Source organism: Triticum dicoccoides, chromosome 2A (genome assembly GCF_002162155.2).
Source record: "Triticum dicoccoides isolate Atlit2015 ecotype Zavitan chromosome 2A, WEW_v2.0, whole genome shotgun sequence".
Taxonomy (NCBI): Eukaryota; Viridiplantae; Streptophyta; class Magnoliopsida; order Poales; family Poaceae; genus Triticum; species Triticum dicoccoides.
In genome coordinates, this window is record NC_041382.1 from 589,966,161 (window position 1) to 590,037,229 (window position 71,069).

Consider the following 71,069-nt stretch of genomic DNA (forward strand, 5'->3'; position numbering starts at 1 on the left):
CCACCCTTTCGTGAGGTTCTCGGGTAGGGATGATCTGCCCCGCGGCTGGTAGCCGGTGCGTGATATCCGCGGCTAAGTATCCGGCTCCATGTAGCTTTTTGATGTGTCCCTCCGTGACGGAGGAGGCCATCCACTTGCCTCCCGCTCCGGACATGGTTGGAGAGAGTTGAGGAGAAGGATGCAGACTTGGGCGTTGGAGCTCGAGTGCGCGAGAATGGATGAGCAAGGAGGAAGAAGGCATGGGTAGAAAAAGGTGATACATTGTCCCTTTATAAGGGCGGATGAAACTATGCCCCCCCACCAGCCTGGTAAAACTCGCTTATCCCCCAAGCGCCGTAATTGGTGGCGCAGTTGGGTTACCCACACCCGTATTGATGAGAATCCCGTAATAAGGGGGACATGATCTCTGCTTTGACAAGACGTGTCAAGAAACCACCTCGCGTTATGTGCGGGGCTGGTTAAAGAAAAATGGTTCGAATAATTACCGGGCCATGGCATGATGTCATGCTGCCAAAACGTGTCAGCAGATTAGATTTGTGGAAATATTATTCTCTCTACGGTGGTATGTGGAACTTATTTTGCAGGGTCGGACACTATCCTTGTATTCAAACTCTTCTGTGGTGTATTCGGAGGAGGAACCCGCCTTGCAATGCCGAAGACAACACTGCGCGCCGGACTCAACGTCATTGAAGCCTGGTTCAGGGGCTACTGAGGGAGTCCTGGATTAGGGGGTCTCTGGACAGCCGGACTATATCCTTTGGCCGGACTGTTGGACTATGAAGATACAAGATTGAAGACTTCATCCCGTGTCCGGATGGGACTCTACTTGGCGTGGAAGGCAAGCTAGGCAATACGGATATGTATATCTCCTCCTTTGTAACCGACCTTATGTAACCCTAGCCTCCTCAGGTGTCTATATAAACTGGAGGGTTTCGGTCCGTAGGACAACATACAATCATACCATAGGCTAGCTTCTAGGGTCTAGCCTCTCCGATCTCGTGGTAGATCAACTCTTATACTACTCATATTATCAAGAATAATCAAGCAGGACATAGGGTTTTACCTCCATCAAGAGGGCCCGAACCTGGGTAAAACATCGTGTCCCCTGCCTCCTGTTACCATCCGCCTTAGACACACAGTTCGGGACCCCCTACCCGAGATCCGCCGGTTTTGACACTGACAAAGGGTTTCGGCACTTACTGGTTCTTTCGCAACATGCGGACAGCATGGGATCTAGCAAGGAAGGTTAAGATCAAAACTATGGAGGAGAACATGTTCATGATGCAATTCAATTGCCTTGGAGATTGGGAGAGGGTTACACAGGGCGGCCCGTGGCACTTCCGGGGAAACCCGGTGATCATCGCCCCCTACGATGGATATACCAAGCCTTCGACCATAGAGCTCTACAAGTTTGAGATTTGGGTTACGCATAATTGATCTCCCTATAGCTTACCATGGCAAGGTGAAGGCCTTGGCATCAAAAGTGGGTGAGTTTGTGGACTCAGAGCCTTCTTCCTTTGATTTCGAAGGAAATTTCTACAGGATCAGAGTGCGCTTGGATGTGCATAACCCTCTCAAAAAACCTACATCATTGATCCGAGGAGGAGAGAGGGAAATCTTCGCTGTGAGATACGAACACCTGCCGAACTGGTGCCACGTTTGTGGAATGATGGGCCATGAGTTCAAGGAGCACGGAGATGGTGTGCATCCTCCTTCCGCTCTGACTTTCAAAAACCTGTGTGCACCGGCGACTACTGCTTGGGGCACCCGTCATCGCAGCAGCAATCAGAAGGGGAAGAAGCAAGAGTGGCAGTCGGCTGAGAAGGGAGTTGGCAGCTCGGCTACTAATAACCATACTGAAGACGATGTGGACATGGAAGCTATTGACGCCAACCGAAAGCGCTCTTCGGATGAGGTGCTTGAGACTCCAAAACATACATCTATAATGGGGTAGGAGCTCGCCCTAGTACCAAAGTCAGGTGGTGGTGGTGTTCCTCTCAGCCCCCCACCAAAGCAGGATCCGAAGAGGTCAAAACTCGCTCTACAAACTAAGAATAATGGCAATGGGGGACTCAGGAAGACTCCAGCAGGTGGAAAAAAACTCAGACGTGAAATCGGCGGCCTCCTCAAGGGAGGACCGCCGGGCGCAATGAATCTGATGTGCTGGAATTGTCGTGGGATTGGCAACGCCCCGACAATTCAAGAGCTACACGAACTCGTGAGAAAGTTTGCCCCTAGAGTACTTGCCGTAGTTGAAACACAAATTAGTAGTGTTAGAGCTGAAAATCTGAAAAGTTCTCTAGGATATGATAACTCATTTGCTGTTGATTCCTCCGATAGGAGTGGAGGTCTAGTTTTGTTTTGGAATAATGAAATAAAGGTCGAGATTTTGGGTTACTCGAAGTATCACATCGATGTGAAAATCAGTGATCTTGGGGGTGATCCGTGGCGCTTTTCCTGCTTTTATGGTGAGGCTCGAACTCACCTTCGTCAGAATACTTGGGATACAAATAAAAATTTATCCACGTTGAGCAACTTGCCGTGGCTATGCATGGGAGACTTTAACAAAGTGTTGAGGCATGACGAGCATGACGGCCTTGGCACGAGAAGCCAAGCTCAGATTCAAGGCTTTAGAGATGCACCTGATGTTTGTGATTTGGTTGACCTTGGTTTTAAGGGAACATGGTGGACCTATGAAAAGAAAGTCACAGGAGGTACTTTCACCCGAGTTCGGCTAGATAGAGGTATGGGGACACCTGATTGGTGTGCTAGATTCCCTGTCGTGATCGTTGAGCACCTCACAGCGGCAACCTCGGATCATTCTCCTGTATTGTTAAATCTAACCCAGCCACCAACTGGCAAGCGACAGGAGAAGTTGTTTCATTTTTTTTACCTGGAAGACTGCAGGGTTTACACCCCACAACATTTTGTTGAAGCTGAAAAAGAAAATACAAAAAGGTTCCTCAAGGAAAGGAACAGAACAGAAAAAACAAAAAAGAAAGACTATACAAGCTAGAATAATCTAAGCACTAAAAGCTAAGAAAAAGAAAGAAAGGAGTACATGTATGAAACACCTCAAGGAGGCAGGAAATCAATCCATTTGATCAAAGCTTCTCTGTGTCTAGTCTTGATTCTGTGTGCGAGGAGAGAGATGTCATGAATAAAGGCATTCCTCCACTGCCTGAAAGTAGGTTTGATATGTCTAAAGACTCTGTCATTCCTGACTTTCTAAATATTCCACCAAGCAAGGAAGACCACCTCTGAGAAGAATGGCTTATTAAAATCCTTCTTAGCATGGAGTGAATGTGCACCATGTCCTGACTATTCAACCAAGATATTTGAAGATAGTTCCACACTCTCATGCTAAAGTTGCATTGGAAGAATAAATGGTTCCTGTCCTCAAGTGCTCCCGTGGGGCAAAGAACACATTCAGGCCCATCATTAATTCTCCAATGCCTGCTGTGAATCATATCCTTGGTGTTTACTCTGTCCATAATGACAAGCCAGGAAAACATTTTAATTGTCATTGTACAACAAGATTTCCAGACCCAACTGAGAATAGGGTTGGCAATCATTGGCTGATGAACAAAATGATAGTATTTCTTTGCTGTATACTCAGCCTTCTTCCCATGTCTCCAATCCCAAGAGTTATTATAAGCAGAATCCAGGGAAATCCCAGTCAAAATGTCAGATAGCTGATTGAACTACCCAAAGGCCAATTCAGATAAGGGTAAAGAGAACATGCTCTACAAGTCACTAGCCTGTAACACTTCCATAACAGAGGAATTCTTTTGTAGGCAGAAAGAAAATAGCCTGGGAAATCTATCCTGGAGAGGGGTGCATGAGTTATCAATCTCCCAAGAATCAAACCAAAAAAGCAAAGAATCTCCTCTTCCAACTGTAACTGAAGTAACAACCCTAAATTTATCCATTAATTTGCAGATATCTCTCCACCAAAAGGAGACACACAAAGCCTCTTTGAAAATAATAAGAGTCCCAGATCAAATGAATCCAAGGTACATCTACTTTGTTATAAAATTTGTTGAGGAATTTCAGTAACAAAGCCTCATTTTGTAGACCCAGGTTGAGTATACCAAGCCCACCCTTAAGCTTAGGCCTACAGACCTGAGGCCATGCAGCCAAAGAATCCCCCTTCTCCTGACCATATTTTCTCCACAGGCATTGTCTCTGAATTCTTTCCAGATGCTTTAAAATTCCTTGTGGTATAGATAGACTGTAAAGGAAAAATATGGGCAATGAAGAGATAACAGAATTTACCAATTGCAGCCTGCTACCTTGGGGCAGAAACCAGGAGCTAGCAGTTAATCTTCTTTCCATACAGTCAACTAGAGGTAGTAAATCCACAATTTTGGGCCTAGTTGTTCCCACAGGCAATCCTAAATGTGTGAAAGGCATTACCCCTAGCTGACACCCAAACTATGCAGCAAGAGCATTGGCAACATTGGCTTCTACATTAATTGGGTACATTAAGGATTTGTGAAAGTTAATCTGCAATCCAGTTTCCAAGGAGAAAGAATTCAGAATTGTTTTAAGCACCTCCAACTGAGTTGAATCAGCAGACACAAAAAGCAATGTGTCATCTGCATACTGTACCACTGGATAGTCAGGGTCATGAGTTGCTAGAGGCAGAGAGAGGAGGCCATTGTTCAATTGATCATTAATCATAGTCTGCAACAGATCAGTGGAAATCACAAATAACAATGGTGAGATAGGACCACCTTGCTTTACCCCACACTTGCACTTGAAATGCTTTCCTGGCACACCATTGAGTAAGATTGAGGAGGTTGCATATGAAAACAACTGCTGAATCCAGAAGATCCATTTGTTATCAAAACCCTTTGCCACCATGATTTTTATAATTGCATCATGCCGAATAGAATCAAATGCTTTTTCAAAATCGAGCTTGAGTAGCATGATTGGCTTTTTTGACTGGTTGCACTGATGGATGTACTCAAAGGTCCAGACAATACAGTCCTGAATGGTTCTTGACTTAATAAAGCCATATTGATTCTTATGAACGCATTTGATGATTTCATCCTGAAACCTATTAGCAGCAAGCTTAGTGAGGAATTTCAACCCCACACTTGTCAAAGAAATTGGTCTAAAATCTCCAGCAGTCTCAGGTGACAACTTCTTAGGGACCAGTGTAATGAAGGCCTCATTGAGATTTTCCAACTGAGCAGTTCCAGCATGGAACTCATTCACCAGTGTAATGAAATCACTGGAAATGATGGGCCAACACTTCTTCATAAAAAGGCCATTAAAGCCATCATGTCCCAGAGCTTTGTCAGTTGGCAAATCCCTAATAACATGTTCAATTTCTTTAACCTCAAAGGGCTTTGTGAGCACTTCCAGCCCCTGCACCCGAGGAATAAGAGAAAGAATGTCATTGCCCATCAAAATTGGCTTCACAGTTCCCATTCTGCCCTTAAAAATCTCCAGAAATTCCTTGGCAATTCTTTCATGGTCTGAAGAAACTGTTCCATCAGACAGCTGCAGAGTGGCAATTTAATTTTTTCTATATCTTTCAGTTGCCATGGCTTGGAAGAATTTTGAGTTTTCTTCACCAACTTTGATATATCTAATAGTGCATCTTTTCTTCCAGTATAAAAATTGCAAATGTAGAATATGTTCATGATGCATCTTCACAAATTTCCTGAAATTGGATTCAGTTCTGAACAAGGGCCTGAAATCTTCCAAATCATCTAACCAGAGGATCACCCAGTTGCACTTCTCAATCAGTACTTTAATATGTGACAAACCCTTTTGCCATTTCTTACGTGCAAACCTTATTGACTTTAATTTGTCCATTATAATTGCTGATATATGGGTTTTATGAGAATGTTTTTGCCAAACCACCTGAACACACTCCATAAAGCCAGGTTGATGTACCCAATAATTTTCAAATCTGAAGATGTGAGCTTTTGGGATGTTGGTGCAGATTGAAACCACACAAGGAACATGATCTGAGGCAGTTTTGGCCAGTGCTGTGACTTGTGTATTGGGGTACTGACTAATCCAGCTGGCGGAGGTAAAAAACCAATCCAACTGTTCAAGGAGTGGGAAATCCTGCATATTAGACCATGTGAATCTTATCCCCTTTAGTGGCAGTTCCAACAAACCCAAATGACCTATGACCTCGTCGAAGATAAAGATATCATTGACATCACCGCCAGGAAGATTTCGATTATCCAAAGATCTTATGAAATTAAAATCTCCCAACAGCATCCAATTCTGCTCAGGCTCCACTTTTAGATTATAGAGCCAACTAACAAACTCATCCCTCAAGACACCCTGGCAGGGTCCATAAACATTCACCAGATACCATTGATCATCATTATGCACAGATTTAAAACTAATCACAATCCCAAAGGGTTTAACTTCAATTAAAGTACCCAAGAAAAAATCTGAACACCACACAGTCAAAATTCCACCAGAAGCTCCTCTTGAAGGAGATTCAATGAACTGATCAAAACCCATAGGACAAATGCTCTTAATTAAATTATGAGGGCAATCTGAGAGCTTAGTTTCCTGCAAGCATACAACTGCACACTGACTTTCAGTTACTTTCTGTCTAACCGCACGTTTCCTTGTTTCAGAGTTCAATCCACGGACATTCCAACACAGAATCTTCCAATTACGACATTTGATTCATAAAATAACATATAATAGCGTGGGATACACATCAAGATCTCAAAGGTACGGTGCAGAATTCATGGGTAGCCGGTGACCATACTTTGTCAGCTACCAACATGCGAGCAAAGTTGGATGCTCTAGCCAATAATCTTGGCGACTGGGCAAAGTCTTCCTTTGGGAGCGTCAGAGGTGAGATACGGAGCTTGAAGAAGGAACTAGATCGTATGCGAGGTGATCCAGTGAGAGTGGGTCCGTCCCATGCAGAAACCAAGATCAATGATCGCCTAATCGAGCTATATCTACGCGAAGAACTAATGTGGAGGCAACGTTCTCGTGTACAGTGGCTTGCTGAGGGCGACCGCAATTCTCACTTCTTCCATATGAGAGCCTCGATGAGACGCCGTAAAAACTTGATCAAAGCACTTCAACGTGCAGATGGGCAGCTAACGGAAGACTTGTCAGAGATGCAACAACTCGCGTTGGAATATTATAAGAACTTGTATACTTCGGAGGGAGTCCAATGAGTGGCTGAAGTTTTAGAACATGTTCCTGTCAAGGTAACACCGGCAATGAATGACATACTCTTGGCCCCTTATGATGCCAAGGAGGTAAAAACGGCGCTCTACCAGATGTTCCCAACAAAAGCTCCGGGCCCAGACGGGCTCCCTGCACATTTTTTCAGAGGCACTGGGACATTTGCGGAGATGCGGTGACAACGGCTGTACTAGGTATTGTGAAGGGTGAAGAGAATCCAGGTTGCATTAATGACACACTGTTGGTACTTATTCCCAAGGTATCCAACCTCACTTTGCTTTCTCAATTTCGCCCTATCAACTTATGTAATGTGTTCTACAAGATTGCCTCGAAGGTACTTTCAAACCGTCTAAAGCAGATTCTTCCGGACATCATCTCTAAGGAACAATCAGCGTTTGTACCAGGGAGGTTAATCACCGACTGTAACGCCCTCAATGCAGCTATATCTCCTACGTGTCGAAGCACGACTTAGAGGCATAACCGCATTGAAAGCAATGTCGCAAGTAAGGTAATCTACACAACAACCCATGTAAAATAGATAATAAGGGGAAAGGTACATAGTTGGCTTACACTCGCCACGTCACACAAAGTACATAAATAGCATTACATCATCCAATACAATCATGGTCCGACTACGGTACCAAAATAAAAGATCAACCCCAACAAGCGACATGGTCCCGATCGCCCCAACTGGGCACCACTACTGATCATCAGGGAAAGACACATACTAACGGTGGGAGTCTTCATCAAACTCCCACTTGAGCTCAAGCGCATCATCTGGAATGGAATCATCGGGCCCTGCATCTGGTTTGGAAGTAATCTGTGAGCCACGGGGACTCATCAATCTCGCACCCTCGCGATCAAGACTATTTAAGCTTATAGGAAAGCAAAGGTAATATGTGGAGCTGCAGCAAGCGACTAGCATATATGGTGGCTAACCTGTTCGCAAAAGAGAGCGAGAAGAGAAGGCAAAGCACAAACGAATAACTATAGAACAGCCTACGGCAAACATTACTCCAACACCGTGTTCACTTCCCAGACTCCGCCGAGAAGAGACCATCACGGTAACACACACCGTTGATTCATTTTAATTAAGTTAAGGTTCAAGTTATCTAGAACCGGACATTAACAAATTCCCATCTGCCCATAACCACGGGCACGGCTTTCGAAAGTTCAAATCCCTGTAGGGGAGTCCCAACTTAGCCCATGACAAGATCTCACGGTCAACAAAGGATGTACCTTCTCCCGAGACATTCCGATCAAACTTGGTATCCCGGTTCTACAAGACAATTTCGATAAGCTAAAACAAATCCAGCAACACCGCCCGAATGTGCCGACAAATCCCGATAGGAGCTGCACATATCTCGTTCTCAAGGCACACTCAGATGAGACATCCTACAAGTAAAACCAAACCTCAAGTTGCCCCGAGGTGGCCCCGCAGTATGCTCGGTCGGACCAACACTCAGAGGAGCACTGGCCCAAGGGGGTTTAAATAAGATGACCCTTGGGCTCCGGAAACCCAATGGAAAAAGAGGCTAGGTGGAAAATGGTAAAACCAAGGTTGGGCATTGCTGGAGGAGTTTTATTCAAGGCGAACTGTCAAGGGGTTCCCATTATTACCCAACTGCGTAAGGAACGCAAAATCCAGGAACATAACACCGATATGACGGAAACTAGGGTGGCAAGAGTGGAACAAAACACTAGGAAAAAGGCCGAGCCTTCCACCCTTTACCAAGTATATAGATGCATTAAGATAACAAGATAATATAGTGATATCCCAACAAGAAAAATAATGTTCCAACAAGGAACAATCTCCAATCTTCACCTGCAACTAGCAACGCTATAAGAGGGGTTGAGCAAAGCGGTAACATAGCCAATCAACGGTTTGCTAGGACATGGTGGGTTAGAGGTTTGACATGGCAATTTGGGAGGCATGATAAGCAAGTGGTAGGCATCATAGCATAGGCATAGCAAAAGAGCGAGCATCTAGCAAAGCAAAGATAGAAGTGATTTCGAGGGTATGATCATCTTGCCTACAAAGTTATCAGAGTTGACTGGATCCTCGAAAGCAAACTCAACGGGCTCCTCGTTAGCGAACTCGTCTCCCGGCTCTACCCAAACAAGACAAACAAGCAAAAGGAACACAATCAACCACGTGCAAATGCTCAAACAACATGATGCAAACATGGTATGCTATGCGGGATGCGATATGTGATGCATATGCAAGATTTGACAAGGAAGGATTGAACCTGGCCTCAACTTGGAAATCCAAGTATGCCGCTGGAAAGGTGAGGTGATTTCGTTTGAAATCGATATAAAGAACACCGGAATCGGAGGCATGGTTTGGAAATGGCAAGCAAAACAAATATGGCACCGGTCTACGATAAACAGCAAGTAGCCATCTAAATGCATCAAGTTAAATATGCTACAGCACCCAAACATGACAACAAAATACATGGCAGGGATCCACTCATGATGCTTGACAAAAGATGAACACTGAGCTACGGCCAATTCATCCATTAACAGGTTCAAACAAGCATGGAAAAAGTGCAATTGATAAACAGGTTTCAGACTTAGTGAAATTAACACAAGCCTGGAATTTCAGATCAGGTAGCACACTTTGGAGCACGAAAACTATGTGCTACATGAACTTAACATGGCAAAGCAAGGCATGACATGGAGCTACTCAAAGAGCTTAACAAAAGTCTCTTAGTGACCTTGAGCCAAAAGGGATCAGAAAATACAATTGCAAGCATGTGAACATGGAAAAAACACAAACATGTTACAGGCTTAGAGAAAAACTGGAACATGCAAATATCTTAACGAGTAGGCATGTTCACGAGCTCGATGCACTCACTACAGAGCAAGGCATGACAATATAAGCATACACCCATCAAGAATACATATTATATAAGCTAGACATGGCAAGAACAACAACATAGCATACACGAATCAACAACAACATCCTCGGCAAAATCGCTAACAAGTAGACAATCTGCCAGGATTCATGAAATAGCAAAAGTAGAGCTCGATTCACTCAAGCTAGGGTGCTCCATAATTGCAAACAAATACATGGATGGATAGAGCACCACAATATAAACAAATCATCCTTACTGATCATCCTCAAAAGAGGCACGGATCACTAGGAAACAACAGGAACATATGGCATATTGATAAAAACAGATCAAGGACTTTGAGAAATTCTAAGTCCCTGAAATCAGCATTAACGAATGCACTACTTTGCAAGCTTGTGCTAGTCACCACACATATCACAAAAATACATGGATAGAACCTCTGTAAAGATGGCAAAGCATATAACAAAACTCATGTAGAGCTCAGGAGCATATCATGCACACATTAATCGTGGTAAAAATGACATAGCTATTTGGTGCAGCAGATCTGACAAATAACTCAAATAGCTCTCTTCCAACAGCATTTCGGGCACCAAGATGAACTCAAATGAAAATGATGTAGTGAGATGAAATGATGTACTCTCTGAAACGAACATTTTTATATGCTACACACCCAAAACGGAGCTACGGATGCGGAGATATAGCATGACAAAGTATGCTTAAAATTCTGGGAGTTAGGAGAAAAAGTCAACCGGGTGGATCTAGGGTTTCACTCTAGCTGACGCGCTCCCGATCCGATGCGGCGACGGATCTCGCCGGAGAAGCTGCGCGGGCCGCCGGAATTGATGGAGGCGACCGGATCCGGGCGAGGGGGAGGCGAGGGCGAGGCCGGTTGGCACCGGGTGCGGAACGGCGGCGAGCAGGGCCGGCGGAGGCGACGAGGGGCGTCGGGGCGCGGCGGGTCGCCAGCGATGGCGATGGTGGCCGGCGCGGGCTCCTCGCTGGAGCTGGAGGCGACGGGCGGTAAGAGTGTTGCGGAGGCGGCGGGGAAGACCCGCGGGGCAACCGGGCTGGGAGGGCCCCGCCTGGGCCCGGGCGGGCCGGCGGCGCGGAGGCGGCGAAGTGGGCACCGCTGGGACACATGGCGTGCCCTTATTGGGCGAGGGCGGCGGCGGCGAAATGTCCAGCCGGAATGGACATTGTCCGGCGGCTGGAGGGGAATTTTTCTAGGGTTTGGAAGAGGAGATCTGGGATTTCGGAGGAGGGGCTATTTATAGGCATAGGAGGAGCTAGGAGAGTCCAAATGAGGTGCGGTTTTCGGCCACGCGATCGTGATCGAACGCTCTAGATGATGGAGAAGGTTTTGGTGGGTTTTGGGCCAAATTGGAGGGGTGTTGGGCTGCAACACACACACGAGGCCTTCTTGGTCCCTCGGTTGACCGTTGGGGCATCAAACGAAGTCCAAATGGTACGAAACTTGACAGGCAGTCTACTGGTAGTAAACCAAGGCTGCTTGGCAAGTCTCGGTCCAATCCGGAAATGTTTAACCCCCACACACGAAAGGAAGGTAGAAAGGACCACCGGAGGAGATAGGATTGCCGGAATGCAAAACGGACAACAGGGAAAATGCTCGGATGCATGAGACGAACACGTATGCAAATGCAATGCACATGATGACATGATATGAGATGCATGACAATGACAACAATACAAGGAGACAAAAACCCGAACCCGAGGAAATAAAATAACTTAGCGCCGGAAACGGCAAGAGTTGGAGTACATATAAGGTAAATTACATCCGGAGTGTTACAAAACTCCAGCACTACGAAAGGATCTCGTCCTAAGATCTAGGGCTGGAAGAACGCCGGGTACTCAGAACGGAGGTGATCCTCGCGTTCCCAGGTGGCTTCACGGTCGGAATGGTGTGACCACTTGACTTTGAGGAATTTGATTGACTTACTGCGAGTCTTGCGTTCAGTCTCTTCCAGAATAGCAATGGGGTGCTCACGATAAGAGAGATCTTCTTGGAGATCAATGTCTTCAAAGTTGATGATGCGATCAGGAGTCTTGAAGCACTTGCGGAGCTGAGAGACATGGAACACGTCGTGCACATTTGCAAAATTTGAAGGAAGCTCGAGTTGATAGGCGAGATCGCCTCTCTTGCTGACGATCTTGAAAGGACCCACGTATCTAGGGGCAAGCTTCCCTTTGATACCGAAGCGACGAGTACCTTTCATTGGAGAGACGCGGAGGTAAACATGATCTCCGATCTCGAAAGCCAAATCGCGGTGCTTACTATCATAGTAGCTCTTCTGGCGCGATTGCGCTGCTTTGAGGTTATCACGAATGACTTTGCACATCTCCTCTGCCTCTGTGATTAAGTCATTTCCAAGAAGTTGACGTTCACCGGTTTCAGACCAGTTGAGTGGAGTACGGCACTTCCTGCCATACAGAATTTCGAATGGGGCCTTGCCCGAACTTGCTTGAAAACTGTTGTTGTATGATAATTCGGCATATGGAAGACAATCTTCCCACTTCATACCGAAGGAGATAACGCAAGCCCTGAGCATATCTTCAAGAATCTGATTGACACGCTCGACTTGACCGCTAGTTTGCGTATGGAAAGTTGTGCTGAAGCGGATGTTGGTGCCCATGGCCTTCTGAAAAGACTCCCAAAACTTGGAGGTAAAGATGCTGCCATGATCTGAAGAGATCGCCTGTGGAATACCGTGCAGAGAGATAATTTGAGAGGTATAGATCTCCACCAATTGAGCTGCAGTGATGGACTCTTTGATAGGCAGAAAGTGAGCCACTTTAGTGAGTTTGTCGATGACAACGAATATAGCATCATTACCACGCTTGGACTTTGGAAACCCAGTCACGAAGTCCATCTCAATGTGGTCAAACTTCCATTCTAGAATGGCAAGGGGTTGGAGGAGACCAGCTGGTCTTTGGTGTTCTGCCTTCACTCTTCTACAGACATCACACTCATTCACGAACTGAGCAATCTCATGCTTCATTCGAGTCCACCAATAAGCCTGCTTGAGGTCCTGATACATCTTCGTACTCCCAGGGTGGATGGAGAGGAGTGAATTGTGAGCCTCATTCATGATAACTTTATGAAGGTCACCTTTGGGCACAATAATACGATCCTTGAAGAAGAGAGTATCCTTGTCATCAAGGCGGTAGCACTTGTACTTGGGTTGACTCTTGGCAATCCCAATCTTCACCTTCTTCACCATAGCATCAAGAAGTTGAGCCTCGCGAATCTGATCTTCCAAAGTAGGAGAGACTTGAAGGTTGGCGAGGAAACCTTGAGGAACAACTTGCAGATTGAGTTTGCGGAAAGCTTCACAAATCTCGGGTTGGTAAGGCTTGATAATCAGACTGTTGCAATAAGCCTTCTTGCTCAAAGCGTCAGCAATCACATTGGCCTTGCCTGGAGTATACTCGATACTCGGATTATACTCTTGAATCATTTCGACCCAACGAGTCTGCCTGAGGTTGAGATTAGGCTGAGTGAAGATGTACTTGAGGCTCTTGTGGTCAGTGAAGATGTCCACTTTTCTTCCCAATAAGAGATGTCTCCAAGTCAAAAGAGCATGCACAACTGCCACCAACTCAAGGTCATGAGTGGGGTAGTTCTTCTCGTTGGGCTTCAACTGGCGAGAGGTATAAGCCACAACTTTCTTCTCTTGCATCAACACTGCACCAAGACCTTGAAGAGAGGCATCGCAGAAGACCTCGAACGGTTTGGATTCATCAGGAGGAGTCAGAACTGGAGCAGTGACCAATTTCTCCTTCAAAGTATTGAAAGCGATGTCACATTCTGGAGACCAAACGTACTTGACGTGCTTCTGGAGAAGGTTTGAAAGAGGCTTCGCGATCTTTGAAAAGTTCTCAACGAACCTTCGAAAGTAGCTTGCGAGACCAAGGAAGCTGCGGAGTTGCTTCACGTTCTGAGGTGGTTCCCAATTCACAATTGCAGACACCTTCTCAGGATTCACCGCTATGCCCTTGGCAGAGATGATATGCCCAAGATAGAGAACCTCATCGAGCCAAAACTCGCACTTTGAGAACTTGGCGTAGAACTAATGTTCCCTGAGCTTATCGAGCACCAAATGCAAGTGCTTGGCATAATCTTCCTTGTTCTTCGAAAAGACTAGAATGTCATCGAGATATACCAAAACAAAGTCATTTGTGTAGGCGTTGAAGATGAAGTTCATCATGCGAGAGAAAGTCGGAGGGGCATTGACGAGGCCAAAAGACATGACAGTGTATTCATATGAACCATAGCTTGTTCTGAAAGCCGTCTTGGTAATATCTTGCTCACAGATTCGAATCTGGTGATAGCCCATACGGAGATCAAGCTTGGAGAATACTTGGGCACCTTTGAGTTGTTCGAACAGCTCGTTGATGTTGGGAAGTGGGTACTTGTTCTTGATAGTCTTCTTGTTCAATGGATGGTAGTCAACACAAAGTCGGTCCGTTCCATCCTTCTTCTTTACAAAAAGAACTCCACAACCCCACGGAGAAGAACTAGGTCGGATGAGACCCATTCTCTCTTGAATATCGAGTTGCTTCTTCAGCTCCTTCAACTCTTCAGGTCCGAGCTTGTAAGGACGTTTGCAAACAGGTTCCGTGCCAGGCTCAAGATCGATGACGAATTCAACTGGCCGGTGCGGAGGCATTCCTGGAAGCTCTTCTGGAAAGACGTCTTGATATTCGCCAATGACTGAAATTTGAGAGATGGCATCGAGTTCACCCTTCTCATTGAGAGAAAACAGATGGATGGTATCATCACGAGCGGCAAAGACAATTACATCCTCAGACGAATGTGTCAATTGAATCTGCCTGGCAGCACAATCAAGATGCGCCTTGTGCTTAGAAAGCCAATCCATTCCGAGAATAAGATCAATATCCGAGTTACCAAGGACCACTAGAGAGGATAGAAACTTGTAGTCGCCCAACGTGATAGAGACATCGGGAGCAATCAAACTAGAAGTCAAAAGCTTGTCGGGATAAACAACTTGCATGACTTTGGGCATGACCTCAGTATCAACATTGTGCTTCGATGCAAATGGGCATGACAAGAAAGAATGCGATGCACCAGTATCAAAAAGTACTTTCGCAAGAACATCGTTAACAGGAAGGTTACCCATGATGACATCCGACGAGTCCTCTGCCTGAGCTGCATTCATCAAGTTGACCTTGGCGTGCTTGGGGTTATGCTTGACCACAGCTGTACTTGCCGATCTCACAGGAGGAGGAGGAGGAGGGAGACGCCTCTGATTGAAGCATTTGTTGGCATAGTGACCCTTCTATTGGCACTTGTTGCACGTGACCTCTGAAAGCGGACGGTGATACGGAGCACTCGATCTTGGAGCTTGAGACGAAGTCTTGTTCTGAAAGCCAGGGTTGGGTGGGTGGGAAGATCCACTGCCACCTTTGCTCTTCTGCTGAAAAGGCTGACGGAACGGAGGAGGAGGAAGCCAATACTTCTGCTGCTTGGCCACTTGAGTAGAGGAATAAGGAGTAGCATCTCTGACTCGTTTCTTGGAAGCATCACACTTTAGTTGAGCAGCCTCTTGCTTCAATGCCATGTTGTAGAACTCATCGTACCTCAAGGGCTCAAAGAGAACAAGAGCTAGTTGGATTTCCTCTCTGAGACCACCCCTGAACTAGTATATCATGCTCTTCTCGCCAGGGACGTCCTGCTTAGCAAAGCGGGCGAGCTTCTGAAATAACTTGTTGTAGTCATAGACAGACATAGAGCCTTGCTTCAGGTTGCGGAATTCCTCGCGCTTGCTTTCAACCATGCTCTGAGGAATATGATGAGCTTTGAAGTCTTGACGGAATTCATCCCAGGTAATCTCACGGCCTCCTCTAGAATCTTTGTACTGTTGAAACCATTCTGCAACTTGGTCTTTGAGTTGGAAGGAAGCGAACTTGACAAAGTCCTCAGGCCTGACGTTACTGCACTCGAAATGCTTGCACAAGTCCACGAGCCAATCGTCGGCATCAGTTGCCTCAACACAATTGCTGAAAGTCTTTGGCTGGTTAGCAAGGAACTGGTTGAGTGTAGCAAAGCGATTCTGATTATTGCCTTGGTTCGCTTGGTTGCGCTCTTGAAGAATTTGCATGATCAACTGCGTGTTTGCATTGGTAGCGGCCATCACAGCTTTCCATGCCTCCGGAGGAGGAGGTGGTGGTGGCGGATCAGGATTCGGAGTCGTGCGCGTTGGAGGAGCCATCCTGAAGAGGTTGACATCCATTAGCACATTGACAGATAAAATTGAAGCTGAATCAAGCGGGTAGAAATTGCAACATATCGTATTCACATCCGAACGAAATGAACGAATGCATTCCAATTGAAATGATCACATATCCATAAATTGAGAAGCCACTTAGAATTTTAGGTAGAGGAACAAAATCAACAAGGTACGGAGCAAGAACGAGTACTCGGTAAAGATCACCCAATCTCAAACCAAATATCCGTGGAAGAAGAACTAGAGCTACAAGAATTCCCACCTATGAAACTCCCGAACCTTTCCGGTTATGCAATCAGGTGTTGGGGATACAGGGGAAGCATAATATCTCACCCAAATCTAGCAAATCCTACATCCAGCTGTATCCATCCTTCAACACATAACTGAGAAAACCTCGGAAATCGTCTACCTCAACCTTCGAAAAGCATCCGTTATACAAGTTATGGCAATACTCTCGAACTCCCGCCCCAGTACTGGGTGGCGTCGAGGTTATCTCACCAACAACTGCATAAAAGAGATTTTCGATGTCGGCGAACTAAACTCAGGTATTCCAGAACTGCAACGATAAAATTGTGATGACAACACCTCGGAGCTCAACTCTCCGGGACACTGCCACAACCCCTAAATGACAGGAGGCACCAAGAACAATGTTTTCGTCACAAATCGATCAGAACGATTTCAAGATACCCGCGTGATCCTAAAAAAAATTAGTGAAATTTGAGAAGAGAAGAGTCAAAACTCTACGTCAGGATGCCTTACCAGAGCGATGAGGGGACTGGGGAGTAAAAAGAATTCCTAAACTCTCCGATATATAATTCCTAAATGACTCAAAACATTTTTCTAGACTCAACAGTGGCAGCTAATTTGATCAAGCAATGGGGCTCCTAAGGTCGGGGAAGGCTCTGATTACCAACTTGTAACGCCCTCGATGCGGCTATATCTCCTACGTGTCGAAGCACGACTTAGAGGCATAACCGCATTGAAAGCAATGTCGCAAGTAAGGTAATCTTCACAACAACCCATGTAAAATAGATAATAAGGGGAAAGGTATAGAGTTGGCTTACACTCGCCACGTCACACAAAGTACATAAATAGCATTACATCATCCAATACAATCATGATCCAACTACGGTACCAAAATAAAAGATCAACCCCAACAAGCGACATGGTCCCGATCACCCCAACTGGGCACCACTACTGATCATCAGGGAAAGACACATAGTAACGGCGGGAGTCTTTGTCGAACTCCCACTTGAGCTCAAGCGCATCATCTGAAACGGAATCATCGGGCCCTGCATCTGGTTTGGAAGTAATCTGTGAGCCATGGGGACTCAGCAATCTCGCACCCTCGCGATCAAGACTATTTAAGCTTATAGGAAAGGCAAAGGTAATATGTGGAGCTGCAGCAAGCGACTAGCATATATGGTGGCTAACTTGTTCGCAAAAGAGAGCGAGAAGAGAAGGCAAAGCACGAACGAATAACTATAGAACAGCCTACGGCAAACATTACTCCAACACCGTGTTCACTTCTCGGACTCCGCCGAGAAGAGACCATCACAGTAACACACACCGTTGATTCATTTTAATTAAGTTAAGGTTCAAGTTATCTACAACCGGACATTAACAAATTCCCATCTGCCCATAACCGCGGGTACGGCTTTCGAAAGTTCAAATCCCTGTAGGGGAGTCCCAACTTAGCCCATGACAAGATCTCACGGTCAACGAAGGATGTACCTTCTCCCGAGACATTCCGATCAGACTCGGTATCCCGGTTCTACAAGACAATTTCGACAAGCTAAAACAAATCCAGCAACACCGCCCGAATGTGCCGACAAATCCCGATAGGAGCTGCACATATCTCGTTCTCAGGGCACACTCAGATGAGACATCCTACGAGTAAAACCAAACCTCAAGTTTCCCCAAGGTGGCCCCGCAGTATGCTCGGTCGGACCAACACTCAGAGGAGCACTGGCCCAAGGGGGTTTAAATAAGATGACCCTTGGGCTCCGGAAACCCAAGGGAAAAAGAGGCTAGGTGGAAAATGGTAAAACCAAGGTTGGGCATTGCTGGAGGAGTTTTATTCAAGGCGAACTATCAAGGGGTTCCCATTATTACCCAACCGCGTAAGGAACGCAAAATCCGGGAACATAACACCGATATGACGGAAACTAGGGCGGCAAGAGTGGAACAAAACACTAGGCAAAAGGCCGAGCCTTCCACCCTTTACCAAGTATATAGATGCATTAAGATAACAAGATAATATAGTGATATCCCAACAAGAAAAATAATGTCCCAACAAGGAACGATCTCCAATCTTCACCTGCAACTAGCAACGCTATAAGAGGGGTTGAGCAAAGCGGTAACATAGCCAATCAACGGTTTGCTAGGACATGGTGGGTTAGAGGTTTGACATGGCAATTTGGGAGGCATGATAAGCAAGTGGTAGGCATCATAGCATAGGCATAGCAAAAGAGCGAGCATCTAGCAAAGCAAAGATAGAAGTGATTTCGAGGGTATGATCATCTGCCTACAAAGTTATCAGAGTTGACTGGATCCTCGAAAGCAAACTCAACGGGCTCCTCGTTAGCGAACTCGTCTCCCGGCTCTACCCAAACAAGACAAACAAGCAAAAGGAACACAATCAACTACGTGCAAATGCTCGAACAACATGATGCAAACATGGTATGCTATGCGGGATGCGATATGTGATGCATATGCAAGATTTGACAAGGAAGGATTGAACCTGGCCTCAACTTGTAAATCCAAGTATGCCACTGGAAAGGTGAGGTGATTTCGTTTGAAATCGATATAAAGAACACCGGAATCGGAGGCACGGTTTGGAAATGGCAAGCAAAACAAATATGGCACCGGTCCGCGATAAACAGCAAGTAGCCATCTAAATGCATCAAGTTAAATATGCTACAGCACCCAAACATGACAACAAAATACATGGCAGGGATCCACTCATGATGCTTGACAAAAGATGAACACTGAACTACGGCCAATTCATCCATTAACAGGTTCAAACAAGCATGGCAAAAGTGCAATTGATAAACAGGTTTCAGACTTAGTGAAATTAACACAAGCCTGGAATTTCAGATCAGGTAGCACACTTTGGAGCACAAAAACTATGTGCTACATGAACTTAACATGGCAAAGCAAGGCATGACATGGAGCTACTCAAAGAGCTTAACAAAAGTCTCTTAGTGACCTTGAGCCAAAAGGGATCAGAAAATACAATTGCAAGCATGTGAACATGGAAAAAAACACAAACAGGTTACAGACTTAGAGAAAAACTGGAACATGCAAATATCTTAACGAGTAGGCATGTTCACGAGCTCGATGCACTCACTACAGAGCAAGGCATGACAATATAAGCATACACCCATCAAGAATACATATTATATAAGCTATACATGGCAAGAACAACAACATAGCATGCACGGATCAACAAAAACATCCTCGGCAAAATCGCTAACAAGTAGACAATCTGCCAGGATTCACGAAATAGCAAAAGTAGAGCTCGATTGACTCAAGCTAGGGTGCTCCATAATTGCAAACAAATACATGGATGGATAGAGCACCACAATATAAACAAATCACCCTCAAAAGAGGCACGGATCACTAGGAAACAACATGAACATATGGCATATTGATAAAAACAGATCAAGGACTTGGAAAAATTCTAAGTCCCTGAAATCAGCATTAACGAATGCACAATTTTGCAAGCTTGTGCTAGTCACCACACATATCACAAAAATACATGGATAGCACCTCTGTAAAGATGGCAAAGCATATAACAAAACTCATGTAGAGCTCAGGAGCATATCATGCACACATTAATCATGGCAAAAATGACAAATAGCTATTTGGTGCAGTAGATCTGACAAATAACTCAAATAGCTCTCTTCCAACAGCATTTCAGGCACCAAGATGAACTCAAATGAAAATGATGCAATGAGATGAAATGATGTACTCTCTGAGACGAACATTTTGATATGCTACACGCCTAAAACGGAGCTACGGATACGGAGATATAGCATGACAAAGTATGCTAAAAATTCTGGGAGTTAGGAGAAAGAGTCAACCGGGTGGATCTAGGGTTTCACTGTAGCTGATGCGCTCCCGATCCGATGCGGCTGCGGATCTCGCTGGAGAAGCTGCGCGGGCCACCGGAGTTGACGGGGGCGGCCGGATCCGGGCGAGGGGGAGGCGAGGGCGAGGCCGGTCGGCACCGGGTGCGGAACGGCGGCGAGCGGGGCCGGCGGAGGCGACGAGGGGCGTCGGGGTGCGGTGGGTCACCGGCGATGGAGACGGTGGCCGGCGCGGGCTCCTCGCCGGAGCTGGAGGCGACGGGCGGCAAGAGTGTTGCGGAGGCGGCGGGGAAGACCCGCGGGGCAACCGGGCTGGGAGGGCCCCACCTGGGCCCGGGCAGGCCGGCGGCGCGGAGGCGGCGAAGTGGGCACTGCGGGGACACGTGGCGTGCCCTTATTGGGCGAGGGCGGCGGCGGTGAAATGTCCGGTCGGAACGGACATTGTCCGGCGGCTGGAGGGGAATTTTTCTAGGGTTTGGAAGAGGAGATCCGAGATTTCCGAGGAGGGGCTATTTATAGGCATAGGTGAAGCTAGGAGAGTCCAAATGATGTGCGGTTTTTGGCCACGCGATCGTGATCGAACGCTCTAGATAATGGAGAGGGTTTTGGTGGGTTTTGGGCCAAATTAGAGGGGTGTTGGGCTGCAACACACACGAGGCCTTCTCGGTCCCTCGGTTAACCGTTGGAGCATCAAACGAAGTCCAAATGGTACGAAACTTGACACGTGGTCTACCGGTAGTAAACCAAGGACGCTTAGCAAGTCTCGGTCCAATCCGGAAATGTTTAACCCCCACACATGAAAGGAAGGTAGAAAGGACCACCGGAGGAGATAGGAGCGCGGGAATGCAAAACGGACAACGGGGAAAATGCTTGGATGCATGAGACGAACACGTATGCAAATGCAATGCACATGATGACATGATATGAGATGCATGACAACGACAACAACACAAGGAGACAAAAACCCGAACCCGAGGAAATAAAACAACTTAGCGCCGGAAACGGCAAGAGTTGGAGTACATATAAGGTAAATTACATCCGGGGTGTTACACCGACAACATTATTTCAGTGTATGAATGTCTGCATTTTACGAAGCGAAACAGAGCCAAAAGTAACAGTTTTGCTGCACTGAAACTAGATATGATGAAGGCATATGATCGTGTAGAATGGAGTTACCTTAGATCAATCATGGAGAAGCTGGGCTTCGCTGCACCGTGGGTGCAAGTAATCATGAATATGGTGAGCTCAGTGTCTTTTTCGGTTATGTTTAATGGCGTCAAGTCAGAAGTGCTTCACCCAACACGAGGTATCTGACAGGGAGATCCTATCTCTCCATACCTCTTTCTGTTAGCAGTGGAGGGCCTTTCGTGCCTCTTAAAATCTCAGATTCAGCCATCCCAGCTCAGCGGCATTAAGGTGGCACCGTCGGCTCCGGCGGTGAACCACCTTTTATTCGCGGACAACAGCCTGCTGTTTTTTAGGGCGAGTGCTAATGGAGCGGAAGAGGTTTCAAACCTATTGGATAGATATTGCATGGCTTCGGGGCAGCGCATCAATAGAGATAAGTCCTCAATTTTCTTCAGTAGGGGCTGTCCAGAAATAGTTCGCAATGTTGTTAAGGGATACCTACATGTCCCTAATGAATCTTTGAGTGACAGATATTTGGGCCTGCCCACAGATGTTGGACACTCCAAGAAAGGAACTTTCAAATACTTAAGTGATAGAGTGTGGGACAAGGTTAAAGGATGGATGAGTAAATGTCTCTCGGCTTGTCGAAAGGACGTTCTCATTAAATCAGTGGCCCAGGCAATACTTGTGTTTTCGATGTCTTGCTTTAAGTTGCCAAGGGGTTTGTGTGACCACATTAAGTCAACCATACGGAAATTTTGGTGGGGATGCAAGCAAGGTGAACGGAAACCAGCATGGGTCTCTTGGGACTTGATGACCAGACCAAAGAACTTGGGTGGTCTCGGGTTCAAAGATCTTGAGGTTTTCAATTTAGATCTATTGGCAAGACAGGCTTGGATATTGATGCAAGAACCAGACACCCTAAGTGCAAGGATTTCGAAGGGAGCTTACTTTCCAGAAAGTAATATTCTTGAAGCGGAGTTGGGGTCTAGGCCTTCCCAAATTTGGAGGGCGATCATCGAAGGATGTGATCTTCTCAAGCAAGGGGTAATTAGACGGATTGGCAATGGTCAAAGCACGAACATCTGGACCGACAACTGGATCCTGAAGGAAACTACGCCAATACCGATCACTTCCCTGGTGGCGAATCCACCGAGAATGGTTTCAGAACTGTTGTCTCCGGCAACAGCAGGGTGCGATGAAGCTTTGGTGAGTTCGGTCTTCTTACCCATAGATGCGAATGCAATACTAAAGATACCCACATGCACTAATAATACAGATGACTTTTGGGCTTGGTACCCGGACAAGAAAGGGAAATTCTCAGTGGCTTCGGCATATAAGTTCTTACTCAAAACGAAACTGCAGCGAGAGGATTGGTTAGAAGGACGATGTGGATCATCTAACACTCACAGGGATGAAAAATCTTGGAGTTCTTTGTGGAAGTTGAAGGTACCGTCTAAAGTTCGTATCTTTTTATGGCGACTTGCACACCACTCATTTCCTACCACTGATGTCCTGAATAAGCGAAATATGTCAGTACAGGATGTTTGCCCGCTTTGTGGGTGTCAAGACTCATGGAGGCATGCCCTCGTCTCTTGCACTATGTATAGGTGCATATGGGCGCTGACCGACGACGGTCTTGTCTCTCGCATGACAGCAAATGCAGAACCTAATGCTAGACTTTGGCTTTTTGAGCTCAGCGACGAACTTGATCAGGCGAGCTTCACAAGGATGGCTGTCACTTTGTGGTCAATCTGGTACGCTAGACGCAAGGCAGTGTATGAGTCATTGTTCCAGAGCCCTCAGCAAACCATTCACTTTGTGGACAATTTTCTTTCTGAACTGGGTCAACTTGAAAGTGGACAGGGACGTAGGGAGGAAAGAGCACCACCTCCGGCTCAGCCTAAACGCTGGCTACCACCACCCAATGGTTCTGTAAAGATTAATGTAGATGCTGCTATTGTGAGATCACAACGTGGAGGAGCAGTTGCGGCATTGTGCAGAGATCAAACGGGCCAATATTTGGTATCTTCGGTTGTGGTCTTCCGAGGGATCAATGACCCTTTAATCCTGGAGACGTTTGCATGTCGTGAAGCATTACCGCTAGCAGATGACTTGGCCGTTCAAAATATTTGTGTTGCATCAGATTGCCAAGAAGCGGTGAATGATATTACAAAGGGGACATGAGGTCCAAATGCGGCTATAGTACATGAAATTATAAGCCGTTGTAATAGTTTCAATTCCAGTTCCTTTATTTTCGAACGTAGGAACTTTAATTTTGAGGCTCATAATCCTGTCAAGTTTGCTTGTAACTTAGGCGTAGGTAGGCATGTGTGGTTGGGAAATCCTCATGACCCAAACCTTGTACCTGTGACCATGGTTTTGGATGAATAAATATGGCGAGATCTCTCTCAAAAAAAACCTAGGGCTTGGAGGGGCTGTTTACCACGCCCCTCCACCTATATATAGAGGGGAGGGGATGTCCCAAGAGGACACACCAAGCCCTTGGCGCCCCTCTCTCTCCCGTTACTTCGTAGTTCCACTGCCTCGTACTGGAGACGCTTAGCGAAGCGTTGTCGGTGCTCCACCACCACCATCATCACCATGTCGTCGTATTGGTTGTGATCCCATCTACTTCTCTTCTCCCTCTTGTTGGATCAACAAGGAGGATACATCATTGAGCCACATGTGTGCTAAACTCGGAGGTGCCGTCCGTTCAGCACTAGATCGATTGGATCGTGATCGGATCGCTAAGCGTATGACTACATCAACCGCGTTATATATGCTTCCGCTTAGCGATCTACAAGGGTATGTGGATGCTCTCTCACTCTCATAGCTATGCATCTCCATGGATAGATCTTGTGTATGCTTTTTTGTTTTTCATGCAACGTTCCCCAACAGATTAGCTGATGATTGTCTACCGTCATGGGAGCAGCTTCTTCATCGCCAGGTCCCGACTAGAACGGAATGTTGTTTCTGCGATAGACCAAAGAGTGTGGAGCACGCGCTTCTGTTCTGCCCCCATGCGCGGGCGGTCTGGGATATGATTAGGGAGTGCTTCGATATTAAGCTCTGTCGATCGTCTTTTGCATCTCCTAAACAGTGGCTCTTTGACTTTCTCTATAGCTGTCCCGATCAGGAAGCGACAATCTTGATTGTCTCGATTTGGCACATATGGGAGGCTCGGAGTGCTGGAAGGAATGAATCTGCTGCTCCTCATCCGAGGCACACGGCGGCTAGGACCCGAGCTTACATAGAGTTAATCTTCCAACACCAGTACAAACATGTGCCCGCACGTAGGCGCGAGACTTCTACGTCAAGCCCTCTTTGGTCTCCGCCGCCGCAGGGCACGATGGTTGCTTTCTCATATGCTGCTATTTCGGTGGAACCGAACAAATCTGGGATTGGTGTGGTGATTTTGGATCATCTGGGTCATTGTGTGGCGACTTGCTCTGAACCTTTGAAAGGTGTGTTGGATCCTGAAGTGGCCGAGGCCATGACGCTCCGGCGAGCTGTCCGTTTGGCGATGAAGGAAGAATTTGCCGATGTGCTTTTCAAGTCAGACTGTCTCTCGGTGGTGCGGCGCATGAAATCTCCAGCCTTGGATCGTTCCATGGTGGGATCTGTCTTGGCTGAGGTCAAGGTGTTGGCAAATGGCCTCCACTCTGCGTCGTTCTTGCATGTGCGTCGCCATCTTCATGTTTTAGCTCATGTCTTAGCTAGATCAAGCTTGTTTTCTACTAGTCTTTATATTTCTCATTCTGCTCCGGATTGCATCCTGGAGATTCTTTATAAGTTTGTTACTTCATCAATAAAGGCCGACGTTCTCCCTAAAAAAACACAAAATCTTACATACGAGACCCCACCTGGCAGCCCAAAGCGCGCCAGTATCGTTCAATCGTTCCCTCTTGTCTGTCACACACACACTCTCTCCCATCAGGCTCCTGAGCCTGAGCCTGAGCCGGAGCCAAGCCGCGCGAGGATCGTCTGATATCCCTCACCACTCAGCAGGGCTCACGCTCCACCCCACTCGCATCAATCGCGCATCACACTTACCCGTGGACCCCGCACCCAATTCACCGCGCAGTTACTTTACCCCCATCACCGCCCGTGTCAAGAGCCCACTATATATGACGCCTCTGGCGAGCCTCCGTCGCGCCCTCCCCCTTTCAAGTCTCCCCCCTGCCCACAGGCAGACACGGAGAGATCGAAGCAGAGTGGAGGCTCCATACGCCGTCCGCCAACAGGAGCAAGCTCTCTAGAATGGCGGTGCTGCTGCGCCCGGCGGCGATCGCCGGCGGCCGGCAGGTGTGGCCGGTGGCGGAGGAGCAGGCCGACGCCGCGGCGGCGGCCTCCCAGCGGCTCGTGGAGGCGGTGGCGCGCGGCGACTCGAGGGAGGCGGGCGAGCTGCTCGCGTCCGGGCGCGCCGACGTGAACTACGCCGGGGTGGTGTGGCTCGACGCGCGGCGGGTGGCGGAGGCGGCGCTGCGGGAGGGCGCCGCCGCCGAGCTGCGCGCGTCGCGCGAGGAGATCCGCGCCGACGTCTCCCCGCTCTTCCTCGCCGCCGGCAATGGGGACGTCGCGCTCGTCCGCGCGCTGCTCGTGAGTGCTTTGCTCCCCCCCTCCCTGCTTCGTCGTTTTGGGGCTTGCTCTGCTGCCGTTTCGCGTGTCCTGTGTCCCGTCTGCTGGGCGGTTTGGACAACAATCGCGCATGCTGCTTTTCGGCCGGTTTGATGCGTTTAGCCATGAATGCGAGCTCCGATTTGGCTTATCATGGCAAGCGTTTTATCGAGAATTTGTAGTACTATCAAGCACGAAGACACATTTTTGTCCTTATAAATAGTCTAGGAAAGGAAACATGGTGAGCGTGCGCTGCTCAAAATTTGAAGTGCCATAGGGGCGTAGGCCGGCCTTAGCCTAGCTAGCTCCATTCCTCCCACAGCATATAGAATCGCTTTACCTTTACCGAGCCGGTGAAGATTTTCAAACACATTTTTCGAATGGTCTCAGCGGGCGCTGGCAACTCACGGATGTACTACTACAAGTACAACACACTGTCTGTATCTCATACGCAGTACCCGATAGATAGAAGGTTGGCCATCTACTTCCATTCCATTCCAAATGAAAAGCTTTGTGCTCATCATAGTTCAGTGTACTGTATAAATGCACGCGCCAGGACAAATCCCATTTTTGGTTTAGTACGCGCTTGGCTTGGCCCCTCCTAGTAATCACATCCTACCCTCCAAAGTGGAGTTATATTAGACATAAAGGACAGTCATTACGAGATATTTTCCGGACCCAATCATGTGTTCCCTCGCCAGTCTTCACTTGAGGAACACACCCATTTCTCTGCAATTAGTTTCTGGAAGAGGGGCTACCAAGGAGTACTAGTAGTACCAGCCCGCATGGCCGCGATGGGGACCATGCTGCTTTGCGTTTGCAGTTCCTCTTTAATGCGTGTACGGACACATTTTGTTGTCTTGCCATGATAGAAATTGTGAAGCGGATGGGGGCATGGAGCCGCCCATGGAGCTCAGCTCACGCAGGGAAGCTTCCTGGACAAGCCCCGTCTAGTAGGAGCATGTCCTAGATATACCGTATATGTGCATCCATCGAGGTCTAGACATACCGTACAAAAATACATCCATACACACCTACGGTTTGGCATGTTACTGGTACAGCACATTGCGCTACAAAAATGTAGTAGTAGTAGTAAAAAAGTGGCGTCTCCTCGCAAAGAAAAATACGGCGTCTTGGCACCCTCCATTGTGCTCCTCAAGGTTGGTCTAGAAGGCAGGCCTTGTGACTACTCTGCATATGCTGCTGCGTAGAAGAGATGCAATGGAGTATTTTACAGACGATTTGGGGGACAGGGGTAGATGGGTTTGACTTTAACCCTGACCCATCCACGCTTTGTTTACTGCTGCCGATAATATAATGAATCAACTGCTGGAGCGTTTGATGGTGCTCCAGCAGTGCTGCTAATCAAGTTGTGTACTACTAGAGGCAAGAGAAGAGCTCAACCTCAACGCTTTGGTAGAAATCAATATATTCCCCCCTCGTGAGCGCGGTCGGGTTTGGTATCACGTGACCCCCAGAGTCCCAGCAGAGTCCATCCTACGTCCGTGTCTCTGTCTTGTGTAGCGCACACTCCAGTAATCCTCAGATTTGTTGGATCCCATGCTACTCTGCCTTGGCCTTCGGTTGCCACCTGGGCCTAATCACTGATCACGGCCTCACGTGCCCCTCACGCGTAATCATGCAACATCGTTCTACTCTACTCTACGAGTGTGCCTCCACCTTCGAGATCCATGATCCATCTACGTGGCTTGCAGTGTCCGGCCGGCTGATCCGCCGGCGTCATGGGGCGGCCCGATGCGCCATGCCAATGCCATTGAATGGGACTGGCAGGGGAGTAGGTTGCGACTGACGGGGCCGAGCACGAGCACGTACCCCGGCCGGCCATGACATGCCATGCCATGTACTACTCCCTCCGTTCCATAATGTAGTGCCTATAGATTTTTGCAAAAGTCAAACATTACAAACTTTGACCATATTTATAAAGAAAAGTAGATACATCTAGAATACCAAATGCACATCATTGAATACATCATGAGTTATATTTTCAGAATGTACATGTTTGGTATTGTAGATGTGGACAGTTTTTTTGATACACTTGGTAAAAGTTGGCAAAGTTTGACTTCCCCAAAAATTTATAGGCACTATATTATGGAACGGAGGGAGTAGTAGTTTTTGCCTCGCAGGCAAAGCGCACGGCGCATGTGTACCGGCACTCTCCCCTGATCTCTGCCAAGGCCAATAAATGCCATCGCCGGGGACAGGAGTCCCATGGCCGGCGTGTGGCCCTCGTCCGTCCCAGAGCGCATGCTTTGCTGCAGCATCTCGTGCGTTTGGAGCTCTTCGTTTGGCTGGCTAGCATGGAACGGGGATGCGGCCGGGCGTGCTGCACCATCTCGGTCTGCTGGGTCTTCCGGATCGGACAATTTAGGGCTGAACCTCTCGTGTGTTTTTAAGCGTGAAGCCGATCCCAAGACCTGTTGCTAGCACAGCCGATCGAGCTCAACCGGGCCGGCATGGCTTATGCCGGCAATGGCAACAACAGTAGCCGGTTTCATCCACGATCGGAGAGGATGGGGCCGCATCGGCTCGCCCAGCGGAACCACATGATCCGCATCTGCCATCTGCACAGGCAGGCAGGCCGCCGATCCAATACGTCCAAACCGCCCCAGCTGTATTTGATCACGCCATGAAACCTAGCCCCTTGAGAGGCTGAGCCCCAAGCCGGCCGGCAAGTAGGCCAAGGGCTATGGAAGTAGGCGATCCTTCTCCGTGGCAGCGCCAAGGGCCTCGCCATTAAAGATACCAACGCAACACGCATGTGTGTGACAGAAACCGTCCCAGTGCAATGCACCACGATCACATGCCCGATCGCATCGCAATCGCTCGGCCTCTGCATGGCTCCCCTGAGCCGGCACGGGGGAGAGGAGCCGGAGGAGGTATCGATACGGTACGGAGAGCTCACCCACGTACCCTGTCGTGCTCCTTGTCTCGTAGCCATGGTCTGCCTGCCCCCTCTGCCACCGGCCAGCTGTACCCCCCCTCTCATCACTCATGGCTAGCCAGCTACGCGCACTTGGCGCCCATGCACAGCCGCGGGCACGTCCTTCCTTGTCCTGCCGCGCCTGCCTCTCCTCGTGTACGTGTATCCGGTGGTGGCCTCCACTGTGCCTGTGCGCCATTCATGGTGACATGGGGAGACCATGCACTGTTAGGAACATCACCTCGGCTTAGTGCACCAGTGCAATGCATTAATGTTAGCGACGCGCAGTGCTGGAATATGGTGTAGGTTTCCTTGAGGTTGATACAGGGAGGTCTTGTTACACAGTGAGTGGATGGTTAAACTGGACATCTGACGTGACTTTTGATGCTTAACATCGATGCTCACAGCATCTTTCATTGCTGAACGGAACCGTTGTTCATGCATTCATTATGTTCGATTTTGTAGTAGAAAGTGAAATGAAAAACACGATGGGAAGCACTGTTTGTCTGTAATCGAGCAGCGCTTGACCAGAGCAAATGCGCAAGCCTGGATATTTTCTCGGTAGGTGTGGCCATCTTGAAAGCTACTACTGCTAAATGCAGCAACGTTGGGCTGACACAGAGGTAATGAGGCCACAAACATAAAAGATTTGATATCTCGATAAGGTGGAGAGCGACGCCATCACCTGCAGAATTTTGACCAGCTTCCCTCTTCCAGTAGGAGGTCCCTTCTGTTCTCCTGCATAAATGAATCCTAGCATAGTGCCAATGCAACAGTACCTGCACAGCGCAGGCTCGCCGGCCAGCAGTCCACATATTGGTCACCACATCACCGACCTGACCGGACATAGTACGAGCAACAGCGACATTTGCTACCCGGCCAGCTATGGCTCCGAGTCCCGATGGGCATCGCCCTTGCCCCTCTTCTGGTAGTAGTACGTACGTTGTTGGACCATCTTCATCTTTACCTTCCGTGCAGTGAAAGCGAAATTAGAAGTAGGCCTTATGCACATTTTGTTTCAGGAATTCAACTGGCTTCGAGGAACTTTTTTACACAGCTCGATCCATGAACTTAATTATTCCCGTGATTATTAGTAGTTGTTGCAGGTTCGTTCTAATTACTTTGCAAGTTTCTGATGGTTCGTTCATGTGTGGCGTGCAGGCAAAGGGGGCGGACGTGAACGGGAAGGTGTTCCGTGGGTACCCGGCGACGGCAGCGGCGCGGGAGGGGCGCGCGGAGGTGGCGGAGCTGCTGGTGCGGGCCGGTGCGTCGCAGCCGGCCTGCGAGGAGGCCATCGTGGAGGCGGCGCTGCAGGGGCAGGCTGCCCTGGCGGCCATCTTCATGCGCTCCGACCTCGTCCGCCCGCGCGTCGCCGTGCACGCGCTCGTGTCTGCTGCTACTCGCGGCTTCGTCGACGTGGTCGACACGCTCGTCAAGGTATGCCCAGATGTTACATTTCTTTTCTTCTATCTTCTGGGCTTTTACCTGCGGCTTCGACTACATGGGCCCAAGTATTACATGGGCTTCTGGCAAAACGGTTTAGCACCAACATATGGGCTTGGGCTTCAACTGCTAGCGAAGTGTTGTCGTAGGGCTCAGGGCTGGGACGGCGTGGGCGCCGCGCGACGAGCCGCAGCATGGGGCGTCGTAGTCTTTAGTCCCACCTCGCTACTTTAGAGAAACTGTGACCGGTTTATAAGGCGAAGGGTAGCACACACCACCGTGTTCGTAAAAAGGAGAGACGGTTGGCATCTCCCCTGACAGAAACCTAGCACACTGCGGTTAAGGCTACCCGCTTCGGCGGATCTAACCCAAATTTTTTTTGCCGATTTATTTGTTTTTTAGAAAACAATTTGAATAAGATGTTTTTTAAAGTTTTCTACCCATGATTTTTTAACTAACTACTACTACAATGTTCTCTAATATCATCTGATTCTCTCGTTGCAGTGTGGGGCTGATCCAAACGCGACCTCCCGGGTGCTTCTGCGTTCTCTCAAGCCATCACTGCACCTCAACGTCGACTGCACAGCGCTCTTTGCCGCGATCGTGAGCCGGCAAGTCGCCGTGGTTCGTCAGCTACTTCAGGTGTGCACCGCTACATCCACAATCTCTTTTCGCTGTCGCTGCATTTGAGTTTTGACACCATTCTGCGCGTCTTCTCCAGGCTGGTGTGAAGAGGGACACCAAGGTGAGGCTTGGAGCGTGGTCCTGGGACGCGGCCACCGGGGAAGAGCTGCGCGTCGGCGCGGGTCTCGCGGAGCCCTACGATGCGGCCTGGTGCGCCGTGGAGTACTACGAGTCCACCGGCTCCATCCTCCGCATGCTCCTGCAGAACGGGTACTCGTCGGGCGCCACGCACCTTGGCCGGACGCTGCTCCACCACGCCATCCTCTGCGGCAGCGTCGGCGCCGTCGAGACGCTGCTGGCTTCTGGCGCGGAATGCGAAGCTCCCGTGAGGACGTCCCGCAGCGGCAGGTTCAGGCCTGTTCACTTGGCCGCGCGCCTCGGCCAGCCGGAGATCCTGCAGACGCTCACGGACAAGGGCTGCGACGTCAACGCCAGGGCTGAGGCTGGCGATGTCGCCATCATCCTGGCTGCGCGCCACAAGCAAGAGGACTGCCTCAGGGTTCTCGTGTCAGCCGGAGCGGACGTCGCGCTGTTGAACTTGGCAGGCGAGTCCGCGGCTTCCGTCGCCTCTTCGGGCGGCTGGAAGGCGGGCTTCGAACGCGCCGTTCTTGGCGCGATTCGGTCCGGAACCATCCCTCTGTCCAGCGATCGGCACGTGTTCTCGCCCATGATGTTCACGGCACGATGCGGCGATGCCGCCGCGCTGGAGGTGCTGCTCGCCCAGCCCGGCGTGGACGTGGACGAGCAGGACGCTGACGGGTGCTCGCCCATAATGGCCGCCGCCAAGGAGGGCAACGTTGACGCCTTCCGCGCCCTCGTCTTCGCCGGCGCCAACGTGAGGCTGTGCAACAAGCGTGGCGAGACGGCTATCGGGCTCGCGCAGCAGAGCAAGAAGAGGGACCTCTTCGAGCAGGTCATGCTGGAGTTCGCGCTGGAGAAGGGCATGCCGGCAGGCGGGTTCTACGCCCTGCACTGCGCGTCCCGGCGCGGCGACAGCGCGGCCGTGCATCACCTGGCGAGCACGGGCTACGACGTCAACATGCCGGACGGCGACGGCTACACTCCGCTCATGCTGGCCGCGAGAGAAGGCCATGCAACCGTGTGCGAGCTCCTGATCTCCCATGGCGCCCGGTGCGACATCCAGACCCCGCGGGGCGAGACTGCGCTCTCCCTCGCGCGGTCGGCTTTGGCCACCGCGGCGTTCAACAAGGCCGAGGACGTGATCATGGACGAGCTGGGCCGGCAGCTGGTGCTGGCGGGCGCGCGCGTCGTCAAGCACACCAAGGGCGGGCGCGGGAGGCCGCACGGCAAGTCGCTGCGGATGGTCGCCGCCGCCGGCGTGCTCCGGTGGGGCGGGTCGAGCCGGCGCAACGTGATGTGCGTGGAGGCCGAGGTCGGGGGCAGCTCGGCGTTCCAGCGGCACCGGCAGAGGAAGGGCCGCCGAGGGGACGACGCGTACGCGCCGGGGCTGTTCCGCGTGGTCACGGCGACGGGGAAGGAGGTGCACTTCGTGTGCCAGGGCGGGGAGGAGGCGGCGGAGCTGTGGGTGCGGGGCATCAGGGCGCTCACTAGGGCGGTGTTCGGCAAGCGGGGGAACTAGGTAGCGGCATGGCCTTCGCTCCGTGTAGGCTTTGGCTTTGGTAGCTTGCAGCAAGCGTGCCTGACGTGCCTGTAAAGAGTAGGGGACATTAGAGCAGCGAGTTGATGCGTGGAGTTTGGGGTGTGCTGGCCTTCTGCTCGAAGGCTTTGCCGGGTTGCCATGATGTTTTTGGTTCAGGGCCTGTAGTTTGTACAGCTTTGGTGTATGTTTTTGGCCAAGTTGCTTTGGCTATGCTTGTAGTTGGCTTTCACTCTCACTATCTTCGAGAAGTTCGCCCTTTCATCACGCCTATGGCTCTATTCTTGATTCTTCTCTTCCCCAGTTTTTGCACACACAAAAAAATAATACGGAATGCCGTTTCTTAGCAGAAGTGATCTATTGCTCAAGATTATGTGACCTGGAGGAAATCGACAGGACTTATGATAATGTAAAAAATGATCTTACATTTTGGAATATATTTTGAGACGGGAGTAGTTGTGGTTGGAAAAGAGGTCAATGTTGGCTCCAGGTCGAAGAATTGACCAAGTTCATCAAGTCGAGAAAGGGCTAGGAAAGGGTTTAAATGATCTTATATTTTGATTTTGGGATGGAGGGAGTAGCATTTTAGTCCACGAAAACATACCAAAAGCGACCTATTGATCAAGATTATGTGGGTAATCACAGCTAGTAACAGATAAGACTCCGACAGACGGCCAGGCATAGTACAACGGCTGAACAGGAGAAACCATAATGGGCACACTAAATCAGTTTTCATTCTCAAGTATCAATTCGTGGCTACCTACACCATAATCAAAGTTGCATCACCAACACCTGCCAGCTTGTCCTGGCTATCACATTGTTTTGAATTGCTAACAATATGGCTACAATGCCACAAGGTAAAACTATTATCTTTGATATGGCTGCGGCACCTCAGTGGCTCAACATCACTGGCATCGAAGTTGTGTAAGGTAAACGAAGGAAGGAACATCAGCTAGATGGACAGGCTCAGCTTCCAGAGATTTCCTTCTCCTTGGCCTTGCACATATCATCTGCCGACTTGATGAACTTCTTGGTCAATTCTTCGACCTGGAGGAAACATAATGTGTAAGATATTTACTACCACACAACATATTCCCTTTGAGAACATTGTTCAGTACTCACTTCTTTCTCGAGTCGCTTTATATCATCCTTTGGCATGCTAGATGAAGATTTCTTTATTGTATCAAGTGCCTGGAAACACAAGGGAAATGCATATATATAATGTAATAATACGAAAGGGCATAAGAGAATCGAAATTGAATCCTAATATTTCAGAGAAACATGAGTAGTCGTGAGGATCAAATGCTAGGACAAGCCGTATATTCAGAAAATACTACAGCATGACAGTGAACATTATACACAAGGAAAACTGTAGAGTAAGAATACAATTATATAGATCAATTTAGTAGTCTTCAGCACCGTTCCCTTCATGAGGTCATAATACTGTCGCATGGTTTTCTAATTCTAACTCTTATAATAGGCCAGAGGACAAGTGGAGTAAGCGCACCCTCTTTCAACAGATATCATATGAGAAATACTACATCATAAAATTCATAGCTCTCTCCTAAATGCAAGTCCCAAAAGAAAACATATACCCGGTGACAATTGCCTGAATGAACCATACAGTGACACTACAAATATCCAACTAAGCCTTCAAAACATCGATCATCATAAATTGAAGAAACGAGAGTAATGTAAAATTACCTTTTGGCGTGCTCTTCTAATACTTTGCTTGAAATCCTCAGCAGATTTAGTAACAACCTTACACATTGCCTATATTCAAGACCAGAAAATTCATTAGTAGTTTCAAGAATAAAAGTGAGATTTAAGCTTAGTTAATCTTACCTGCATAGTCTCTTTCGTCAATCTGCACAGGGACAAATTAAATTAGAAGGCGCAAACAAATTTAAGACCAGAAAGTGCATGTAGTAAAAAAGATGATAAATATGAGTGCAACTTATCGCAAGTTTGTGGACAGTAGTGGACCTAGAAAGTACTCCCTCCGTTCACAAATATAAGATGTTTGGATATTTCAATATGGACTACATACTGACTGAAATGAGCAAACAAATACACTAAAACATGTCTATATACATCCGATTCACAAAAAAGTTAGAACATATTATATTTGTAAATGGAGGGAGTAACTCTTAAATCACTTACAGGTAAGCACAGACCTACGATAAACAATAACAGTAACATTACAATTTACACTTACGGAGGTACAGCTGCAATAATCCTACTGCCGTCAGGGGTTGGATTGATGCCCAATGGAGATGAAGCGATTGCATTCTCAATAGACTTCATTGTCTGTACAACAATTGGTTAGAATCAGTCACAAGAAGTTTAAGAAGTTAAAATCATTGTGCTAAATAACATTTGTAGGGCCTGCAGTAGCATTAGTGGGCACCATTTCTTCGACGCAGAATTCATAGTATATCGCTTGCCAGACCGCTACATCACTAGAGCATATGTCTATTTTTCCCCCACGCGTCGCAGTGACTATCTTGTCATGCTAATAACTTATAGGGATAAGTATATTTTTCATCCCTGAACTCTAGCAAAAGTTCAGAAATCGTCCCTCAACTCCAAAACCACCAAAACTCAGTCCCTCAACTAATTAAACTGGATACTTTTCATCCCTGGTAACGCTTAAGGTGGTTATAGTATGACATGGACCCTGGTTTCGACTAAAATGGGCCATGTAGCCTGGTTTTGACTACTAGCGGGCACCCTGCCGGCTCGCTCTCTCTCATTTTTTGATCCCCTTTCTCACTCACAAAACAGAGCGGGCGGCGGTGGCGATTTAGGCAGCGGCGGTCTGGCCCGGTGGCGACCTACGGACCTAGGCAGGGCAGTGGCTGTCTGCTGCGTACCTGGGCACGGCAGGCGGCGCTCTTGACCCATGAGATCAAGTGACGGCGACGGCGACTTGGGCAGGGGCGCACGGCGAATTGTGGAGCCAGTTCAAGCAGATGGCGTCCTCGGCAAGTTCAAGCCGCAGCTGTACGAGTTGTTGATGCAGAAGGATGAGCTGCTGCTGGAGAAGACTGTTGACTTACAAGTGCAGAAGAAGAGGAATGTGATGCAGTTTGTTGTATTGATGTGTTTCATCACAGCAGTTGTGTACGCTTTCATGATGTATATGTAGGCAATTGAGTACTAATTTGTAGATAAGTCGGTGAGAACTTGAAGTGGTATGTAATCTGACTATGCTAATTTGTCATGGAAAATTCTGTTTGCTGCCACATTGCATGGCAATTGAATGTCCAGCAATTGAGCAATCTGACTATGTGTTGACAGTAATGGTACGCATTAGAAGTGGCTGTGGCAGGAGTGCTCTGCATAGAGCTTGACCATGTGTACGCGCATGAGTTTCTTTCTTCATCCTGGGCAACTCCAACATATGTTCAGCATTTCATTGATAATATATTTTGTCCCAAAACTGGACAGTCCGACAAGGTCTGAACAAAGAAAGTGTATGCCATAGTTTGAATTGAATAAATTGTAGAGAACATAGCTTAACAAAATCTGAATATAACTGAAAATAGTCTAGACATTTCAGAGCGTTGTACTGAATTTAGTTGGACATAGTCTGGACCGAATATAGCTGAACATAGTCTGAACCGAATATAGCTGAACAAGCTCTATGTCAGACTAAAACCACCTTAAGTGTTACCAGGGACGAAAAGTATCCGGTTTAATTAGTTGAGGGACTGAGTTTTAGTGGTTTTGGAGTTGAGGGACTTATAAATAACTCATTAAGGTTAGGACCAAACATAGCACACACATTTTTCCCCGAACACGAAAGCATACATGAAATTATGGCATTGCGGGCTCCTGCACGTGATGCACCAAAGTGGTATCAAAATGTATTAATTTGTCAGATTTACTATCTATATAATGAAGAAAGGCTCTTACATTAGGATCATAGGGCATCACTGATAGGGTATGCGAATCTAGGACAGAAACAACAGCAATACGACTCAGTCCAACTTTAACATCCCCAGTTTCCACCATGATGTGGTCAAGCATGCCTGCAGAATACATCGGTTACATCAACAGCATTGGCCAGCAGAAACAATGACACAATGAAGATGCAAATCATAATTATACCAGGAGAAGCTCTCCCTGTCCGAAGTTTACTCAGCTCTCGCGACAGCGCAACGACGGCAGTGTCCATTTGTGCAGTCGCGGCCGATTTGACAGTCGGCCCGATATCAGGAGCGGCCTCAACGGTATCACTTCGACTATCATTCTCTAGGCAATGACCAAGAAGCAAGAATATCAAGTCTCTGATTACATCCCTATAATGATCCATCCCACAAGGTAATTGCAGTGCACTGATTTAAGAATTACGGAATCGAATAGAGAAGACCTAACAAGGAACAAACAAAACATAGTGGCCTTCTACCAAACAGCATCTAAGGGGCAAGGTGAGTCGAGGAGGGCGGGTGCGGCAACTTACTCGATTTCTTCCCTTTCGCGAAGCCCCTCCGGATCTCAAGGAGGAAAAAGTGCGTGGTGGGCAGGTTTCTTGCGGCGGCAAGGGATCCGGCGGTCGGTAGGCGGTGGACGGAGGTGGAAGCAGAGGAGGCGGCGGCGGCGCGCAGGGTGCGGGCGGCGACTGCGGCGCCTCGCCGCAGGAGGAGCGCCATGAGGGTTCTGACAAGAAGGGGTCTATAGAGGACTCGGGGTTCTACGGGCTCCGTCAGCAAGCGGCGGCGGCGGCGGAGGCGAGAAGGGTTTTGTACTTTCGATGGGTTTTACTGCTTTGGGGGAGAAATACAGGCTTCGACCACTGCCCTCTTAGGCCCTTAGTTGGACCAGCCCACTCGTGTGAAGTAACTGGCCTCGTTGATTCCCAGGATTCTCAAAAGAGGGAAATACATTTCCCTAAAAAAAAGGAAAAATACACGATCACAATGAAATGTTCATTTGAATTCGATAGGATTAGCAAAGAGTATTTCACAGAAGAAACAAATAAGTTCTAAAAAGAGATTGAAGTGGTTGCTGGATTTCCTATAACATATAGTACAAATGATTCCTTAGGAAAAACAATCCTATATAAGATTTAATCCTATGATTAAACGACCAACATAGCAAAGTTCCTAAGGATTCTAATCCTCCAAAAATTCTATGAAATTCTTTTGATTCAAGTATGTTGTGTCATTAACCATAGCTTGCCATCTATGGAGTTAAAGACAATATATTCCTACACTGAAAACATTAAATTCGAAATTTGTTTGACACTTTTGCAGAAAAACACAGAAAAAACCGAGATTTAAACCCGTTTTTCTGGTCCCTCCCAAAAAAAATCGAAATTGAGAAAAAAAATGTTCAGACCCCATGCAACGTGTATTTTGACTTAATTAGTTGTTCGGATAGACATATAGTAAAGTATATATCTATAATTTGTGCAACCAATAGTAAGTAGTATAATGGTTAGGATCCCACTCGTGCAACGTAATTTATCGAGTTCGAAACCTGAATAGCTCACTGTTTTTGATTATGTTCAGTTAGCTGACGTGGAGAGTTAACGGTAAATAACGGAAATGTAGTCAAATGTATACCTCGAGTACAAGTTTATGCATCAAAAATGTAATTAGCTCATAATAATAATACTAAGTAGTCCGCGACGTCAGCAGTCACCACTACCTCCGACGAAATGGTGGTATAGGTAGTGGCGGAGCTTGATGAAGATTGGTGAGGGGGCAAAGAAGACAACTTATGCATAAACTCTAAGAAACCATGGATATTTAAATCAATAATCAAGGATACACTTAAGACTTTTTATAGAGTATGAGGGAAGGGGGGAGGGGGCTATGCCCCCCCTTGCCCTCATGAAACTCCGCCATTGGGTATAGGTGATGGACATGACAATGGCGAGTGTTAACAGAACCATCACATACTCCCTCCATTCCGCAATGTAGTGCTTCCTCTATCCCCATGCTTCAATTTTGACCGGAGATTTAACTACCAAGACCGATTGTGGCGGGAGCAAAAATTATATCAGTGAATTCGTATTCGAAAGAAGTTTTCAATTATATATTTTTTTCTCCCGCCGCAGATGGTCTCGTTAGTTAAATTTATGGTCAAAGTTGGACCTCGGGAAGCGCGGACGCACTATATTTTGGAATGGAGGGAGTACCATTCAAACCTGGGATCTGCGAGAAGAAGAACTCAACGATGTCGTAGATGGCAATGTACAGTGTCGTGGAAGAACTTCTGCAATGACCCATGTGCCCTTCCTTGTGGAAGCATCCCGCCTCCTTGATCGCTCTGTTCATCGGCAACACATATGAAATCCAGCAAAAAGGGCATGAAGATTGGCAAGATACAACAGGTAGCAAGTCGTGGTGGAGTCTGAATTAGTTTAGTTCCTTACAACATACTGACGGAGGCGACGATGGTAATGCCGATGGCGAAGCCGACTAGGTTGACGAACTGAATGGAGCCGCAGAGTTTCACCATGGACCCACCAAGGGCGGTGCTTTCATGACCTGGCCCACATCTGGTCGTCGGCCCAAGGCTACCGGAGGAAACAGACGTTTGGCCCGGGAGCTGGAGTCCCAAAAGCTGGCACAAACCAAGGGAACTAAGGAACAAATAGGCACGAAGACGTCAGCTCCTAATCGGCGTTGTTGGCGCCGGTTGCATCCTCGCCAGTTCCCCCCTGGTCCCTCGATCGATCGCCGTTGACTTTGGAAAAGGAAAAAAAAGGGGGGAAATCAGGAATTAAAAAATGTTCATGGATGCACAAAAATCACAAACTTCAAAAAAGTTCACGAATTTGAGGAAAAAATCAATAATTTTGGAAAAAGAAATTGAAAAAATATTGGAAAGAGGTTAATCAAATTTGGAAAAGTTCATAGATCTTGAAAAAAGTTTATCATTTTTAAAAAATTCATCGAATTTGAAAAAATGTTCAAAAACTTGAAAAAATCATCGATCTTGAAAAATTTCATCGAATATGAAAAAAATCAAAATTGAAAATTCATTGATATTGGAAAAAATTCATTGAATTTGAAAAAAAATCATTGATTTTGCAAAAAGTTCATCTAATTTGGGGAAAAATCATCGTATCTGAAAAACGTACATCAAATTTGGAAAAGTTCATCAATTTTGAAAAAAAAATCTTTGAGTTTGGAAAAAATCATCAATTTTGAAAAGAAAATTCACACATTTAGCAAAAGGAAAAAGGAAAAAACAAACAAAGAAAAGAAAAGAAAAAAGCCGAACGAAACCGTTCCAAGAAAAAACAAAAAAACTGTAAGGAAACACAAAGATGAGGTGGCTGAGTTGGTTAGCGCGGCGTGCATATCTACTACCCCTATAAAAGCACGAAAGGGCGGAGAACCAGTTCATCTTATCCATCAAATCGTGTGATCTGACAGTCTACATTGCTCCAACGTACTAAACATGTTTTATGCTTTAATTACCCACCATGACATTAGCCTGGCCGCTATCCTCTACTGCCTCTTTCAAAGTAAAACAAAACTGTTGCCTCCCGCTAACTAGCCACTAATCCAATGCACGCACGCATCACGCACGTTCTCCCCTGAAAACTAATCCCACTCAAATCACGTCCCCTCGATCTCGATACGATCTGTCTTGGCAAAACGCCTCCACCGCCAGGACGTCCTGCCGGGTCGGCTGCCGCTTCACGCCGGAGGGCGCCGGAGGGGCATGTAGCGCCGCCCGCCGGGAGATGTTGTGGCCGTGTATGAGGACCAGCTGCCGCGGGAGTGGCCGTGTCCGCTGGCAGCCACGCCGGAGGGCGCCATTCGCCGCATCGCCTCCTTGATGTCGGCCAAGAGAGCTCAGGCGCCGCTTGCCGGTGCGGCGACGGAGGTCCTTCCGGTCTCCACGGGGCGCGCATGGCGTCCTCCCCAAGGCGGGAGCAGACGCCATCACAAGGGCCTCTGGAACAGCACCGGTACACGTATATATCAAGACATCGAATTCTTCTCTTTTCTGTTTCGCAAAGATTGCAACTGACACTGTTGTATGTGGTTTTACCTGCAAGTGAAGCTCTGATCCCTTTGTTGGAGTTCATGGAGATGAATGTGTAAGCGCAGTACAGGGTCAACCTTGATAGGGAGGTGCTGGAGATCTTACAAGCTGAATCCAAGGCCGAGCAGGTAATAGATCTACAATAACGTCATACCTGTTAAATTAACCTACGTTTGATGGATCGTTGGTTCATATCTAGGGGATATCAGGATGGATTGGAGTGTTTGTCTCCATTGAATTTTTTGCTGTTTCTGTTGATTTGAACCCTGAAATTGATGCATTTTGTTACCATTATGAAAATAGAAACCGAAGACTGGAGCACAAACTAGCTAGCTTCTTCGTGCATGCTGCTACCTGCTAGCTAGCGACTATAGTTTGCAAATTATGGCCTTGCACTCTGTTTATGTGATGTCTGCATATGTACGAGATGCATGCACTTGCTTGCTGAGTTGCACTCGAGGCGTATTGATTATAAGCCCACACATACAGATTGAAGAATGGCATGAAATGTTACCGTCTGTTGGTGATAGTGCTTTGCATGATTTTAGGACTTAGTGGATACACTGATCTAAATTTGATAGATGTTTCTTATTTAGTTTTTGTTTCAAACGCATGCTTTAATTGATAAACACTGTTACTGAGGAAGGTCTTGTTCCAAATGCACATGCCTTCCATGTTTAACTCTGGACAGAATGAACCGCACTTGCTACAAACAGACTGAACTGAATGTATAGAAATATGTACAGGTTCCCCTATCCCGCTCGCCCCTCCGGCTGATGCATGTCCTCCCCAACAATGGTCCGACCACCCGAGCACGGATCCAACATCTAGCACGTGAATCCTCGCCATCCCCATCCTCAACGAAGCTACAGGGAGCAGATTTTGCGGAATCTACCCTTTTGTGTTACATTTGTTGCCATCCAAATATTTTGCACAAACACCTTAAATTTTGCTGCGTGTGAGCTATTCTAATTTAAATTTACATGACATTTTAATTTCATATTTCGAATTAAGATGCCATGAGCACTTTTGGTTGTGTTAGCTCTACTCCACTTTGTCATTTCTTGATGTTTGGATTGGCCATATCTTAATGTCCATCATTGCTAACATTAGGAATTATATGCACATGAAGCTGAATTACAACATAGAAGACTTTGATGAAGATATACATTTTATATTTAGAAAAGATATGTAAGTCCTTTTATGTTCCCTCAGTAGTTATTCAAGGTACCAAATTTATGAAATTTCAATTGATCAAGGGAGCATTGGTCTAATTTAAAAAAAGATTAGTGGCTTATTTTGTTCACGTATATTTAGATGAGGCGGAGAAAATTTCTTGCTGAGCTTTTATTGTGTGTTGCACGTCCAAACTTATGTAATTAAAACTGTTGTGTTTTTAGTTAGGAATAGATGTATCTCGCTGGCATGAAACTATTTTCGATCTTCAAAACAAGCATTAGTAGAGACGTGCGTTGCACATGCAAGATTACTAGTAACAAGGAAGTCGCAGTTTGAATCACGCCCACGCACGCAGGTGTTTTGCTCGTTAAAAAATAGGGAAAAAGGAAAGATTGGCAACCCAACTAGACGCGGGCACGAGCGCCTGTTTGCGAAAACAGTAGAAACGGGTGCTTGAAGCGTTATATAGGGAATGCCCACGAAGACAGCGTGAGGCATCGTCGAGTTTCTTACTAGACCATTTATCTCTTTCTCTCTGTATCTCCCTCCCCTGATATTCCTCCTATATAAATTGGAATTGACAAGCGAGTGCATCACACTTGGTATGAGTTGACCAGTTAGTCCATTTGTGGTTGGCGGCGACCTAGCATTTCTGCCGTAATTCCTATCTCTCGGTAGGAACTCCAGATCTCGGAGTCAATCTGGCGCCCAAGAGGAAGGGGCCTACGGTGGTGGACGCGAGAATTATGGCAACGATGGAAACCATAGAACAACACGCCTCGGAGACCAACGCCAAGCTCGATGACATCGTGCTGCAACTGCAGGGGCTCAGGGCATCTCCAGCCACGCCCTCAAGAAGGCCTCCCCAAACATTTTTTCTGTGCCGATGCCGAAAAAACGGTCCAGTCGCGCCTTCAGGAACCCGATTTTCACCGGCCTGGGCCGAAAACAGCGCCGGCGGATCCAGGCCGAACCCGGCGCGCTGGGGGCGCCCGGGGGCGCCGGGGCGAACTGTTTTGGCGCGAAAAAGCCACGGGCCAGCCGCGTCAGGGACACGGCGGCTCGTCTCCCCCCAACTGCCTCGGTTCCCGCGGGGAATCAATGGCAAGGCTGCCGCCGGCAGCCTTGCCATTGATTCCTCACGGGCGGCGTGTCTCGGTACGGCGCGCCGACGCCTCCCCTCCCTCGCACGCGTACACACGGGCGCGGAGCGGTTATAAAAGCCGGCGGTTCTCGCCGGTGCCCACACCAGACTCGCCCCTCGCCGCCGCCCAACCCCTCTCTCTCCGTCTCCGTCTTCCTCTCCCGAGCGCCACCGGCAGCCCCTCTCTCTCCCTCTCTACCACCGCCGAGCCCGTCGCCATGGCAGAGTGCTTCCCCGGAGACGAGGCGGCGGCGAACGGCTTCGGCTGCTGTTCGCTCCGCGAACAGGAGTCCTGGCTCCTGTTCCAGGCGAACATGCCGGCACCGCCGGACATGCGCGCCGGGCCGACGGGGTGGCGGCTCAGCGACGGGGGAGTGCCCGTTCCCCCGTTACCCGACGCCGTGGCGAAGCCCACGTACTTCGCCGAGGAGGTCGAGGTCGTGCGCGCCTCCCTGACCGACGACGAGCGCTCCCTCCCCCAGTACGCCGCCGGCAATCACGCGGCTTGGGCGGCGTACTTCCAGCGCCGCCAGCAGCAGCGCCTGGCCTCCACCAACGACGCGCCGGTGGTCGGCGGCGTGAAGAACAGCGTGGGGCGCCACCTGTGGTGGGGCGTCCCGGGCCGCACGCTGGAGGGCGTGCTGACGCACCTCGACGGCGGCAACAACCCGCCGTTGACCTATCCTGCGACGGGGGCCGCCCCGTCGCAACACCGACGCGCATGGGCGCCAAGGAGGTTCGCCTCCTCCTTGTCTTCCTCCTCTCGCTCATCTTCCCACTCCTCCGATTCTCCGGCGCTTCTCGGCGTCAAGGCCGAGCCCGCGGCGGAGACGCCAATCGGTCGGCGTACTCGCAGCGTCGGCATCGTCATCAACGAGGGCGGCCGGCGCACCCCCTCCTCGTCGGCTCCTTCGCGCTTCGTCAAGCCGAAGATGGAGCCCGGGGCTGGCGCCGGTGAAGACGGAGCCGGGGCTGGCGCGGGTGGAGGCGAAGTTTGACGACGACGACGTCACCCTAGAATGGGCGCGCCAGGACTCCATTGCGATGGAGAAGGCGCGCCGGGAGAAGGAGAAGGAATGTCAGCGCGCCGCCCTGCGCCGCTTCGAGGAGCGCCGACGCGGCCGCGTTGAAGACGGGGTCGTCGTCTTATGCGACAGCGACGACGACGCGCCGCCGCCAGTCCGCCATGGTGACGCCGGGCAGAGGTCCAGCAGGGGCGCCCGCGTCAAGGAGGAGAAGGCCGACGACGACGATGGCGGCGACGGCGGCGACGACTTCAGCCCTTTTCTTTTTTAGATTAGGTTAATGTAATAAAAATGCGCGAATTTCACCGAAATTTGCCATGTTTGGCCGAAATTTAACTAGTTTTTATCATAACTTCGCCGAACGGTCCTTTTCTTTTAAATACGCGCCTGGGGGCGGCCCTGGGGGCCGACGGCTGGGGACCGACTTGCCCCCAGGGCCATTTTTTGCGCCGGCTCACCCCCAGGCGGCGCTTTTAGACGCCCCCTGGGGGGCCAACGGCTGGAGATGCCCTCACAGACTGGATGTAGACGATGGATTCAAAGTCGAAGACACTGGCCGCATCGGGCCCCTCCTACAACTACACGCGGAGGACGTGTCGTTGCATCTGGGGGCACTCGAGTTAGCCTCCCAGCGACCAGCCGATCCAGCGCCATGCCTCCCACCGTCGTCATGCATGCTGATAGAGCTGACCGTCCCAACAGGCACGACAGGCTACATCTTCCAAGGAGGCAATTCTGGGGAATCCTCGATTCCCCGATCTGCCTCTGGCTAACGGTATGCCTACGCATATGTCTCCAACGTATCTATAATTTATAAAATATTCATGCTATATTTACATGAGTTCTATATGGTTTTGGTGCATTTTTATACTATTTTCATGGACTAACATATTAATCTAGTGGCCAGTGTTAGTTGTTGTTTTCTGCTTGTTTTTGGTTTCTAGAAAATCCATACCAAACGAAGTCCAAACACGATGAAAATTTTTGATGATTTTTTTCTGAAAGGCAAGAGACTCAAGAAGTTTTGGGGGAGCACCAGAAGACTCATAGGGGCCCACAAGGTAGGGGCGCACCCTAGTGCCTTGTGGGCCCCCCGTGACCCCTCCTGGCGTGATTCCAGCGCTGAAAATTCTTATATATTGGAAAAAACCGAAAGTTAACCTAGAACTTCTCATCCGTCGCCGCAAACCTCTGTTCCTAAGCGATCTCATATGGAGGCCTTTCCTGGTACTCTGTCGGAGGGTGAAGCCATCACTAGAGGCCATCTTCAGCATCCCCGCGGCCTCCATGATGGTGAAGGAGTAGTTCACCCTTGGGGCTGATGCTATGTAGCAGTAGCTATGTATTTGATCTCTCGCTCTCGTGTTCTTGATTTGGCAAGATCTTGATGTACCATGAGCTTTGTTAATATAGTTAGATCATACAGTGTTCTTTCATTTCTATCTTTTGCCGTGATAATTGAGTCATACTCTTTGAAGTTCTTTGTGTTGGATTGAATATTATGAATCTGAAATTGTTTGATTCATATCAAATAATTAACTCGCGGATACTCGTGGTAACATTGGGGTATCAAAGATGACATTAGAGTTGATTGATGTGTATCATATGGTTCTATTGTAGTATGATCTCTAGGGCTATTTGTGTCACTTAGGGATGGCTCAATAGATTGATTGGAAAGATAACTTTGGGTGGTTTTGCTAGCTACAATAATTTCATCTTATTGTTGATAAGAACTTTGAAGTGACTCTTTATCGCATGTTGAGGGATTATTATGCGATTCAATTATGTTAGTACTATTGAGAAATCGCAGTAGTGTAAGTATGAACCCTAGGCCTTGTTTCCAAGCATTGTAATACCGCTGTGCTCATTTTTATCACTTGCTACCTTGCTGTTTTTTATCATTTTAGATTACAAAAATCTATATTTACTATCCATATTATACTTGTATCACCATCTCTTCACCAAACTAGTGCATCTATACAATTTACCATTGTACTGTGTGTGTTGTGAACATAAGAGATTTCTTGTACTTCCTCTATTCACTTTTATAAGACGTTTTAGACAGCTCAAATTGAATTGTTTTGGGTGTTATCTTAAATGTCTAAACGGTCTTATAAAAGTGAACGGAGGGAGTAATTAATTGCATGATTGCTTGAGAGAGACTATCTTCATCCTACACCTTCATGGATTGTTACTTTAGGCCATCCACTCGAGGGAAATTTGTTGTTGTCCAAAACTCTGCGTTTGGAGGCCCAATAAAGCCTACAAGAATAAGCTGTATAGTAGACATCACCTACTCATGACCATCATCTGTTCGATACCGAGCCTCCCTCTAGCGAGCGCCATAGTCACTACACACATCATCCTCACGTTGGAAGTATATGTAAAATTGATTTTCGTAAGTTTGATGGGGACGATTATCAAGTGCAGCTAGATAATTGTGAGCTCTATTTTGAGATTTATGGGGTTTCGGAGCAAATGAAGGTGAAATTCGTCACTCTAAATTAAGTAGGCAATGCTACGCTCCACCTCAAATTAGTCCACAATGGTATGAAATTTCACTTGTGGGAGGAGTCGTGCACTGTAGTTCGCTGTAGGTGAGGCAAAGATAGGCATCAATTTCATATGCGCCAACTATTGGTGCTCACACAAGTAGGATTAGTTAAGGAGTTTTTTCGAAAAGGGGGATTAGTTAAGGAGTACACCACAAAATTTAGCATCATGCGTCATCACATTCTCTTAGTTGATCCCAGTACTCATGAAGTGTTATTTGTTGAGCGTTATTTTGCTAGGCTGTGTCCCGACATTCATTTTGCTGTTAATTTTCATCGTCCTGAGGATATCGATACTACAAGCTACCTGGCTTTGTTTCAGGAAGTGGAATTGCAGAACAAGAAGCTCATGGGGTCTCTGAAGATCTCTGGGCATTCATCCTACAAACACTCTACTGCTACGGCTTTAGAAAAGAACAAGCAAAGTTGCGGTTACTGATGAGAACCACAAGATGTCGAGAAACTTGAAGCATTGAGAGCCTGTCACAAAGCCAAGAATATATGTTTCAAGTGTGGAGATATGTAGTCACAGGACCACAAATGCCTCGATAAAGGCCCAATTCATGTCATGGAGGAATTGCTAGAAATACTATATTTCAATGATCTGCCTGATCCACAACACCTCACAGATTCAAGTTCTGACGAAGAAGTGATGTTGTTGTCATGCTCTTCCACGGCTGCTACACCGGTCAATAGACGTACTATGCGCCTGCGCAGTATGCAAGCATTATGTGCTCATATTAGTGGACTCAAGGGCAAATTATTCTTTCATTGACTCCAAATTGGTTAATACTCTACAATTTCAGTCCCAAGAGATGCCGCCAGCCCGGTATGTTATTGTATAGGAGGTGACACTTTGACAGGTTCCCGGATTATTCCTCAATTTTCTTGGTGGACTCAAGGTTATACTTTTAGTCAGGATGCTAAGGTATTGTCCTTAGGGTGGTATGACCTGATCCTTGGGGGTGACTGCTTGGAAGATCATAGCCCTATGTGGGTTCATTGGCGCCAACGTTCGATGCGTTTCACACATGAAGGGCGACGTCTTGCTTTGCAAGGTATACGGGACAAAAAGATACCTTGTAAATCGTGACCGCAAAGAAACTTCGCGGGCTGATTCGCCAAGGAGCTGTACAACATGGGATTCGGATCCAAGAACTGCAGCAGGATCAAGGTGAGGATCTTATGACCATGGACAATAATGATTCTGCATCTCTGGATACTATGGCTTGCATTTCATAGTTACTAGAGGAGTACAGGGATTTGTTTCAGGCTCCCACTGCCTTACCTCCTCGTTGGCCGCAAGATTATAAGATCAATTTGGTTCCAGGTGCTCAACCTATTAGTGCACACCCCTACCATTGCACTCCACATAAAAAGGATGGAATCAAATGACAGATTCAAGAGATGCTGCGCAATTGTACAATCCGTCTAAGTTCGAGTCCTTTTGCCTCTCCGGTGTTGTTGGTGCGTAAGAATGATGGCTCATGGAGCTTTTGTGTGGACTATCAGTTGTCAAGCCCATTGTGGATGAGCTGTCAGGTGCTCAATGGTTCACCAAACTATATTTACTGCCAGGGTACCATCAGATTCGACTCACTGAAGGGGAGGAGTATAAAACAACCTTTTGCATGCACCAGGGACTATATGAATTCATGGTTATGCCTTTTAGATTGTCGGAAACCCCTGCTACCTTCCAGGGAGTGATGAACTTTGTCTTCGACTATGTGCAAAGGAGTGTTGGTGTTTATGGACAACATACTAGTGTACAACATGTCTCTGGAGGAACATGTCCAACAACTTAGAGTTGTTTTCTCCATATTGAGGGAAAACAAATTGGTCATCAAATTATCCAAGTGTGCCTTTGCTCAGCCCAGATTGGAGTATTTGGCTCATGTTCAATGCACAAGGGGTATCGACAGATCCCAAGAAAATTCAGGCGGTGCAAGCTTGGTCAGTGCCTGCTAATCTCAAGGAACTGCATGGATTTTTAGGTCTCACCGGGCATTATCGCAAATTCATTTGAAATTTGTTTGACACTTTTGAAGAAAAACACGGAAAAATCCAAGATTTAAACCCATTTTTCTGATCCCTCATGAAAAAACCAAAATTGAGAAAAAGAATTGTTCAAACCCCATGCAGCGTGTATTTTCACTTAATCAATTGTTCGGATAGACAATATAGTAAAGTATCTATCTATAACTTGTACAACAAATAGTAAGTACTAGTATAATGATGCGAACCAACCTGTGGTTGGATGGTTAGAAGGACTGTGGTATCCTCAGCCCACCAGAGTTCAAGTCCTGGTGCTCGCATATATTCTTGGATTTATTTCAGGATTTTTGGTGATGCGCATTCACTGAGAGGAGAGGTAATGTATCGAACCACATCGTTGGCCATGTCCCAAAGCCGTGAGGATGTTGTCCGGCGTCGTGTCGCCGAATGCCATGTACGCCATGCATCCGCACAACAGGTAGATCACCGTAGTCACCGCCACGCAAACCGTCGTCGCCTTCGACGGCGCCGCCTTCAAGGTGTCCTGCAGTAGTAGTTATGTATGTAAGGAACAAATTAGCAAACACATCCCCATCCGAGTACAACAATACGCAAATTAACAAAGACATGACAAGTCATTAATTAAGCAAATCGAGATATCTGGACTTGCTTGGATCTCGTGCTGGACGATGGAGAAGGTGTAGGCGTATGCCATGTTTCCAAACGCCTAAAGACTGCATCACCACGATATTGCCGATGATGCCGCCGATGAGGCTGCCCTGCAGTCCCCCCTTCACTAAAATTTTGTTGCAATGTCGTCAATAAATTTCCTTCATTCAAAATTTGACGAGTCTAATTATCACAATAATTTACCTAGACCACATACCTTTGGTTTGCGCAACACCGAGGGAGATTCTGATGGTGGTATAGGCAGTGGCGGAGCTTGATGAAGATACACTTAAAAAAATTCCTAGAGTATGGGGGGGGGGGGCATGGCCCCCTGCCCCTCATGAAGCTCCGCCACTGGGTATAGGTGAAGGACATGACGGCGGCGAGGGTTAACAACCATCACATACCATCCAGGTCTGGGATCTGCGAGAAGATCTAAACGATGCCGTAGATGGCAATGTACAGTCTCGTGTAAGAACTTCTGCAATGGCCCATGTACCCTTCCTTGTGGAAGCATCCCGCCTCTTTGATCGCTCTGTTCGTCAACAACACATACTAAATCCAGCGAAGAGGGCATGAAGATTGACAAGATACAAAAGGTAGCAAGTCGTGGTGGAGTGTGATTTAGTTTAGTTCCTTACAACATACTGACGGAGGCGGCGATGATAATGCCGATGGCGAAGCTGAAGCCGACTAGGTTGGCAAACTGAATGGAGCCGCACAACTTCACCATGAGCCAAAGTCGAATCCTGATTAGTGCACTGTTTTGGTTATGTTCAGCTCTTCAGTTACCACAGACCCACACGCAAGCATGGAACATGGCCCCGAAGCTCGATGTAAGCGAAGATAGGCTAGGAAATCACCTCGTAGGTGCCGACCAGGTGGAAGGCCATAGCGTTGGCCATGTCCACCAGCTAGAAGAGCTCATAGAAGCCAAAGTCGTGAGGATGTTGTCCGACGTCGTGTTGACGAACGCCATGTACCCCATGCATCCACACAACAGGTAGATCACCGTAGTCACCGCCACGCTCACCGTCGTCGCCTTCTTCATCACCTTCGCCTCTGACGGCGCCACCGCCTTCAAGGTGTCCTGCAGTAGTAATTATGTATGTAAGGAACAAATCAACAAACACATCGCCATCCGGGTACAACAATAAGCAAATTAACAAAGACATGACAAGTCATTAATTAAGCAAATCGAGATATCTGGAATTGCTTGGATCTCGTGCTGGACGATGGAGAAGGCGTAGGCGTATGCCATGTTTCCAAACGCCTAAAGATTGCATCACCGCGATATTGCCGATGACGCTGCCGGTGAGGCTGCCCTGTAGTCCCCCCTTCACTGAAATTTTGTTGCAATGTCGTTAATAAATTCCCTTCATTCAACATTCGACGAGTCTAATTATCACAATAATTTACCCAGACCACATACCTTTGGTCTGCGCAACGCCGAGGGAGATTCTGATAGTGGTATAGGCAGTGGCGGAGCTTGATGAAGATTGTTGATATGGCTAATTAGAGTTGGGGGAGCGAAGAAGACAAAATATGCATAAACTCTGAGAAATCATGGATATTTAACACAATAATTAGGGATACACTTAAAAAATTCCTAGAGTATGGGGGGAGGGGGGCATGGCCCCCTGCCCCTCATGAAGCTCCGCCACTGGGTATAGGTGAAGGACATGACGGTGGCGAGGGTTAACAACCATCACATACCATCCAGACTTGGGATCTGCGAGAAGATCTAAATGATGCCGTAGATGGCAATGTACAATCTCGTGGAAGAACTTCTGCAATGGCCCATGTACCCTTCCTTGTGGAAGCATCCCGCCTCTTTGATCGCTCTGTTCGTCAACAACACATACTAAATCCAGCGAAGAGGGCATGAAGATTGACAAGATACAAAAGGTAGCAAGTCGTGGTGGAGTGTGATTTAGTTTAGTTCCTTACAGCATACTGACGGAGGCGGCGATAGTAATGCCGATGGCGAAGCCGAAGCCGACTAGGTTGACAAACTGAATGAAGCTGCACAACTTCACCATGGACCCACCAAGGGTGGTGTTGTCATGACCTGGCCCACATTTGGTCATCGGCCCAAGACTACCAGAAGAAACAAACGTTTGGCCCGGGAGCCGGAGTCCCAAAAGCTGGCACAAAGCAAGCGAGCGAACAAAAAAATAGGCACAAAGATGGCAGCTCCTAATCGGCGCTGTTGGCGCTGGTTGCCGATCCCGGCGCTCACACATGCACGATTGTGGACCGACCCAGATTGCTCAATCGCATCCTTGTGAGTTCCCCCTGGCCGCTCGATCGGTTTGGACTAGTGTCTGTTGACTTTGGAAAAAGAAAAGGAAAAATATAAAAAGGAAAAAAATGGGAATTCAAAAATGTTCACGGATGTAAAAAAGTACAAACTTCAAAAAGTTCACAAATTTGAGAAAAAATCAATGGTTTTGGAAAACGTTCATCGATTTTGAAAAAAGGTTAATCAAATCTGAAAAAATCATAAATCTTGAAAAACAAATTCATCGATTTTTTTTAAAAGTTCATCCATTTGAAAAAAAGTTCAACAAATTTAAAAACAAAATCATCGATCTTGAAAAAGTTCATCAAATTTGAAAAATAGTTCATCAAATTTGAAAAAAGATTGTCGATCTTAGAAAGCGTTCATCGAATGTGAAAAAAGGTTAATCAATTTTGAAAAAGTTCATCGAATTTGAAAAAAGTTCATCATATCTGAAAACAGTACATCAAATCTGAAAAAGTTCATCAATTTTTTTAAAAAATAATCATCAAGTTTGAAAAAAAGTTCATTAATTCTAAAAAAAATTCACGTATTTAGAAAAAAGAAAAAAAAGCCATTCCAAGAAAAAAGAAAAGGCCGAACGAAACCGTTCCAGAAGAAAGAAAAAAGAAAGAAGAAAACAAATAAAAAGTTGTAAGCAAACTCAAAGACGAGGTGGCTGAATTGGTTAGCACAACGAGCATGTAACCAGGAAGTCGTGGTGTGAATCACGCCCACACACGCAGGTTTTTTGCTCGTTAAAAAACAGGCAAAAAAGAAAGATGGACGGCCCAACTAGACGCGCGTGCAAGTGCCCGTTTGCGAAAATAATAAAACGGGCGTCTGAAGCGCCAAATAGGGAATGCCCATGAAGGTAGCGTGAGGCGTCGTTGAGTTTCGATAGAACTAGACCATTTTCACCTTTCTCTCTGTATCTCTCCCTCCATTGATCTGCGTCCTCTATAAATTGGAATTAGCAAGAGTACATCACACTTGGTATGAGTAGTCTCGCCGATCAACCTCAGGGGAAGAGTGACCCGTTAGTCCATTTGTGGTTGGCGGCGACCTAGTGTTACTGCCGTAATTCCTATCTCTCGGCTGGAACCGCAGATCTCAGAGTCCATCTGGCGCCCAAGAGGAAGGGGCCTACAGTGGTAGTGGCGAGAATTGTGGTGGCGATGGAGACCATAGATCAGCACGCCTCTGAGACCAACGCCAAGTTCGACGGCATTGTGTCGCAACTGTAAGGGCTCATAGCCTAGATGCAGACGTTGGATTCGACGTCGAAGACGCTCGCCCTATCGGCCTCCCTCCTGCAACTACATGTGGAGGACGCGTCCTCGTATCTGGGAGCGCTCTAATTAGCCTCCTTGCGACCAGCGGATCTAGCCGGTTCTAGCGCCACGCCTCCCACAATCATCATTTCAGTGTATCAGGTAGTTTTTTTTTAATTCAAACATACAATCACTCTTAGATGAGAGAGGATCTTCAAGAGTCTCAACAGGTAAATTTTTCCCTAATAATAATAAAGGAAAATTTTACCGTCATCCGGCAGATCATAGTGGCCGCGTCCGTCACCTCCGATGCAGGACACGCGTCCAATGGCTTGCATGCTGTTCTTTATTGAACACGCTTCCGAAACAAAGCTATGTTTCAGAAACATATGCGGTGTTGCAATGACTTAACAGGTCTAGTTTCGCAACAAAACCTCTATTGTGGAAATTTTCTGCAACAAGACCTCAGTTGCAGAAAAAGTTGCAACAAAACCCTAGTTATAAATTATTATTATTTTGCAACAAAACGAACCGTTGCAAAAAAACTCTGCAACAAGACCTATGTTGCAGAAATAATTCTGCAACAAGATATGTGTTGCAGTACTGGAGACGCGCTCAACTCACTTGATGCGGCAAATCCGACGGCTCGCGAGCCAGCTGATCTTTTAAAGATACCAGCCAGCGGACGCGTAGCACTTCCCTAATCTATTCCTAATTTTTTTAATAATAAAACACGGATTGACTCCGTGGATTCACCATCACAATACGCTTTCTTTCTGTAAATTTACGCTTTCACCAATTTATAAAATATATAAGCGAGGTGGTACTAATTCGGGGAACCACTTCGTGTGCATCAAACGATCCAAACAATACCCGCCCGTGCGCTTCGGCCCAGTAAATCAGGCCCACATGCCCGTTTGCAGCCCAACAAATAATGGCGCAACCACCCGAGCTAGCTCTCCCTCTCCTCCCGATCTCAGCCGCCACGAGGCGACCGACCCCGGCGACGCTCGATCCGGTGCTGCACCGGCCGCCGGTCGACGCCGGCGAGGATTTGTGCCCTCTCCCGACCCACGTCTCTCTCTCGCGAAATAGGATTGGGCGCCGCCGCCGTTTTCCTGGTTGAAGGCGGCCAGAGCGCCGCACGGGAGGCCTTTGTCGAGCGAAGCCCTGGATCACGGCGTTCCCGCGGAGGGACAGGGCGGCGGATTCGAGGATGGGCGCGGCAGGCGGAGCTCTGCCCTCCTTTGTCTTCTCCCATCGAGCGCTGGATCGAAGAAGCATCAGCTCCCCCCACCTCCATCCCGTCTCCTCTCCTACATCGGCCACACCACGCCGCGCTCGTGGAGCGGAGTCGCAGAAGCACGACGCCGACTGCGGCGGAGTGAGGAGAGCTCGTCCGGTCGTCTTGTCCCCAAGGTAGGATCAGGCCCAACCTCCACGCCACCAGCTCCACCCCATATCTCTTGCCTTTCAGGTTAGTTTCAGGTCCGCTTAAAAGTTTCAGGTTAGCTCATCTAAAAAGCAGTTTCAGGTTAGTCTGCGTAATTTAGTTACAAGTGTTATTTGGTTGACTGTCGTTGTTACTTATCCGATCTGAATCTAAAGGTTCCATATTTCTGACAAAACAATGGCTGATTTGCTAGCTGTAGAGCGCAAGCTAAATGATACAGGCTCTGCTGTGAAAACCAACGGGTCTCTTCTTTTACAAGCTTTTGCTACAGTTGAATTACTCAATATGTGTGTGTTTTATATCATCTGGTGATCAAGTTTTAATGTATCTTGATGAAATGTAGACCTTTGTAACATATTTGCACCTTTGGAGTAACATATGATGTCCTTTATCAGTATGGCTGATCCTTCGCCCTTATTTCCTTTACTTGTTGATATGTGTCTGCTGGAACAAGCTGGATCAATGGTGCCTTCAGCAAAGTCGCCGAGGCTGGTCATGTTGCCGGCTCAAGAACCAACAGAAAAGTTCCAGATAGTTGTGTCAAATATATCAGCCAAAGTAAGTCAATAATAAATTTTACTTGGTAAACTAATGACCAGAAAGATAATCAGTGCCATTAAAGACATGTAAAAACACTAAAGAGCTGCATTCTGCACTTATTGTGTAGTCCAAACTGCGATGAAGCAGAACTTTATTTGCATTATGGTCAATAGGCATGCCCAGTAAACATACCTTTGAAACATCCTCTTGCTGCTGCCAGTGCACACATGATTCTCAAGTTTGGGAGCTAACCGATCATAGTTCTAGCGTTAGGTGCTACTCTCTTCCCCTGAACATTAGCAAGCTAACATCATATTCTTGCCTGCAGATAGTAGAGCCAGTCCTGATCCCTGATTAGAATTCAATCATAAACTCCCAATTAAGAGATAAACACCCAGCAAGGAATAGGGACCTGCTGTTGTTGCTTGAGCTTGTTGAGTTTGTTCTTGGAGCTCCTGTTCCTCGGGAAAATCTGTTGGAAACCTTGAGCAAGCATCTAATGTTGGCTGTGTCATCAAGCTTTGGCTTGTAACTGTGTATTTCTCTCCTTCTCATCTCCTTCTTTGAGGAGGTTTATTTTCAGGGAGTCTTGACAGATTTGGTAGAGGATCCAAATTTTCTTTAGAATTTTAGAACCACTATCCTTTTTAGTGTCGGTGTTCAATTGATTATAGATGATAGTGACATTTTGGACCATGGTCCTGGTTCGGTGTGGTTTCATGATTGTCATACAGTACACTAAATTTTCTGAGTATTGCACAAACCTGAGTAAATATGGGTCGAGGTAATCTAACCTTATACTACATATTCAATTAATACACGTTCTTATTGAAAAAGATATACCAAATACCATTTTGTAATTGATAGCACACTTTTAAATAATGGACATAACAATTAGCTTTCCTTGTAGTGAAGAACAACTGTGTTTGCACATACAATTTTCACTTAATTTGAGGACATGTCCAATTTTTCTCCCGTTGCAATGCACAGGCATATGTACTAGTAATAATAATAAAACACGGGTTGAGTCTCTCGGATTCACGGTCGCGTCCTTTTACACAAAGGCCCCTGTGATTTTTAGGATTTAAAGCCACCGTCCCTACTTTAGTTAGTCCAAAAAAACATTTCGTCTTTTTTATTTTTATTACAGCAGCAGAGGACGAGCGGGAGGCGGCGCTCAGCGGCTGAGGATCAGTAGCAGAGAAGCGGCAACAGCGCCACGACGCGTCGCAAAGAGGAGGATCCAAGGCGCGGCCATGGCAGCATGTGCAGCTAGAAAGAGAGAGAGATGCGTGGGAGCTCGAGGTGACCGAAAGGAGCGAACAGAATGAAAGGGCCCAAGCAAGGCAAGCCCGGGCCGGGCGTCAGAGCAGAGGAAGAAAGGGGCACCGGCCGGTAGCACGTCGTGCACGACGGACACCGCCGCCACCGGCGCTTCGCTCGACGGACCCAAGCAGGGCAAGCCCGGGCCGGGCGTCAGAGCAGAGGAAGAAAGGGGCACCGGCCGGCAGCACGTCGTGCACGACGGACACCGCCGCCACCGGCGCTTCGCTCGACGGACCCAAGCAAGGCAAGTCTGGGCGTCAGAGCAGAGGAAGAAAGGGGACGGACAGCACTGCCACCGGCGGTTCGCTCGACGGACCCGCGATTTGCCGAAGAGCGGGAGAGAGGAGCGGGGGAGCCACGAGGCTAGATCTCGGCGTGACCCAGTCCTAGTTTGCCTCCTAGCTACTGTGCACACCGGCCTGACCCCGTCCCTCGCCGGCCCCGACGTCCTCCTCTCCTGGCCTAGGCCGGAGACCCCCGCGGCCGCACATCTAGGAGTGGAGCGTCGGCGCGGAGAGGTATGTGGTCGCCAAGTTCAGAGGCGCGCACGCTCGATCCGTGCTTGTTTGGTTGTGGAGGGGGGAGAAGAGAGGAACACACGGCGGCTGGGGTGGCTGTCTTTGGCTTGAGCACGGGCGCGTAGGCATAGGAGGGAACTGGGGGCGGGGCGGAGAAGATAAGAGAGCAGCGCTGCTGGGTGCTGGGTGACGATGGACGAGGAGCAGCGTCGTGGATAAGGGCCACGAAGGAAGGAGATAGCTCTCTCGGTGCTTTTTTGGATGTGAGAAAGATGGAGCGAGAGAAGGGAGATGGATGCAGATGCATCTCAGTGGAGATGAATGGTGATGGGTGTTACGTGTCGGTTGCTAGGCCCCAATATTGTTTTTGTCAGCCATTAATATTTCTTGCGTTCGGGTCAACACTTAATAGTGTAAAAAATATTGTGAATGAAATATAATCTTCCAAATATAACAAACCTTCCATTAAAAAAACTACATTCCCAAAATCACTAGAATTCATTTTGTTTAAAAAATAATTAGAATTCAAATCTTTTGATAATTTGATAAAATACTTTAAATGAATTATTAAACTCTCGAAGAGTATGTAAGGGCATCTCCAACGCCGACCCTAAAAAAGCCGGCAACCATCCAGACCTCATGGTCCGGGCGTGTTTTGCCGGTCCGTGTTGGTCCGCCGACAGGTCCGAACTTACTTTCTCCCGCAATCCAAAAATAAACTACAGGCTTTGCGGGCGTCCGGACATCTGCCACCCACGATTCTATCTGCCATGGCTCACCCAAACCCTCCTCTTTCCCACGTCCCTCCCGCCAGAAGTGGTCAGCGCCGCTCCAGAGCACAGATGTTGCATTTATGTCGGCTCGAAGCGACGCGACCTCTCACTGGAACTCTCGCATTTGAAAGTGCGTTATATCGACTAGAGGGGGGGGGGGGGTTGAATAGGTGATTTTTATGAAAGTCTTCAAAACATGGAAGTTATGAAGACAAACGATAGAAATAAACATATTATCATGCAACGGAAGGTAGACTACACTAGACAAGCCATAGTCAAGTATTCAATGAAGTGAAAGCACAATGACTTAATAGCAGCAATGTAGTAAGGATCAGGTAGGAAGATATTATGAAGCTATACAGAACATGCAGTCACTCAGTGAAGACAAAAGATAGTGCAAACATACAATGACTTCACAAGGAGCAACAGTAAGTAAAGGGAAGGGAAGATGAAACCAGTGACTCATTGAAGACAATGATTTGTTGGACCAGTTCCAGTTGCTGTGACAACTGTACGTCTGGTTGGGGCGGCTAGGTATTCAAACCTTAGGACACACAGTCCCGGACACCCAGTCCTGAACACGCAGCTCAGGACACCCAGTCCTCACCGTATTCCCCTTGAGCTAAGGTCACACAGACCTCGCCCAATCACTCTGGTAAGTCTTCAAGGTAGACTCCCAAACCTTCACAGACTTCGTTCACCGGCAATCCATAATGTCTCTTGGATGCTCAGAACGCGACGCCTAACCGGCTGGAGGATGCACAGTCCTCAAGTGTAATAAGTCTTCAGATCACACAGACAAGAAGACTTAAGTGATGCCCAATTCTCTCTGGCTTTGGGTGGTTAGGGCTTTATCCTCGCAAGGAATTCTCTCTCAAAGGCTTCGAGGTGGGTTGCTCTCAAACGACAAAAGCCGTATTCTCAATCTGAGCAGCCAACCGTTTATGGTTGTGGGGGTGGGCTATTTATAGCCACTTGGCAATCCGACCTGATTTGTCCGAAATGACCCTGGGTCACTAAGGAACTGACACGTGTTCCAACGGTCAGATTTCAAACTCACACGACAACTTTACTTGGGCTACAAGCAAAGCTGACTTGTCCGACTCTGGACAAGATTCGCTCTCATAGTCTTCACTCGAAGACATAGGTGTTTTTGGTTAGGCATCACTTCAGTCATTCTGACTGGTTCTCTTGGACCCCACTTAACAGTACGGTGGTTCCTATGACTCAACACAAAAGAAAAAGAACTACGAAAGATCTAAGTCTTCGAGCTCCATAGGCTTCATGTGGTGTCTTCTCTTGTCATAGTCTTCAATGTGAATATCTTCATATACCACCTTTGACTTCAATGTCTTCATACATTTTTAGGGGTCATCTCTGATAGGAAAACCGAATCAATGAGGGACTTCTACCTGTGTTATCCTGCAATTCTCACAAACACATTAGTCCCTCAACTAGGTTTGTCGTCAATACTCCAAAACCAACTAGGGGTGGCACTAGATGCACTTACAATCTCCTCATTTTTGGTGATTGATGACAAATTAGTTGAAGTTTTCAACGGGGAATATAATCTGTGAAATTGTAAAGGATAAGGAATTGTCTTCATAAGTTGCAAGGGCTCCCCCTGAAGATGTGCATATAGGTAATTTGCTTTTGGAATGCAAATGCACATGGCAAGTTGTACTTGTGGAGATCCACTTCAACTTATGATGACAATCCACTATGCATGTGAAAGTATATGAAGATAATGACATGCATAATGGAAAATGGACGTCTGCAGAATGATCTAAGTGCGGAATTTATCGTCGCACATGCGGAATTTATCATCGCAAAACAAAGTGGCAGATAAGTAGCAGACGACCATCGAGTTTAAGTGTTACAACTCAAAGAACCAAATGTAGCAAAACGAGAGTTGTAAGCACGAAGCAAAATATAAAGCACCCGCCCATATGGACCCGCTTGAAGACTATCAACCTCATATGCTTCTGGCCCTTTTGTCAGTAAAGACCAAAAAGGTTTGAAGACATAGAGCATCTACTCGTTCCCATGCGGAGTAGGTGAAGTAGCAGGGTCATTGGTGGTGTTTGGCGGTGCTGAAGAGCTTGGAGCAGAGTTGACGCGTGCTGAAGGAGGTGGTGGTGAAGTAACATCATCTTCATCCTCGATAACTCTGGCAGTTACTGTTGCAGCAGATGAAGAGAACTCAGAGTCTTCAAGGGGTGGAGTTCCTAGCAGCATAGCTCTTCGAGGAGGTGTGGAGTCAAACTTGAATCGCTCAGTGAAGCCATCCTCTTGGAGATCATCTTCAGAACACATCATCGTTAGCCCTTTCCATGTACGGCGACAGGTTTCATGAGAAACGAAAGCATTCTTGGTGGCAAGATTGCGAATGCGATTAACTTCTACCAAGAGGCTTTTCATCTGACGCTTTAGCCAGTCATGATGCCTATCCTGTTTCTGATGAGAGCCACAAGAAGCTCTCGGTCGTTGAGAACATGAGTGCGCTTCTTGGGTCTTGGAGCAGTTGTACTATCAGTGGCTTCAGTAGATGCAGGGTGTGGTGCACGTGTAATGCCAGCCAAAGGATACACCCGAGTGACTGCTTCAACTCCTTCAATGTTCTGTGAGAAACTCTGATGCTCTGCATTCTGAAGACTTAGAGGTTCCTTTGCAGGCTCAGGATAGATGGCTTCAGTAGAGATATCCACATCAGGCAGAAAAATCCTATGATTGTGAGCAGATGGCTGATATGAGATATCGGAGTGAAGTTTGATTAGCCGCATTACCCATGGGGCGTAGAACTTCAAGCCAAACAGATCAGAGCCCGATGCAGCAAGTTGGTAGATGAATAAGTTCTGTGCATTGAAGCATTTTCCATGAAGAATATAGAAGACCAAAGTCTTCATTGCACCCTCAAGCTTGGCATTTGGAGAGTGCCCTTTGATGGGCCAGAGAGTTCGCCTGATGATGTGATAGATGGTTCGTGGCAGATACTCAAGGTCTTCAACGAAGAACTCTGTTGGATAAGCAGCATCTTGGGGCAATGGCTTCATCATGCTGAGCATCTGACTCATATCAGGTTCCGGCCTCTTAAAGATGCTCTCAGTAGCTTCACTATGCAGCTGACAGCCATGCTCGTAGAGATCGCCAGGAGTGGGCAAACCAGTGAGCTCAATGATGTCAAATGCATTGGCTTCGTGATGAACATTTCCGGTCATCCACTCCAGGACCCAAGTCTTCGGATCTCTGCTGTACCCGCGGATATGAAGTGTGGCATAGAATTGGAGCAGCAGCTCTTCATTCCAATGCTCTTGGTCAGTAACGAACGGCAGCAGTCCAACTTCCTTGAAGCAATCCAAAGCTTCTTCCAGACAAGGCAGACCAGCTATGGCTTCAATGTCAAGGCGCTTGTGTGGGAAGATGCGACCTTGGTTGTAAAGAATGCATGAGTAATAGCTTCGCTGAGGATAGCTCTAGAACCGATCAGATGATATCCTTTCCCTTGAGTAGGGGTTCCTAGAGCTATCGAAGAATGTGTTGTCTGCCCTGAAGCCATTGATATTGAAGGAGCCAGGTGCTGATGCAGGACCTGGGAACCTTGGCAATCTTGGGATTGGCTTCTGTACCTGAGGCCTGTGCTCAACATGATAGTTGAACCGTGGACCGGCAGCAGACTCAGGAACAGAAGTGGCGGGATCAGTGGCTTCGTTGTCTTCTTTTTCCGTTGGGGAGGGCTCCACATTAGCTTCATTGGTGGTTGCGGCAGCCGCAAGATTTTCAAGCACGTTCTCCTTGAGAACTGCTTCTTGGTGGGACAGTGGAGTGGCAACTTGTGGGACTTCATCTTCCGCGGCTGATGCAGCTGGATTGTCTTCAGCAGAGACTTGAGGCCTTGGACCTTTGTGAAGCCTGCGCAACGCGGGCGACGCCTGTGGAGTTGGAGTGGGTTGGGCCTCATAGTCTTCTTCCTCTTGTGGGCGATCTACCCATGAAGCATCCTGTGCAATTGACGTCAGTGGACGACCAATGCTGATGAGTTCGCTGTTCTGAGGAAGGACTGCACCATCTTCTACATTGTCATGTTGACCAATGTCTTCAGCAGCGATGGGATCAGCTGCTGGAAAGTCTTCAGCTTCATGAGCCTCTGTGGAAGCAGGCTCATGGATAGTCAGTTCGCGTTCATGGCGTTCAGCTTCAGGATAGACCATAGAAATGGGTTCAACTATCAAGGGCTCTGTGGGAGCTGCCCAATCTTTCTTTGTCTTCCTCTTCTTCTTGGAGGGGGCAGTTGGAGAGGCTTTAGAATGTTTCCTCTTCCTGGCTTCAGCCTCAGCAGTCCTTGTCTTCTTGAGCTCTGAAGCTGTTGACCGGCTTTTTGGCTTCGAGCTAGTCATTTTAGTTGTGAAGACAATAGGAACTGCTTCCTGCCTTGGTGCGTCAGGTTCAGCCGTAGCAGGCTTCTTCTTCTTTTTTGCGGCCATCCTGGGATCGATGCCAGGACGCCCAAGGGCCTTGCGCTTCTCAGCCTCATTGTAGGCTTGCACACATCTGTCAGTCAGAGTCTTCATGCGCTCACGCGAACCCTGAGCTTCTGCACGTTTCTTTACAAAGGCTTTCTTGAGCTCGTGCATCATACTCTTGAAGTTCTTCACTTCCTGCACGCTGAGCTTGGCCATATGCTTCTTGAACTGAGCCTTTTCATAGTCAATCTTTTGCTTTAGTTCAACAATGCGCTGGGCAATAGCGAGTTATGAAGCAACGGCGCCTTGGAAGGCGACACTGAGGCCAATTGGTAGCTGCAGATCTTAGCTGATGTTTGGCGTGTCAAACCACTCGTCAATGAAGTTGTGGATGATGGTCACATCAAAGAGAGGCAGATCATTGAAGATTTCTGCTTCTTCTTTGCTCTTGATGAGTTGCTCAAGAGCGTCATCTGCTAGATCTTCATCACTTGACAGATCAATGTCGTCATTGAATGGCAGCAGCAGTTAGCTCTTGTCCGGTGTGAGGCAGAGGCATCTTGACTTTCTGGGGCTTGGAGATGCGAGATAAGTCTTCGGACTGCACACTGTCTTCAGGAGGTGCAGTTGCCAGTGGCTTCGCCCTTGAGATTTTTGGTGAGGGGGCAGGCTTTGAAGCTTTAGGCTTCTTCATCTTCTTTGTCTTCGGTGCTGCAGGAGCTTCTTCTGATTCAGCGTCAGCTGCAGGCTCATTCACTGCAGTCCCTTGAACTAAGATGCGGGTGATGAGGCCTTCAAGGTTGTGGAAAGGACCGATGACATTGGGTTCTGCATCTCGTGTGCCATCTGCCCTTGGTGCTGAGGGACCAGGGTTGAAGTCTAACCCCAAAGTCTTCTTGTTCTGCTTCGCTGAGTTCTGGGCAAACTGGAAGTTGCGCTTGAACAGATTGTCGTCACGACACCATAGTAGTGACGATGGGTGTGCATCAGCTGGCTGTGGCCCACGGACCATGCAGGGATAGAAGCCTTGAGCAATGGCTTCATCTCTGGACCTGGGTAGAAGATTCTTGTATTGGATGTCTCCCCACGGTCTCTTGATGGCATTTTTCTCAGCATATTCTTGGGTTACAAATCGGTATTTGAACCATTGTTCTGCCCAATATCTTCGAATCCATTGGATTCGGGTCTTGCGCTGATTGTAATCCTCTTCAGGATCTGTCTTGTACAGTTCTGAGAGTTCATCTGGCAGATCTCTGGATGTTTCTCCACGACGCTTTCTGCCACCCTTCCTTGCTGCTTTCTCTGAAGCCATAAACTTTAACTTGAAAGGCTTCAACACGTTCAAAGGCTTCAAAGGTTTTCGCTTGCTGGACCAACAGGAACTGGCTTCGGGAGAATTAATGTGATGCTGTAAGAATTTTGCAAATGAATGCAGACTATGAGAACCAAAGGATTCTCCCACGGACATATACCTGTGACAGCATTAAGGTGTGAGGGAAGGGGAAGAGGTCATATGCATTCTCAAAAGATTTTGAAGATAAATCAGTTTAGAAGACATTGACCTCATTTTGCGAAGACATTCACTCATAGATAAGGAGTTGGTTCCAGATTTGTACGAATCCACAGATCAGTACAAGTGAGGAATCTAACTACTTTGTGAAGCATAAGTGAATATACTAGGGATGTTATGAGATGCAGTATGAGAGAGATCTAACTTGTGTGAATAGAAACTGCTTGTGGTAGAAAGTGACAAATCCATAGGATCAACGGTGCTGTAAAAAGGAAGTTTTATTTACCACACTAAGAACTGCTAGACAAAGTGGAAGATGAGGCCGAGCAGTTCGATCTTCCGTGCCCTAACTTGGCGACGGAGGACACCTATGGCGACGGTGGAGAGGACGATGTCCGCGGTTGGCGTGAAGACGGCGTCGGAGAGGTCGCGGCAGCGAAGCGCTTCGTCGACGGCGTCGTCGAGGGCTAGCGGTGGCGCTAGGGTTCGTGCGAGAGTGAAAGAAGAGATAATGACCGCTGTGAAGTGTGTATTTATAGGTACATGGGCGGCACTGCGCTATTACACAGGTGCCCCTGGCGATTCGCATCTGAGGAACACGTGGCCATTATGCGGAATTTTGGGGTTTGTTCCACGTCCCACGCACGCCTTGATTGTCGGGTGGTCGTTCCTACTTCATGTGGAGGAATGAGCATTGAAAACAGACTTAATGGTTGTCTCTGTATCTTCTGCTGACAAGGACACAGAGAAGACATTCGACAGTTTCAATAGAATGCATATGATTTGGAGAGATAGAATTTGAGATAGAAAACATAGAGAGGTTAGGGGTCCGATCACATTCACTTAGTTCAAAAGATTCAACAATGAAGACATAGCTATAAGTGAATGCTGTGGAGGACAGAACACTAATATATATATATATATATATATATATATATATATATATATATATATATATAATCAACATAGTGAAGATAATCATGAAGATATGTTGAGATCAAAGCCAAACCAAATGTGAAGACATTGCAAGGTAACGCCATGAGTGAAACACTTCAAAATAGAACATTTGGTGGTGGCGTTACCCACCGTATAGGAAGTATTAGACCCAGACACGGCACACAATTATCGTGGCGCTCCGAAGTCAAATTCCACATTAATGTATTCACACTTAGAATGTATGTCTTCATTGATTGAAGATATACTTAACTTCGTGTGTTCCACATCTAAGTCATCAATATGCATAAGGGTTAGGATGTGTGCCTGATCACAGGACATTTGAGGATTCCAGGATATTTAGCTCATACCGTAACTTGCAAAATCTCTTCTCATCCAAAGGCTTGGTAAAGATATCTGCCAATTGCTCTTCAGTGTTGACGTGTATGATATCAATATCTTCCTTCACAACATGATCTCTGAGAAAGTGATGACGAATTTCAATGTGCTTTGTCTTCGAGTGCTGAACTGGGTTGGCGATCTTGATGGCGCTTTCGTTGTCGCAGTAAAGTGGCACTTGCTTCAGATGAATGCCATAGTCCTTGAGTGTTTGCTTCATCCACAGAAGCTGAGCGCAGCAAGATCCAGCAGCAATGTATTCAGATTCAGCAGTGGAGAGAGATACACAGTTCTGCTTCTTTGAACACCAACATACAAGTGATCGTCCCAGAAAGTGACATGTGCCTGATGTAGACTTGCGATCAACTTTGTCACCAGCATAATCAGCATCCGAGAATCCAACCAGATTAAACTCTGAGCCCTTTGGATACCATAATCCTAGAGTTGGGGTGTGAGCCAAATATCGAAAAATTCGCTTCACAGCTAAGTGATGCGACTCCTTTGGCGCCGCTTGAAATCGAGCACACATGCAAACACTAAGCATAATATCTGGCCTAGATGCACATAGATAAAGTAAAGAACCAATCATGGAGCGGTATACCTTTTGATCGAACTCTTTACCATTGTCGTCGGGACCCAGATGATGTTTGACTGGCATTGGTGTTGTGAAGCCTTTGCAGTCTTGCATACCGAACTTCTTCAGGCAATCTTTGAGATACTTCTCTTGAGATATGAAGATGCCGTTGCGTTGTTGTCGTATTTGAAGACCGAGGAAGAACTTCAGCTCTCCCATCATGGACATCTGATATTGCTCTTGCATCATATATCCAAACTCTTCACTGTACTTCTGATTGGTGCAGCCGAAGATAATGTCATCCACATATATTTGGCACACAAACAGTTCACCATCATATGTCTTCGTGAAGAGAGTGGGGTCTAGGGAACCAGGTATGAAGCCTTTGCTCTTCAGGAAGTATTTGAGTGTGTCATACCAGGCCCGAGGGGCTTGTTTGAGGCCATACAGTGCCTTGTTGAGCTTGTATACCATGTCAGGATGTTTTGGATCTTCAAAGCCAGGCGGTTGTGCAACATACACTTCTTCTTCAATCTTGCCATTGAGAAAAGCACTCTTCATATCCATTTCATATAGAAGTATGTTGTGATGATTTGCATAGGCCAACAGTATGCGTATGGCTTCAAGTCTAGCCACAGGAGCAAATGTTTCATCGAAGTCAATGCCTTTCACTTGAGTATATCCTTGAGCAACGAGACGAGATTTATTTCTGACAACTTGACCATGCTCATCTTGCTTGTTGCGGTATATCCATTTGGTGCCTATTATATTGTGCTTCCGTGGATCAGGACGCTTAACTAGTTCCCATACATTATTCAGCTCAAACTGTTGAAGCTCTTCTTGCATAGCTTGAATCCATTCAGGTTCCATGAAGGCTTCTTCAACTTTCTTGGGTTCTGTTATTGAGACGAATGCGAAGTGCCCACAGAAATTTGCTTGCTGAGTTGCCCTTAAACGAGTGAGTGGACCGGGTGCATTGATGCTATCAATTATTCTTTCAATCTGCACTTCATTGGAAACGTGAGGATGTACAAGGCGAAGACTTTGCTCTTGCTGATCATTGTCGTTGTTAGAAGGAATGTCTTCAGGCTGAGCATTGTTTTTATGTTGATCAGGTGCTGAGATGATAAGTTCTTCTTCAGGATGAGCTTTAGAAGGTATAATTTCTCCAGTTCCCATTAGCTTGATTGATTCACTGGATGGAACTTCATCTAGCACATTTGCCAGTTGCTCTCTTTGTGAACCATTGGTCTCATCGAACCGCACATCCACTGTTTCAACCACTTTGTAATGAAAAAGATTGAAGACTCTGTAGGAGTGCGAATCCTTTCCATATCCAAGCATAAAACCCTCATGTGCTTTTGGTGCAAACTTTAAGGTGTGATGTGGGTCCTTGATCCAGCACCTTGCGCCAAATACTCTGAAGTAACTGACATTTGGCTTCTTGCCAGTAAGGAGCTCATAAGATGTCTTGTTCAGAAGCTTGTGAAGATGTCACTTCTGATGTGCTTTATCTTGGTGCCATAATTGTTCGTAGCTCGATTGGCGAAACGTCTGAAGACATCCTGCACTTCAGTCTTGTAAAGGATTATGTGCACCCAAGTGTATCTAGAGTAATCATCAACAATAGCGAAGCCATAGAGGCATGCAGTAGTAGTAAGAGCTGAGTAGTGAGTGGGACCGAAAAGATCCATGTGAAGTAGTTCGAAGGGTCGAGTAGTGGTCATGATTGTCTTCGAAGGATGTTTGGCCCTCGTCATCTTCCCTGCTTCACAGGCACCGCATAAGTGGTCTTTCTTGAACTTGACGCCCTCGATGCCTATGACATGCTTCTTCTTCGCAAGGGTGTGGAGGTTCCTCATGCCAGCATGCCCAAGCCTCCGATGCCAGAGCCAGCATTCTGAAGCTTTTGCTAGAAGACATACGGCAAGATGTGGTCCTGCTGAGAAATCTACTACGTACAGATCATCTTTTCGATACCCTTCAAACACTAGAGACTTGTCAGATTCCATTAGTACAAGGCAACGATATTTTTCAAATATTACGATCATGTTCAAATCGCAAAGCATTGAGACAGACATTAAGTTGAAGCCAAGGGATTCAACAAGCATGACTTTGTCCATGTGTTGATCCCTTGAGATTGCAACTCTACCTAGACCCAATACCTTACTTTTACCAGTGTCAGCAAATGTGATGTGGCTGTTGTCGGATGGACGTAAGGTTGAGTCCATAAGAAGACTTCTTTTGCCAGTCATGTGATTTGTACACCCACTATCAATAATCCATTCTGAAGACGCTGGTGTCTTGCGCCCTACAAGATGTTTAAGGTCCCCAGCAATGGCGTCAGACGATTTTGGTTTTCTGCTGGAGACCTTTCCCTGCAAAAGAGAGTTAAGCTTTCTTAGCCACCCACATCTTCAAGGGTGGCTGAGAAGCAATGAGTCTAAGTGCAGCATCTGAGAATTTTGGCTTTGGAGCCCTAGCAAACAGTCTTGCAGGCGGACAATAGTACTCATAAGAATAAGCAGAATAGTTCTTGGTCTTATGAACATGGCAGTTTGATGAACCGCTCTCGTATTCATACGCCTGAGTATGGTTTCCCTGCAAAACATTTGCGTTAGTGCGACTCAGGTGAGTCCTCTGTCTGTATGAAGCCTTTGGACCGTATGAAGCCTTTGGTCTGAGGTTTGTCTTCTTCACGTGAGGTGTCATGATGACATTCACAGGAAGATTCTCCAGACACCTTTTCGGAACCCAGATCTTCTTCATAGGCGGTCCATTCCTGCAGTTAGTACCAATGTACCTGGCAAACACTTCACCATTCTGATTCTTAAACAGTATATAGTTTGCATCAAAGGATTCATCAATGATAATGGGGTTAGCACAGGTGAAGCCAGATAGATTGGATGGGTCTGCTGAAGGTTCCTTTGCAGCAACCCACATGGTTTTGGGGTACTGCTCAGGTTTCAGTAAGAGCCATCAGCATTCATTTTCCTTACGAACCCAACACCCTCTTTCCTTGGGTTTCGGTTCAGAATCTGCTTTTTAAGGACATCACATAGTGTCTGATGCCCTTTAAGACTTTTGTACATCCCTGTTTCAAGCAATGTCTTCAACCTAGCATTCTCATCAGCAATAGCAGTGCTATTCTCAACAGAGGGGTTAGTTACCACATCAACAATTGAAGATATTGCAACAGTAGTAGCAGTAGAACATTCAGCAACAGAAGTAGCATTATCATGCTCAATGCATTTAAGACATGGTGGTTCAAATCCTTCCTGAGCGGGACTGATCTGTTTGGAGTGAAGTGACTCGTTTTCCTTTTGAAGATCTTCATGAACCGCTCTCAATTTCTCAAGATCTTGCTTCCTTTGAAGATAATCATAGGAAAGATTTTCATGAGTTGTTGAGAGAGTTTCATGACGACTTTCAAGTTTCTGATACTTAACGTGAAGATTTTTTATGTCTTCAATTAAGGATTCAGATTGAGTCATTTCAGCACCTAACAGATCATCGCTTCTGTCTAACAGTTTTTGAATATGTTCCATAGCTTTCTGCTGTTCAGTTGCAATTTTAGCAAGTGTTTTGTAGCTGGGTTTTGAATCACAATCAGAGTCATCGTCACTAGATGTTTGATAGTGAGCAATGCGTGTGTTTACCTTGGCACCACGAGCCATGAAGCAGTAGGTAGAATTAGAGTAGTCCTTGTCATTTGCATCGGTGTCGGTAACGAGGTCATTGTCTTCAGTATTGAAGATGGACTTGGCAACGTATGCTGTAGCCAGACTTGCGACGCCTGAATCGGACTCCTCCTCAGACTCCACCTCCGCCTCCTCAGAAGCGGACTCCTCCTCTGAGTCCATTTCCTTGCCAACAAACGCACGTGCCTTGCCAGATGAGCTCTTCTTGTGTGATGAAGACTTTGAGGAAGACTTGGACGAAGACTTTGAGTATTTCTTCTTCTTCTTGTCGTCAGAGTCATATTCCTTGCTCTTCTTCTACTTTTTGTTCTCGTTGTCCCACTGTGGACACTCAGAGATGAAGTGGCCAGGTTTCTTGCACTTGTGACATGTTTTCTTCTTGTAGTCGTGAGCAGAAGCTTCATCATTCCTTGAGCTTGATCGGGAAGACTTTCTGAGGCCTTTCTTCTTGGTGAATTTTTGGAACTTCTTCACAAGCATAGCAAGTTCTCTTCCAATGTCTTCAGGATCATCAGAACTGCTGTCGGATTCTTCTTCAGATGAGGAGACAGCTTTTGCCTTCAAGGCACGAGTTCGCCCATAGTTTGGACCGTAGATATCTCTTTTCTCAGAAAGCTGAAACTCATGTGTGTTGAGCCTCTCAAGTATGTCAGATGGATCGAGTGTCTTGAAATCAGGACGTTCTTGAATCATCAGGGCTAGGATGTCAAACAAACTATCAAGTGATCTCAATAGTGTCTTGACGACTTCATGTTTGGTGATCTCAGTAGCGCCGAGGGCTTGAAGCTCATTTGTGATGTCAGTGAGTCGGTCAAAAGTGTGCTGGACATTCTCATTGTCATTTCGCTTGAAGCGGTTGAAGAGGTTGCGAAGGACACTGATTCTCTGATCTCTCTGGGTTGAGATTCCTTCATTGACCTTGGAGAGCCAGTCCCAGACCAGCTTAGATGTCTTCAAAGCACTCACACGGCCATACTGTCCTTTGGTCAGGTGACCACAGATGATATTCTTAGCAGTAGAGTCCAGTTGAACAAATTTCTTGACATCAGCAGCAGTGACACCTTCTCCAGCCTTGGGAACACCGTTTTCGACGACATACCATAGGTCGACATCAATGGCTTCAAGATGCATGCGCATCTTATTCTTCCAGTAGGGATATTCAGTTCCATCGAAGACGGGGCACGCAGCGGAGACTTTAGTTATCCTTGCAGTCGACATAGCTAAAACTCCAGGTGGTTAAACCGAATCACACAGAACAAGGGAGCACCTTGCTCTGATACCAATTGAAAGTGCGTTATATCGACTAGAGGGGGGTGAATAGGCAATTTTTATGAAAGTCTTCAAAACGTGGAAGTTATGAAGACAAATGATAGAAATAAACCTATTACCATGCAGCGAAAGGGAGACTACACTAGGCAAGCCATAGTCAAGTATTCAATGAAGTGAAAGCACAATGACTTAATAGCAGCAATGTAGTAAGGATCAGGTAGGAAGATATTATGAAGCCATACAGAACATGCAGTCACTCAATGAAGACAAAAGATAGTGCAAACATACAATGACTTCACAAGGAGCAACAGTAAGTAAAGGGAAGGGAAGATGAAACCAGTGACTCGTTGAAGACAATGATTTGTTGGACCAGTTCCAGTTGCTGTGACAACTGTACGTCTGGTTGGGGCGCCTAGGTATTTAAACCTTAGGACACACAGTCCCGGACACCCAGTCCTGAACACGCAGCTCAGGACACCCAGTCCTCACCGTATTCCCCTTGAGCTAAGGTCACACAAATCTCGCCCAATCACTCTGGTAAGTCTTCAAGGTAGACTCCCAAACCTTCACAGACTTCGTTCACCGGCAATCCACAATGTCTCTTGGATGCTCAGAACACGACGCCTAACCGGCTA

General features: G+C 47.3%; 3 protein-coding genes, 1 long non-coding RNA gene and 1 other non-coding gene across 5 annotated transcripts; 3 read left to right on the forward strand and 2 right to left on the reverse strand.

Moving 5' to 3' along the window:
* The first annotated feature begins 25,708 nt into the window (after positions 1-25,708).
* On the forward strand, positions 25,709-33,121 carry LOC119355558 (ankyrin-3-like). The gene is made up of 4 exons (XM_037622377.1): positions 25,709-26,136; positions 30,257-30,532; positions 31,043-31,180; positions 31,260-33,121. The coding sequence occupies exons 1-4, from the start codon at positions 25,798-25,800 to the stop codon at positions 32,820-32,822; spliced, it is 2,316 nt and encodes a 771-aa protein (XP_037478274.1). The 5' UTR covers positions 25,709-25,797; the 3' UTR covers positions 32,823-33,121.
* Positions 30,818-30,917, forward strand: LOC119359973. Its single transcript, XR_005172754.1, has one exon. It is a non-coding gene; the product is annotated as a U6atac minor spliceosomal RNA (small nuclear RNA).
* A 413-nt stretch (positions 33,122-33,534) lies between the features above and the next one.
* On the reverse strand, positions 33,535-37,619 carry LOC119355559 (ribosome-recycling factor-like). Its single transcript, XM_037622378.1, has 8 exons — positions 37,309-37,619; positions 36,957-37,100; positions 36,762-36,877; positions 35,059-35,150; positions 34,686-34,707; positions 34,545-34,613; positions 33,963-34,031; positions 33,535-33,887 (listed from the first exon to the last, which is right to left on the reverse strand). The coding sequence occupies exons 1-8, from the start codon at positions 37,496-37,498 to the stop codon at positions 33,807-33,809; spliced, it is 783 nt and encodes a 260-aa protein (XP_037478275.1). The 5' UTR covers positions 37,499-37,619; the 3' UTR covers positions 33,535-33,806.
* An 11,819-nt stretch (positions 37,620-49,438) lies between these two features.
* Positions 49,439-50,698, reverse strand: LOC119359644. The gene is made up of 4 exons (XR_005172611.1): positions 50,284-50,698; positions 50,062-50,169; positions 49,638-49,955; positions 49,439-49,547 (listed from the first exon to the last, which is right to left on the reverse strand). It is a non-coding gene; the product is annotated as an uncharacterized LOC119359644 (long non-coding RNA).
* A 3,020-nt stretch (positions 50,699-53,718) lies between these two features.
* LOC119355560 lies at positions 53,719-55,485 on the forward strand. The gene is made up of 3 exons (XM_037622379.1): positions 53,719-54,397; positions 54,886-54,989; positions 55,300-55,485. The coding sequence occupies exons 1-3, from the start codon at positions 54,195-54,197 to the stop codon at positions 55,323-55,325; spliced, it is 333 nt and encodes a 110-aa protein (XP_037478276.1). The 5' UTR covers positions 53,719-54,194; the 3' UTR covers positions 55,326-55,485.
* Positions 55,486-71,069: the final 15,584 nt, after the last annotated feature.

What these genes read in the sequence shown, in the direction of transcription:
- LOC119355559 (XM_037622378.1), bottom strand. Translation starts at nt 37,498, where the DNA reads ATGGCGCTCCTCCTGCGGCGAGGCGCCGCAGTCGCCGCCCGCACCCTG. An exon ending in ATTATTGCAGCTGTACCTCC is followed by an intron (nt 34,708 to 35,058) that starts GTAAGTGTAAAT and finishes GTCCCTGTGCAG; the next exon opens with ATTGACGAAAGAGACTATGC. An exon ending in TTAGAAGAGCACGCCAAAAG is followed by an intron (nt 34,032 to 34,544) that starts GTAATTTTACAT and finishes TTGTGTTTCCAG; the next exon opens with GCACTTGATACAATAAAGAA.
- LOC119355558 (XM_037622377.1), top strand. Translation starts at nt 25,798, where the DNA reads ATGGCGGTGCTGCTGCGCCCGGCGGCGATCGCCGGCGGCCGGCAGGTG. An exon ending in TGGTCGACACGCTCGTCAAG is followed by an intron (nt 30,533 to 31,042) that starts GTATGCCCAGAT and finishes CTCTCGTTGCAG; the next exon opens with TGTGGGGCTGATCCAAACGC. An exon ending in TGGTTCGTCAGCTACTTCAG is followed by an intron (nt 31,181 to 31,259) that starts GTGTGCACCGCT and finishes CGTCTTCTCCAG; the next exon opens with GCTGGTGTGAAGAGGGACAC.
- LOC119355560 (XM_037622379.1), top strand. Translation starts at nt 54,195, where the DNA reads ATGGGCGCGGCAGGCGGAGCTCTGCCCTCCTTTGTCTTCTCCCATCGA. An exon ending in CCGGTCGTCTTGTCCCCAAG is followed by an intron (nt 54,398 to 54,885) that starts GTAGGATCAGGC and finishes TGCTGGAACAAG; the next exon opens with CTGGATCAATGGTGCCTTCA. An exon ending in TGTCAAATATATCAGCCAAA is followed by an intron (nt 54,990 to 55,299) that starts GTAAGTCAATAA and finishes TCTTGCCTGCAG; the next exon opens with ATAGTAGAGCCAGTCCTGAT.